The sequence below is a fragment of the Myotis daubentonii genome, chromosome 13, assembly GCF_963259705.1.
Source record: "Myotis daubentonii chromosome 13, mMyoDau2.1, whole genome shotgun sequence".
In the NCBI taxonomy this organism is placed as follows: Eukaryota; Metazoa; Chordata; class Mammalia; order Chiroptera; family Vespertilionidae; genus Myotis; species Myotis daubentonii.
In genome coordinates this window covers 54,343,965-54,416,053 of record NC_081852.1, presented here as the reverse complement: position 1 = coordinate 54,416,053, position 72,089 = coordinate 54,343,965, and the positions used below count along the sequence as shown (strand labels likewise).

General features: G+C 46.5%; 2 long non-coding RNA genes across 2 annotated transcripts; both read left to right on the top strand.

Annotated features, from left to right (window-relative positions):
- Positions 1-27,274: 27,274 nt before the first annotated feature.
- LOC132214571 (uncharacterized) lies at positions 27,275-40,186 on the top strand. Its single transcript, XR_009448317.1, has 3 exons — positions 27,275-27,427; positions 36,856-37,012; positions 39,005-40,186. It is a non-coding gene; the product is annotated as an uncharacterized LOC132214571 (long non-coding RNA).
- Positions 40,187-41,714: 1,528 nt separating this feature from the next.
- Positions 41,715-46,591, top strand: LOC132214570 (uncharacterized). The gene is made up of 3 exons (XR_009448316.1): positions 41,715-41,805; positions 42,612-42,729; positions 45,424-46,591. It is a non-coding gene; the product is annotated as an uncharacterized LOC132214570 (long non-coding RNA).
- Positions 46,592-72,089: the final 25,498 nt, after the last annotated feature.

The window sequence follows — 72,089 nt, the reverse complement described above, 5'->3', positions numbered from 1 at the left end:
AGGGCAGCCCCGTGACTAGGCCCCTGTGAGCATCCTTATTCACAGAGTAGAAAGTGGAGTCCAGAGGTCACACAGCAACCTGCTCTGCAGCTGGGCTTAAACCCAGCTCAGCCTGTCTCCAGATCCTGAAGGCTGTCTTGAGAAGTTTGGTGGAGTTGACTAGAATGGTACTGCTTAGCTTGACCCCAGGCTGACATGAGGTACTTACACCTTGTAGGGCTGGGCCAATGGGCCATCTATCGGCTTTACATGTGGACAAACATAGGATGCCAGGAAATCATTGGAGGGTTGTTCCTCCAGCTTACACGATGCTGTTAGCTTCTGTCCAGCCCACCCTCTACTGCCCCGAGGTGAGCAAACTGGGGCCACGGATTGCCTATCTGTGGGACAGGGCTTCCCGCGAACGTGGGCCGCGCTCTGTCATTGTGGTCATCTCAGCTGACCTCTAGGAGGAAGATCCCGTTGTCCCCAGACAATCAGGGCTGAAGTTCAGACCCCCAAGGAGAAAGCCCTTTCGCGGTTCCTGTGGGAGAAGGGAAGTAGCAATGAAGCTGAGGCCCTCCGTCCACCTGACCAGGACAGCAGTGGCCTCCAGCGACCCGCAGGGCTCGGGACAGAGAACACAGCCCACAGCATGGACCCCAGCTCAGCCCACAGCCGCGGGGCTGCTACTGGGCTCTTCCTGCGCCTGGGGGCTTTAGGATGTCCTCGCAGAGCACGGTTTAAAGGGTTTCTCAGGTGAAGAAAAAAGTGCTATGCCCAGATGTTTGAGGATTGAGGATTTGGGTCCAATGAGATATCAAGTGTGATGCAAACAACTATCATTTTTTTTCTCAGCACGTGCTCGGCAAGTTGTAATGGACAGCTGGTGTTTCTGTCGGCCCAGCGTCCATACCCCTTCTCCTCAGAAGAGCATCCTGGTTTTCCTGTGGGGGCTTCCCCCCACCCCCCCACTCCCAGCCTTCTGGTTGGAGTGAGGCTGACTCCATTCACGGGCTCTGAGCATGGGCACATGACAGGAGCTGACCAATCCCTGCGCTTCGTTTCCTGGAGGGGTGGTTGTGGGTATGTATCCTCAGCCAGACCAACAGAGTCCATCCTGAGGTTTTGCTGGAATTTGGAGACAACACACCCTCTTTCTCCAGGAGTTGCTAAGCTGGGAGCCCGTTGACCTGGACCCCCTGGTGGTGACATCGCCCCACATGGGCCGAGCAGCCTGGGACTGAGGCCAGCCTGAAGGAAAGCAGAGAGAGGAGATGGTGAGACCGACATTCTTGGTGACATCTTCTCCGTGGCTGGATTCAACTGTGAACCTTTCCAGTTGGTGCTTTTGTAAGTTCGGGTTGAGTTACTGTCTCTTAGACCTGAAAGCATCTTGTCTAATGTGGAGATGATCCCAAAATACATCCGGAAGTTGGGTGCCGAGCACACAATGGAAATTTAATTTGAAATGTTTTTAATATCTGTCATGATTGTTTTGTGTTATAGATTATTAAAGACATAAGAGAAAAAATTTTAAAAATATATTTTTGTTGATTTCAGAGAGGGAAAGAGAGAAACATCAATGATGAGAAAGAATCATTGATTGGCTGCCTCCTGCACGCCCCCTACTGGGGATCAAACCCGCAACCTGGGCATGTGCCCTTGACCAGAATCAAACCCAGACCCTTTGGTCTGCAGGCTGATGCTCTAACCACTGAGCAACCAGCTAGGGTGACATAAGGGAAATTGTGCTATGCCTACATTGTATCATGGGGAAAAATAAACAAAATAAACAAATATACTCACAATATTATTAAAAAAAACTAGTGGCCTGGTGCATGGATTTGTGCACATTGAAAGGGAAATAATTAGAAGAAATATTTTAATATTGCTATTTACCCTTTCTCAGCACCTGGGAGCCAGGCGGTGGCCCCGCCCTCTGCCAGTGCTGAGTTGCCAATGCCTGCCATGGTCCGAGCTGCCCCCTAGTGGTCAGCACACATCATAGCAAGCGGTCGAACTCCCGGTCTAACTCCAGGTCAAACCACCGCCGGAGGGAACAATTTGCATATTCGGTTTTTATTATATAGGATCCCAGGTACTTGCTTCCCTGGAGTCAGAAAGATCTGAGTTTCCATTCTAGCTCTGCCAATTACCTTGGACAACTATCATAACTGTCATGGGCCTCAGTTTTCTCATTGGCAATATGGCAATAATAAGAGTAGCTGTATCACTGGGTTCATTATAGAGGAGTATCTGAAAAAATAAGAATATCTGGCCTTCTTACAGTCTTATGAGGTAGAAACTGAGGGGCAGAAAGAGTAAGTTACCTGTTCAAGATCAGTCAACTTGTTAGTGGTAGAGATGGGATTTGAACTTGGGCAGTATGGCTCAGAGCTTCCACTCCTGATCCCCATGTTTACTATCTCTTGAGGCTCAGAGAGGTTGAGTAACTTGTCCAGTGTCACACAGCTCATAATGTTTTACACAAAGTGCTTCTAGTGGAGTCTGATACACAGTAAATCTCAGCGAATGCTAAGAAGAACACAGAGAAAGAAGGGTGTTAACCAGCTGATGGCATCTCAGGGCAGGGCCATGTCTGCAGTCATGGGGGGATGCAGGAGTGGGATTTAGGAGCCCCGATTTCAGACTCTGCTCTGTCATTAACCTGACATGTGACCTTAGGTAAGTCACTTGCATCTCTGGGTTTTGCTTTCTCCTAGGCAAGTTGAGAGGAGCAGAATGATTGTTCACCAAGGGCTCTTCCACTGTAACCATCTACTGGCCCAGGGCGGCATTTGTCGTAACCAAGGTGATGAGGCTGCGTGGCCTGGATGTGGAGAGGATTTTTTTGCAAGGGGGCTGGACTGGAAGCTCAGTCTCCCTGCCTGTCAGTCTGAGGGGCCAGGGCTCCGTCCCCCATGCTCTGCCCTGCTTCCAGCTTGGGTCTCCTTCTCCAAGTTCTCCATCTTTCTCTAACCCAGTGCATTCCCAATATCAAGGAAGAAATGTGAGCAAAATTGGCCCTCTCTGAACCAGAGCAAAGAAAGTCCAGGTTGGTCCCTCAGCCTCCTCACATGTCTAACCCATGACCAACTCCCAGCCTCTTGACTGAGCATTTTAAAGGCCTTAATCACATCTGAAAATGCTTCCCAAATAGCAAGAAACTCTCCCAGGAAAAAGTCAGTGTTCTAATGAGTTAAGTGTAAATGAATCGAAACCATATGGATTAAATTTCCCCTGAAATACGCTCAGGATCGACCATTAAGGACAAATGCTTTGAGACAATATGGGTTGTGGGTGGAGGGGTAGAAAGCCTGGGTTCGACTTGGAACTTCCTCTCTACTCCTTGGCAACGGAGCCCTTTGTCCCAAGTGTGCCCATGCCTAAAGTCCCAGGCCCCTGAACTCACACTCAGTTTTCCACAAATGAACAGATTGTCTTAGGCTGGAATTTAATGAGAACTTGCAGGAAGAATTCGAAAACCAGGGGCATCTGTTTGGGCTGTTCTTGCTGCGAGAGTCTCTCTTTGGAAGGTGGTCAACTTGCCCAAGGTGGCACACAGCCTTGAACACACAAGTCAGTCTGTTCATCCACTCGGAGAATAGTCACTGAGCACTGAACTTGCATCAGAACCTGCCAAGTCCTGGGAAGGAAAGAGGAATAAAACAGTCCCTGCATCTCTGTCCCCGCTACGTCTGCCGCGAGGTCCCCGGCCCTGTTGCTACTTCTCAGTGGGTCTCCCTTGTTTTTGATGACATGAGCTCTCTGATGAGTGGCTGTTAGACCAGTTTGGGAGTATTGTCTCAAGGCTTCAGCTGAGGTTGGAAACATATGGATGGCAGCTTATCAACTCTTACAGCCCACCCATGTCCTGCTTATTTATCAGACACCATCTTCTCCTACCAGACACCAAGGCAGCCTCCTCCTAATCCAGTGATGGCGAACCTATGACACGCGTGTCAGAGGTGACACACGAACTCATTTTTTGGTTGATTTTTCTTTGTTAAATGGCATTTAAATATATAAAATAAATATCAAAAATATACGTCTTTGTTTTACTATGGTTGCAAATATAAAAAAATTTCTATATGTGACACAGCACCAGAGTTAAGTTAGGGTTTTTCAAAATGCTGACACGCCGAGCTCAAGAGGTTCGCCATCACTGTCCTAGTCAGTCATCTGATTTATCCCCTTCCAATCCGCCCTCCACCCAACCACCAGAACAATCGGCCTAGACCTCAGATCTGACCACATGATTCTACTGCGCAGAGAGCCAGGGCTCCCAAGTGTCTACAGTTAAATCAAGCTCCGTCGGACGGTAGACAAGGCCTTCTACAGGACTTGGCCTTATTACTCTCACGCCTCTTTGTTCTTGCCTCTCCACTCTGACAGCACCAATGTGGCTGGAGCTTCCGCTACCTTTCATCCCATGATTTCTCATCTCTCTGCCCTGTTCATGCAGAATCCTCTTCCGTTCTTTGCTGAACTAATGTAGACTCCTAGGTCGCCTTCCTGAACTCTGTTCTAAGGAACACTGGCTCTGTGAGATGTTGGAAGATTTTGCACCACGAAATAAAGAGTCTCATGGCCAATAGACAGCTTAAAAAGTGCCGAGTTTGAAAAAAGTTAAATGGGCTTTTTCTTGCAGGACTTCTCCGAGCCTTTCCGTATGCTAATGTGCATGCACTATGGCTCTCCAAGACCGAACCTCATTTGATCCCAAAATTCTGTTTGTCTCAAATATTTATTATCATCCGTTGTTGAGGGAAACTTTCCTAGGCAGGAACTCATTCTACAATCTTGGACAAACCAGTGCATTTGTTCATTCAAAGAAGATTCATGGAGTATTTGTGTCCAAGTGAAAGTAATGCAGAGGCAAAGAGGAAACCCAGTCCCTTCTGTGAAGGAGATCAGTTCTCTTTCATGATGACACCTTCATGGCTTCTTGTTCTCCAGGAGCTAGCGGGGCCAACAAAATATATTTTAAGTCCTTCCAGGAAATACATTAGACAAAAACACAGCACTTCCCCCAAAAGCTGCAAAGGAGACTGCAAGCCCCCTGCAGGGGAGTGCCTTTCCGGGCGACCTGGTTTGTATGGTGCGAATGGCATTACCAGCAGCCTCAGTCATTGGGAGAATCTGGTGAAACCTGCCATCTCAAGTAGGTGGGGATGTAGGGGGTGACCTCTCAGAACATCTGTAACAGCTTGTTGGTCTTTTCCTAACTCTCTTTTCTTACAAGTTGCATCTCTTGGAAGATGGGCTCACTCCCCGTGGACTCTCCCTTGGCAGGAGCAGGGTGGGTTGAGCTAGTGGCACTTCTACCGCCTTGGCCAAAGAGAGGCCAGTCCAGGGCGGAATCAAGCCCCGTGCTCTTCCATGGGATCCATCATTTCAAGTGGTACCAGTTAGACATCACCAACTCTTGAGTGCCACACCCTTTGCTACAATTCCCACTCACAAACTTGACTCCCCTGGGGGCATTTGTTTTGAAATTAAATGAATCCAGAGTTCACATATGTTGCCTGAATGTGACATTGTGTAATGTTTTGTTGGGTATTTTCCCCCCTCCCCTGACGATCCGTACCACTGCCCCCTTTAGAAGCCCAGTCTCATTGAGTGGCATAAAAAACAAAACCAAAAAAAAATCCCCACGTCCCCTTAGAGGGGAAGTCCTGGGGAGCCGGAGCAGAGGAGAGGTTGTCGCCTGTCAAGTTCAGCAATAAAAATGACTTTCTCCTTTCAGCTGCTGTTCCCTGATGTGACTCTGTGATCAGTATCAAATGCTCGGTGGCAAGGGTTTCTGTAGAGCCTTCCCAGCTAAAATAGATTTAACCTGCCCGCTGCTCTTTGTGAGGGAACAATGGGCGTAACAATAAGGGGCCGCTATATTGTTCATGCCTGAATAGCCCCGATGGAGGTATTTGCTGCGGGGCCCTGTAGATTACCTGCAAAGCACGCAGGCTCCCTCTGTGGGGAAAGGCTGTGCTACAGGCGAGCGGGCGGTGCAGGCTGGTTCGTGGTAATGAATCAATAGGAGCTTGCAATTAATGGCCTTCTTTCAGAAGGGTAGGGAGGCACCTTTTGAAACAGGGTCTGTTTTTGCCTCCGGCCTCCTTGCACAGCCTGCGGTGTCTCCTGTTTGAATGGGTCAGCTTTGGGTGTGAGCTGGGGGGTTGGGGGGCTGGAGGGAAGGGGCAGAGGGTGACAAGCAAGGTGGCTTGGGGGGCTTACATAGGCCAGCTCTGGGGGAAATGAAACCCATGTGTGTGGTGCTTGGCACACGGCTTGGAACCAGGCAAACAGCGGGGCCAGGCTGGAGGGCCAAGAGCTTCTCCAGAGTCCCCAACTCCCATGTCCAACTGGGGAGAGTCTCTTTTTCTGTATTTTTTCTCTCACGGTTGACATTCAATATTATATTCGTTTCAGGCGTGCAGCATAGTGGTTAGATAATGATATTGTTTACAAAGTGATTCCCTCCCCAATAATTCAAGTAGCCTCCTGGCACAGTATGCAGTTATTACAGTGTTATTGACTATATTCCCTATGCTGTACTGTGGTCATCAGAGAGTCCTGCTATGTGGCTGTGGATTGGGTCTCCCAGAATCCCTAGCTGGTACACAGTGATGCTGGTGGGGGGAAAACCCCACAGGCTTCGGGTCCAGCCCACCTGAGTCCTACCCACTGCACTGTCACTTACCAACAGTGTGACCTCGGGCAAAGTACTTAGCTCCACTGAGCACCCTGGCTCATCGGTCAAACAGAGGTGTCATTACCTCCCCGCAAGGTTCCTGCAAAGAAAATATGTCCCCAGGGTGAGGGCAGACACTGCTGGTTCACCAACACCTTCCCTCCCCGTCCTCCTCAGGAACACAATCCTGATTTTGTTCAGGGCGGCCATATATTCAACCAAGAAAATCCTGATCTCCCAGGATTCCTTGTGGTTGGGGTGGCTTTACGATGTAGTTCTAGTCCATCAAAAGTGGACATCTGCTGGGTGAGTCTTGCTAAAAAGCTATCGTTTTCTCCGTTAAAAAAATAAAAGGAGAGAGATTTCACAAAGGTTTGGCCTTTCCCCTGCCCTCTTCTTCCTCCCTGGAATGCAGCCCCAAGGCCTGGCGGTGTGGGAGGAGCCACCTTGCAACCACGAGGAGCAAGTCCACGTGCAAAGGGGCGTGGAACAGATGGAGGTCAGGTGGAGGGACTGATGAAATTGTGGAGCCCGTGACTGCCTCCCCCGGGGACCTCCTGTCAGGTGAGAACGATAAATCTTCATGCTTTTACGTCACTGTTACCTGAGCTTCCCCTTACAGCCGATCACAGCCTCTCTAAACCATGCCTGGCGGTGATTACTTCTCGGGGCTGGCAAAACCAGCCTTTGGAGACTTCCTAAGGTAAGGGGGAGGGATACATTGGGAGACGTGCCACTCGGCCTCTGATGTTTCAGGGCCTGGCCACCCCGCTTCACCTGCCAACCCACGTACCTGGGCTATTTATGCACATGGGCTTCCTTGCTTAGTATGACATCAAGGCTTCCGGGGCCCTGGACTAAGTGAAGGGAGATCAGAGGCAAAGATAGCCACGCTACCCTACCAGTGCCCGCCGGCATCAAGTAAGATACCGGAGTGATCAACCCAAGAACAAAGGCGGTGCCTGCATGAAGCGAGCGCCTGCCCGACTGGAGCTGGCGCTGGAGCTGGCGCTGGAGCTGGCGCTGGAGCTGGCGCTGGCTGGAGCCGCCCGGCTGAGCTCAGGGAGTAAATGTGGGGACCCACAGGCCAAACATCATAATGGCTTGGACAGCTTCGCCCCCAATACGGAAGCCTGTGCTGAACCCTCGTGCCCTGGAGAAATAGCCGAGGGTATCGGGCTTGTCGGAAGGGACTTGTGGGAACTGGGGAGAAGCGTAGGCTGAGATGTAGAAGATGTCTTAGCCGAGGTGGAGATGGGGCCCCTCGAGCCCGTGAGAGAGGGAGGAGGGAGCCCTGTATTGACCTCTGAAGGTCAAGCTCCTGGTCCGCAGCGCTGGGCAGTGTGGCGCAGAGGCCATTTCTCCAGGGGGGTCGTGGAGTGAAATGAGTCACAAATGAGCGAGTCCCCGTGAATGTTTTGGCTGAAACTGCCAGCCTGACATCCCTCCTAATGGCTGACAAATGTCAGGGTGACTTGTGTGCTTTTTTTTGTTAATTGAATTGGTTAATTAGGTCCCAGAGGCCTAGCTGCTAATTATGAGCTGCGGCCGAATATGAGCTTAAAAAAAAGAAAAGATGCAAGAAAGTTCAAACAAAAGAGAAAACACACACACACACACACACCAACTCCTTTGTGTTCTATACAATCTGTACTGTTGCCGTCTCTTCATTTCTGACCTGCCACATGCTACCACCTTCTTGATGTGTTCAAAAAAAAAAAAAATGGGGCAAGAAAAACTCCAATTCCGTCTTTTCCCATAAAGAGCAGCTGCTCAGTCAGTACCACGTTCATTAATTTTCTGCCAATTAGCAAGAAACAAAAGGGAGTTGGGGGAGGGGGGAGGAAAGTCCAGATTTGCAGCCTGATGCGGTCCTTGTGAAGATGGAGTTTTCAGAAGTGACCCGCACGTCGCCTCCTGTTTGGGTAAAGAGGGGCTAACCGTCCACCAGGCCCAGCAGTGACTTGTGGATGTTTGAGAAAACTTTTCTGGAACCTCCCAGAACAGGCCCGGGACACAGCGGTCTGCGCTGTCCCACTAAGAACGAACCTTCCTCAAAGGGGAATAAAGTGCCTTGCAGCTCACGGAGGCCTCCAGAAATGGAGGTGAGTGCCTGCAGGTGAGTGTCTTCAAGAATACCTCCCAACCCCCAACCACACGTGCTTGGCATTGTCTCAGGTGGTCGCTTCCAATTCGGGGAGAACATTGAAGAAAGTTGGAAGTTCCAGCTTCATCCCTCCGGTTCGCTCTGCTTCTGGGAGCTGGTGAGTCCCAAATACCTGATAAGCTGGTTGGCATTCTTTGGTTGGTGGGGGGACGGACAGCACAGGGAGGGTAACTGAGGCAGAGGGGCGGGAAAAGAGAGGACCTTTGGGGCAGAGCTATCTAGACAGGGGTAAGCTGCCCAGGATGGCGCCGCTTACTCTCAGAGTCTCGGGCTAGCGGAGTCTGGGATTTTGCAGGCACGTGGCCAGAAGCCTGGGGACTTGAAGAATGTGTGTGACCAAGACCACATGGAGCCATCATCCCCTGACAGACTTAGGTGAACTTGGCTTCGGGTCCCAGTTCCATAGTCTGCCCTCCCAGCTCAGCCCCCAAGTCCAGAGCCCTCCTCTCAGTTTCTTCCACTCCCCAGCCTTCTCCTGGGGGGTGAGGCCTCAGGTTGTCCCCAAGCCGGCTTTTGATCCCTTGCTGTTCCCAAGGCTCCCAATGGTAAAGATTCTAAACTTTTCCGGAGACTTGAGAAGTAGGGGCTATGACCCACACAGAGCCTCTGCCTTCTTGGCTTTCCCTCCGACACTCCAGCACCTTTCATCACCCCTCGCCCCACCCCCTCCTACGACCCCTCAACATGTAGACTCTGCCTGACAGTCACTGAGACGCATGCATGGAAAGCTCCAAGGAAAACGAAAATGTGCATGTTTTACAGCGATTCCACTTGAATCCCTGCATTTTTACTAGCAGGTGCGTGTGTGTGCATGTGTGAGTGCGTGTGTGAGTGTGCGCACGCACCAGCCGGAGTTGAAACAGTATTGACTGCTTGGGTTCACCCTGAGCAAAGCATCTCTGACGGCTTTGCAGGAAATCATGTAAAAACCTATGGGCCAGTCGGTGAGGGTGAATATGCTGGGAAGCATGTGGCACGCTGGCCAAAGCCACGGCTACTGCCCTGATGACCAAGGTACACATCCTGGCCTTGACCCCTGCTGGTGTGCCACCTTAGACCAGTCCTTCAACGCCTTCGAAAGTCATGTTTTCAACTCCAAAAGGCAACTAATAATACGAGGACCTGTCTCCCAGGGTTGTTGGGAGTAAATGAGATCAGGTGTGGAAGCGGTGAGCACAGTGCCTGACGTGCACCAAGCACTCAGAAGACATTAGCTCATACTGGCTTCCCTCTCTTGCTCCACTCTTTTAGAGTCTGAAGTCCACAGAAACATCAGCGACGTCAGGAACTTACCATCAGTATCTTTAACCTGGTTTGCTTTGCTTATGTGTAAATAATTCTAGAATTTCTTTTACATATCTGGCAGAGTGGTTTCTGCTATTCTTTCTCTGAGACTAAAGGCGTTTGTATGAGTCTTAAGCTAGAGAGAGATCGAAATTCTCTCAGGGTTACTTTGGGCGCCGCTCTACCCGCTCATGTAAGACTCAAAGGAAAAGAGGTTTGCTTCATAAGAAGTTGAAGGTCTGCATGCCATCTAGCGCTTTCTACAGAATCCATTCTAGGAAGGACCAGCCTCCTGTGTGCTCTGAGGAGAGTGTAGCTATTTGAGTGTCTGTGTTCAGAGCAGGGAGCCCAGGGCCTCTGTGGGTGTCCCCATTCCTCTCTGCTAGAGAAACCCCCCAATTTGTCCCAAGTTTCTTTGCTTCATCATCAACTGACGGGAAAGAGAATTTGACTACCCTGGAAAGTAGGGTGAAATGTGTGGTCGTGTGCCCAGGACCGAGGGGGTCCTGGGGACAGGTCTTTCTGTGGTCAAAGGAGGAATGTCCCAGGCACATTGGGATGAGCTGGTCCCCCTCCTGGAAGGTAGATTTTCAGTTGTTTGTTTAGCAGAGTCGGGGCAGTTGCAGGAGGTGGTATCCGGGACCACCCAGAGGTTCATATGCTGGGGGAACCCTGGGCCTCTGTGTGCACTGACTGCGTGCGTGTGGCTGGGGTCTCTGAAGACAGAAGTCGTAGAAACACAAGTCTGCAGTCCCTCAGAGCATGAGCTGTGGGACTCGACCCTTTGGAAGTTGGACTCCCATGTGGGAACTTTTAAAAAAAACAATATTTTAATGAAACTGGTATTTACAGGACTTAATACAAGGAAAAAGGTATTGTATAGTGGTACCAGTTCTTAATACCAATTATTAAGCATAGTTTATATCCATGTGAGAACTTTTAAAAATGAAGTTCTGAATTAACCAAGCTGCTCCCCACAGATTACAGTATGGAATACAGAGGGAGGGGTGTGTATAAGTGACAATAAAATAGAACTAAGCCTAGCCAGCATGGCTCAGTGGTTGAAAATCAACCTATGAACCAGGGGGTTGCAGTTTAATTGCCGATCAGGGCACATGCCCAGGTTGTGGACTCTATTCCCAGTGGGGGGCTTGCAGGAGGCAGCTGATCAATGATTCTCTCTCATCATTGATGTTTCTCTCTCCCTCTTTTTCTCCCTTCCTCTTTGAAATCAATAAAAATATATTTTAAAACAACAACCCTCATAGGGTTCTGTGACCATTGCCCTCCAGAAGCACAGCCTGGGGGAGGTCAGCCACGTTCTCCCATCCTGGCATCTGCTCCTGGGACGCTGCCCTTCCCAACTGGGGTAACTTTCGAACCCAGGCCTGAAAGTAAACCGCTAAACATGCTTCCTGCAGATTTGCAAAGAATACTGCAGAAAGGAAGGAGGTTTACATCTCTCCACAGAAGAGAGAAAGCAACATGAGCACAAGAGAGCTAGCATGCACTGAGCATCTAAAATATACTGGTCCATGGGTTGCACATTTTCACTTATTTCTCAGAGAAGCTTGAGAGGTTGGTGTTAGGAATCAGATTTTAAAGCTGAGAAACCAGAGCTCAGGAAGGAAATTAAGTTCCAAATTCACTCCGCTGAGAAGTGGCAGACCTGGGAATTGTAATGGTGATAAAATGCTAATTTAATTAAAATAGCCAACAGAATGGAGCCACAGTTAATACGTATGTACAAAGCGTTTCTTAGGTCCAGGTACGAGGCTACAACAGCCTTTAGTGCTTAATCCCATTGAGTCCTCAAACAGCTTTCCAGGTTGGTACCACTATTAAGTCCATTCATCAGATGGACAAATTGAGGATTAGAGAGATGGTATGGACCCAATGGAGGACGCCCAGCCAGGAAGTGGCAGAACTGGAGTTTGAACCCATGTCTGTCTGCCTCCGTAAACCATTGCACAACACGTTGACCCTTCACAGCTTACAAACACGCTTTTGGACATGTGATCGCCTTTCACCATCGAGACTGATCTTTTCTAGACCAAAAAAGGGAGGCCAAGAGAGTTTTTGACTTGTTCCAAATCACACAGCTGTTAACACATTGCGGGTGGATCCCGAGCATTCTCGTGGTTTCATATTACACAGTGTTTTACATAAACGTTAAAGGCACGCCTGAAAATTAAATACCCTTTGCATTTTGAAGTTATTTATCACATGTTCCTACAAGCTAATCTCTTTTTAAAGTATGATACTTTGTAAAACATTTTTTGTACTCGTTCAATAGAACCTAATCTGGCCACTGCGTACAGCTAGCAATAAAACTACTGGCACGCAATGTGTTAAGTGTGGGAGCCAGGCCGAAAGCTGACTCCAAGTCCAGGACCCCCGAAGGACCATGGCCCTGGGCATCTGCTGGGAAAAGTCATTCGTCCACTGTGCTGACTTTCTCCTCGGCTATCAAGGGAAGCTTCTTCCGTCACCAGAGGGGACCGATCCCCCAGGGGATCACTGAGTGACTCAGAATGGGAAAGACGATGGTCGTCCCAGAGGACAAAGACCAGCGGGCCAGAGCCCCTGCCCGCTGAGGCCTCCTCCCCCGGACCACGCAGGCAGGCCTGGGTCTCGCCTGTGTACAGAATATTGACCTGCTCCTATTGATGCGACACCTGCCGGGTTGCCTTTCCTTATTGATAACCAATGGCGGTGCCTAAAGTTCAAACACGGCTGGGTGGCTTTCATGTTGGTAAACAGCATCGATGTGCACACATGAGGACCCATCCGGCCCTCGGGATTAAACAAGGACGGCGGCTGAACATTTGGGAGATGAAATCCGGAAGCGGCTCATTAAAATCAGGGCTGGGCACGAAGCTGTAAATGGTGGCCAATTAATCTAAATGCCTTCCAATCCTAGACACCCCCGTAGCCCAAGTCTGGCTTTCCCAAGCTGGTGGCCAATAACGCTGCCTCGTCCTCCCTAGGATGGAAGTGGTGGGGGGCTGCCCTTGCTTTACCCCCACAGCGTCTGGTCGGCCAGCAACCCCGCAGTGAGCTCTGGAAAGGCAACAGTGTCTGAGAAGACTGGATGGTCTGTGGGAGAAGACGGACATCTGACGGCACCACGTCGACCCAGCATATTCTGATGCAGCCTAGAAAACACATGCTTAAACGCCCAATTAACAACCAAACCAAAACATTAACAACAAGAAATGGAAAAAATAGCAACACTTCCTCCTCGACTCCATGAGGGTCAGTTTCAAGGACAAGACTAGACTGAGGAAGGAAGGTTCAAGGTCACTGGTCCTCATTACCTATTAATTTTGTTAAAACAGGGGATTTGCATTATGATGGCTCACCCTCAGTAGGACCATGTTGAAATGCCCCCTGATCCAAAACAGCCCTGCACCAAGGTCCCACTTCACCGCAGCGGCAACCTAGGTGCGTGAGGGCAGCCGCCAGTGGCAGTTGGGATAAAGGACCTCTCACCCAGCTGATTACTCAGGGGAGGCACTTTAGGAGCCCTACCAATAGGGAGGTAATTCAGGCTTTTGTTGGTGCCGCTGTCTCTCCTTTTTTACCAGCCTTCGCCTGGCTTCCTTCGGAGCCAATGAAAATAATGACCAACGTTGCTTCAGGACTTACTGCGTGCCAAACACAGTCTTAAGCACTTCGTATGCATTAGCTCATTTGATTTTCATTAAAACCCCAAGAGAGGGAGCTGAGAACTAAGTAGGCAATGTTTTTGCCACAGTGACTGTGCTTTCCTAAGCCATCTCGGAGGCAGGCGAGCGGTGTTGGTTCCGTTTCTGAGACAAAGAACAGAAGCCTCAGGGGTGAAATGATTTGCCCACAGTCAGAGGGGCACACCTGCAGGGAGCCCTCTTCAGGGCACCCGGATGCCCTACTTCTGAAGAGATGGGATGGTCCCCAGACACCGTGTACTATCCCATCTTCAACCATGGTCAGCCAGGGTCCAAATTGCTCCCTGTTGGACGGGGAGAAGTGAGGGGCTCTCCAACTTTCGCCTGTGCCATGAAGAATGAAACCAAGTATTTGAAAGAGCAAAATGCTGTAAAAATGTCTTGGGCTGTTATTCTGATTAGAAGAGCTTTTCCCCAGGACAGACCCCAAGGCCACGTCTTCTCTTGGCTGGTCCCAATAAAGGTACCCTCTTGGCTTGAGTGGCAGGCATCTGTGTTTTTGTAACGGCACGTAGGATTTCTGGGGGCGAGAGAGGGAGCGGGGAGAGAGCAGGCATGTGAGTGAGCAGTATCATGTTCCCGGTTTTAGGTTAGTTCCAGGACTGGGATGCTTAACTCAGGTGGTTTTTCAAGATTAATCGTAAGTTACAACAAGCTACTCCCCCTTGGGGTATTCCATTTGCATCATTTTCTCTCCCAGAGGATGGAAGGGAGAAAAAATATCCGCTGCACAGCTTTGGAAATTAGCTGCTTGTCACTCACTCGCTTGGAGTGAGATTTGGATCTAATGGCCTTCGCTCCAGAGCTCTGGACCGGGTCTCCATCAAGCAAGAGACGTGCAGCTGGACCAGCCCCTCCTGCCCAGGCGCTGGGGTGAGGAAAGCCAGTGGTGGGCAGCTCAGCGGTAACCTGAGCCCGGGCTTCTGAGAGCCATCATTTATCTGCAGGTCTCCAGGCACCTTCAGAACTAGGCACGCAGCCCTCCATATGCACTTGAGGATCAGGAATCAGCCGGCATGCCCTGTTCTCCGTGGAAAGGAAAGCCTGTGGCTATACCTTGGGGGAGGGAGCTTTATGTGAGGTATTCGGGGTCCTCAGTAGTCCAGGTGGGGCAGCCCACTGGGAACAGACCTGGCTTGGGAGGCTGTTGACTATCTTTCCGAAGAGGAGCCTGTTATCCAATTGAGTGTTATACGAAAAGTCACAGACTGAATGGAGTCAGTGTCCGTGGGAGATGGATCTGGGGGGTTGAACCTGTTGCCATGGTTCTCCAGGCACAAGCTCCATCCTGTCTAGAGGAGGACCTCAGCCAGAACTCGGGGGTGGTGGGTCATCAAGCCACAGGGCACTCGGCTGAGGCTCAGTGCTCCAAATGCAGAGTGGCGGAAGACGGCCATGGGAACCAGGCAGGCGGTCAGAAGCTGTGTCACATGGGTGTGGACGGGGTGAATGCAGCCAGGTCAGGTCAAGGTTGGGCTCCTCTCCCCACACACCCCCACCCCTCAGGTCTAGAGCAGCACGGCGCATTGCTGTCCCACCTTCTGGCTGCCATTTCTTCTTGACTTGGGCAGACTGACTCAGGAGCAGGGCCGATGCCAGGATCTGGAGAGAGGGATCCTCTTGGGGGTACCCAGGCCTGCCAAGATTGTGTGCCAGTTTTGGGGGTGCTGACTGAGGTGTCACTGCCAAGTGATGAGCCATATCAGAAGTTTGACCAACAGAGTAGCTTCTTTAGGAAGCAATATGCTCAGCTGTGTAGCCAGGGGAAGATCGATTTACTTCATAAAAGCCAACCTCAGGAAACGGCTCATTACTCTATTACTTATTGTCCCAAATCGACCGTTTTCTTTGCTCCACTAGACACGGTCCTGATTAAAGTTTGACCATTCACAAACCCCAAATCCAACAGAGAATTCTTCCTCAGAACGCTATTGCATTTCCTCCTTGTCAGAAATGGAAGCATTCGGTGTTGGCCTATTATTCAAGAGCAAGGGTTCCTCTCATGACCTGGCCCCCACCTACCTTCTCCCACCATCTCCCATCCTGTCCATGAATAGAATCGGTGTACCTGCCAGGCCTCGAACACACAAGGTGGGGTCCTCCTCTGGACTTCTCTGATGCCACACACTTGCCTGAAGTATCCCTCCCTCCCTATCCCTACTTTTTATCCCCCCCAATTTCTTCTCATTCTGACCTAATTTGATACCACCTCCGCGATCTTAATAGATTGAGAGTTGCCTTAGGTGTATTTGGTAGGGCTGCCATAACAAAGTGTCACAAAAAGGTTGGTTTAAGCAATGAAAGCATATTAGCTCACACTTTTGGAAGCTGGGGGTCTGAAATCAAGTGTTGGCAGAGTTGGTTCCTTCTCTCCTTGGCTTGTAGATGGCCATCTTCATGCTCCCATGGCATTCTCCTTGAATGCAGGTCTCTGTGTCCAAATTTTCTCCTTCTACAAGAACAACAGTTGTATGGCCGTAGGGCCCACCCTAATATTCTCATTTTAACTTTCTTAATTCTGCAAAGACCTGATCTCCAAATAGGGTCACATTTGAGGCACTGGGGATTAGGATGTCAACATATAAATTCAACCCATAATAACAATAGGCATTCCTGGTTAAAACTGTACATCTTCAGTCCATGATCAAAATTATTTGATTTTGTGCTAATCAGGGCTAAATGAATAAGAGAGGAGTGGGCTAAAATAGGCATCAGGGCACTTGAGCTACCTTCTTCAAAGAAAGCAAATGTTCCATGGAGGGCAAAAGGTCTAGGTCTTGTCCATGGAAGATATGTTTTGGAAAACATCGTATCTATTAGAATAAGCTAGGCTTTGCAGTAGTAACATACAGCCCCACAATTCCAATGGCTTATAATCACAAAGATTGTTTTTTTTAAAAAAAATTCCTTATTGTTTAAAGTATTACATAAGTCTCATTTTCCCCTCATTGACCTCTTCCTGGCCGCTCTCAGCCCCCAGCACATGCCCTCACCTCCCTGCTGTCTGTGTCCATTGGTTATGCTCATATGCATATATACAAGTCCTCTGGTTCATCTCTTACCTCCCCTGCCTTCCTTCTTAGGTTGGACGGTCTGTTTGATGCTTCTATGTCTCTGGCTCTATTTTTGTTCATCAGTTTATGTTGTTCATTCTATTCCACAATGAGTGAGATCATGTGATATTTATCTTTCTCCGACTGGCTTATTACGCTTAGCATAATGCTCTCCAGGTCCATCCATGCTGTTGTGAATAGTAAGAGTTCCTTCTTTTTTACAGCAGCGCACTATTCCATTGTGTAGATGTCCCACAGTTTTTTAATCCACTCATCTGTTGATGGGCTCTTGGGCTGTTTCCAAATCTTAGCTATTGTAAATTGTGCTGCTATGAACATAGGGGTGCATATATCCTTTTTGATTGGTGTTTCTGATTTCTTGGGATCTAGTCCTAGAAGTGGGATTACTGGGTCAAATGGGAGTTCCATTTTTAATTTTTTGAGGACACTCTATACTGTTTTCCACAGTGGCTGTACCAGTCTGCCTTCCCACCAGCAGTGCATGAGGGGTCCTTTTTGTCCACATCCTCGCCAGCACTTGTCATTTGTCGATTTGTTGATGATAGCCATTCTGACAGATGTGAAATCATACCTCATTGTCGTTTTGATTTGCATCTCTCGGATGATTAGTGACTCTGTGCATGTTTTCATATGTCTCTTGGCCTTCTGTATGTCCTCTTTTAAAAAGTGTCTATTTAGGTTCTTTGCCCATGTTTTGATTGGATTGTTTATCTTCCTTTTGTTAAGTTGTATGAGTTCCCTGTAAATTTTGGAGATTAAACCTAGGTTGGCTTCTTGCTCATGCTGTATGTCCACTGTGGGCCAGCTGCAGCTCCCTGTTGTCCTCACCTGGGGACCAATTGATGAAGCAGCCTCTATCTGGAATTTTGCCAACTTTATGGCAGGAACATAGCTCTTAGAGCTTCTTCTTGGACAGACCTCACATTTCATTGGCCAAATGAAGTCACCTGGCTAAGTCTGGTGTCAACAGTTAGGAATGTATAATCCTCCTGGGAGGAGGGTCATTGCAGGGAGAAGCACTGAATGTGGGCAATCAGAAGTCCAGTCTACCACTCAAACACAAGCACCAAGGACCTGTCTTTAGGAGAACCAGCTTTCTGTGACTTTGGGCTGTCATTTACTTCTCTAGCCCTCAGTTTCCTCCTTCATTAAATGGGAACCATAATACTTATCCTGCCTTCCTTACAAGGCCATTGACAATATTAACTATGAGACTAAATACACAACTGCTTGGCATACGAGTCTTAAAGCATCCCAGGGACAAAAGGCAAAAACCTACCATTTTGGGGATAGCAGGTAAATTATAGTTCATGTAAATTATAGTTCATGCAAAGGTAGGTGGCCAGTAACAACCCAGGTCTTTCTCCTAAACTCCTAGAAAGGAGTGCAGCCTGCTATGGTCGCCCGGTCCAGCAAGGCAGTGCCCACAGATGTAGCCTGGACAACAGGGAGGACTGGGGAGGGATGGGCTATCTTGCTGGCATGTGTGTCCAGTCACCACAGTGGATGCTCCTTTAAACAGCCACCCTATTCATCCACCTTCCTGGTTAATGCAGGTCCAAACATTGGACTATATCAAAGGAAAATAAACTGAATGGCATGGCTCCCTGCATTTTTGTAGCTGAGGAAACAGTCTCCAAGATATTAAGCAACACATTCAAGGTCAAAAAGTAGTAAACGCATAGCATCACCTTTAAGCACTTTACCTCCATTAATATGTAAATCCTTACAAAAACTGTATGAGGTGGGTGCTTTCACTATTCCCATTTCACAGATGAGGACAATGAGGCACAGAGAAGTTAAATAATGTGCCCACCACCACACAGCTCCTGAGTGGCCAGTCTAAGGAGAGCCCTGGGGTTGGACATCCTAAGATGCATGTTCTCCCTATACGTTAACATCTCTGAAATTGGGATGTATCTTTACTCAATGGTATATCATAGTTGAAAAGTCAACATTTTTTCTTTCTTAGTGGGATATAAAATAACGATACATCTTAAAATCGATGACATCTTACTTGGAATCGATGAAATATGAGACATGATTGCTTCTCGACTTGCCCCTCTCCACTTCCCTTCATCAATTTCAAGATTTAAAAATGATTTTTCCTTCTGGATGGAGGGGAAATGAGACATAGATCCCATCATCATTCCTCCCCCTTCCTCCCCACCTCCCCCTCCAGCCCTCTGGGTGAACATGCAGGTGATGCTGACAAAACGCGGCTAGTTGGAGCGCCAGGCAGCAAACGTGGCTGTGTAAGATGGGGTGTTTGGGAGAGAATGGAGCCGTTCCAGCCTGCATTTCCTGAGGTCAGAGCCACAGTCAGAGATCCCGGCACATGGAGCCCATTTTTGCTCCCCGGTGCTGAGCACAAACCCATTCTCTGATGTGCAGAGATGAAGCCAGGAAACACGAGTAGGAACTCAGGGGCAAATGCAGAAGGCACGTCTGAGGCGCTGCCGTTACTGAACAAGATGCGAATCTGTGTCCATTTCTTGGGGGGTAAATACTACCACATGTTCCTAAAACTCTCACATCATTTAGTCTGTGCTGACATGAGTCCCCTTGGAAGAGTTAGCATTTGGTTAGGTAAACGTTTCCCCTCTCCCTCCCCGGTTCTCCATCAATATCTTGCAGATGTTGGAACAAGCCGATGACTGCCTCCTTTCCCACACTGGAATGCCGGTCCGCGGAAGAATGCGGCCGAGCTTTCTGGCCGCTGTGACCCTCAGCTAGACAGGCCTCCACATTCTCCTGCTTGTGCATCAAGACTGGCTGCTCGCTGCCAAGTATTAAGTGCTTGTTCCACAAACCTGGTGTAGATTATCACTTCGCTGTATAGATGTATCTAATAGAATTAAATAGTTGGCTCCTGACCAGTAACAGATGTGCTACATATAATGCAATAATAATGAGATAGAAACCACCATGTAATATCGAGGGAAGAATGGAGGGCGACTTGCATTTCTCAGGTTGGGAAGCCAGCTTGGAGGAAAAAGAAAGTTACTAGAGACGATGGCTATTGGTGTGCACCGAATGAGCTGTCTCTGTGTGGGTCAGATTCCCCAAGGGTGCCTTTTGCAGCCCACGCGCGCCCATGACAGGAGAGGCAAACAGGGTGGGAGTGGGGATGGTGCTGAAGGTGGACTTATCCAGCTGGTTGACCACCTGCCCACTCCCCCAACCTGATGCTGCCCGGCTTTGGGGGGCTGTAATGAGATCATAACGGGGCACACTCTTACAGGTGGCTCCAGGTGAGGGATGGCTAATAAAACCCGAGTTCAGGTGGTCAGCCACATGGGCAGGAAGAGATAAAAGTGTAGACAAGGACAAAAGGAAATCAGACCACTGCTGGGCAGGCCCCAGGGCCTTCAGGTGTGGGGACTCCAGGGCTCTCTCCTGATGGTTGTGCAGTTCCAGAACCTTCCTTGGGATTAAGATGAGCTGGTCTCTGGGACATCTGGTCTCCAAGAGTTGACAACTCTAGTTCCTGGGATTGCTAATCAAGAGACTCAGAGGGGAGTATGTCTATAGTGGAGGGTAGCCAAGCTCCACCATGGAGGTCAAAGAGCAGCCCCAGGGGTGGAATTCGTGCTATAGAGTAGTGCTTACTGTGAATTCAGACTTGGGGTTTTTCTGAGTGCTTTGATCTGTTGCCGTTTCCTCTGTCTTCTTCCCCCATTGCCCTCCTTTTCTCTACTCTTCAACGTTTATGTCTCTGTCCGTTAGTTATTTCTGAGTTTTTTCCATAAGTCAGTTTGGCAGATCTGAAGGGCCTCAGCTGATGTGTCAGGACTGTAGTCAGCTGGCAGATGGGCAGGGGACTGGCTGGTCTAGGATGGCCTTAGGACCTAAGGCTTAGGTTCTCCTCACTCTTCAGCTCTCTAATGGGCTGACCCTGCTATGTTCTGATGGCAGTCTCAGAGTTGCAATGAAGAGCAAGTCCAAGTGGACAAGAGGGTTGGTGGTAATAGACATGCACTTTGAAACTTCCACTTGAACCACATTTGCTAGCATCCCATTTGGCCAAGCTGGTCTCAAGGCTAAGCTAGAATCTGGGTGAGAAGGGACTACAAAGTTAGAGGGCCACAGTCCTCAGCCCCTAAAAGAATGAGGAAGACACAGAAAGTCTGGGTGTAAGAGCACAGCAGACAGACCCAGAGAGACTGGGTAGCAAGAGATGAAAGATGAAGATGAAAAACAGACTTGGTACAGAGAGGAGTCCAAATAAGACAGGGGCTCCCATGCCCTGGTCCAGAGGTACAACTGAGGCCAAGACAAGATGGGGCAAACAAGCCCACTTTGTCATAGGAACAAAATCAAGGGTAGCATAGGCAAGCAGTCCTAACAGCACCTAAAGGATCAGGCTCAAAAAGCAAAAGGAAATCTGCTAGCACATAATTGCTCAATGAATATTTGTGGCCCAACTGGCCAGGAAACTATTCTAAGAAACCAACAGACTCTCAAACAAAGATTTAGAAACAAGGAGAGTCATTGAAGCATGAAGCATATTTGTAAGAGTGGAAACAAACCAAATATTCAACGATGAGGAGATGATTAAATAATTTATGGCACATCTATATCATGGCATATCATGCAGTTATTTAAAGTGATGTTTCAAATTAAATTTTTATGACTGGAGGAGAGGCTCACCATGTAATTTGAAGTGAAAAAGCAGGTTACAAAAAACTTGCAATATGATGCCAAGTAGGCATAAAATAAGTGTGAGTTCAACAGTGGTTTATAGGAGATTTTTGTATCTTTATATTTTCTAGGTTTCCCATAATGGGCCAATATTTTCTTTTTTAAAATACTTTTTATTGATTTTTAGAGAGAGAGAGAGAGGACGGAGAGGGAGAGAGAGAAAAACACTGATGTGACACTGACATGTCTATTAGCTAACTCCTACACTCACCCACCTGGGATCGAGCCTGCAACTCTAGCCATGTGCCCTCACTGGCAATCAAATTGGCAACCTTTTGGTGTATGGAACCATGCCCAACCAACTGAGCCACACTGGCCAGGGCTATATTTTCTTTATGATTATAAAAATAATTGAAGTTCTGCAAAGAATGTGGATCTTAATTTTAAAACAGGAGGCAAGTTTAATAACTTTTTGTTAAGTTTCAGGCACTCTTTACAGACTCTCATTTACTCGTTTGTGTTTTCCCTGGTAGCACTTTTCACGTGTTATGAGTAGTTGGTGGTCTCTCATCTCTCCCTCCCAACAGGAGGGCAAGCATTTTGCCAATCTTGTTCAGTGAAGTGTCCCTGGCACTCACCACAGCCTTATAGACAGCAGACCCTCAGGAAATGTTTGTTGCATGACTGAATGAATGAATGAAATCATGCACAGGAAAACTCCCTTTTTCCTTCTCCTGAGTCAGTTAGGATGTCCCACTGTATCAGTATTAGGAGCACCTCGATTGATCTGCAGAAAGAATTGTTAGGAGCAACTTTGATTTGTGAACTCTCACTGCCTCCAATGGTATGGATCACCTATTGGGGACTTAGCACGATGGTGAATAAGACAGTGTATGTTGCAGACAGGACATTCATGGGAGCAAAGCAGGGAACGCGAGTATACAACACAAAGAAAGGCTCAGTTAAATGTAGCTGCTGCCTCCCCCTTGAGATGTACCATCCTTGAGAACCTCAAGAACCAATAAAACTATTCTCGGCCTTCTATACCATTTGGGCGCAGAACCAAAAACCCCACACATGCCCTTCCGACCCGTCTCCTTACAAATGACACATGTCCCAGATCCCTGCTGTGCCTTCCACCTCATGAAACTCCATTTCATCTCAGCCTGTTCTTTGTCTCACATACAGGTCAAAACAGTAACTGTTCTACTAGTGACTGTTAACTATTCTAATAGTTATTCTATTCTTTCTTCATCCCTGTCTGTATCACTCTTTTTCCGGCCCATCAAGGAAACCTTTATTTCCATCTTCTTGTCTTTTTCTTCCCCTTGGTCCTATTTTTGAACCCCTCCCCTTTCCCTTAACAAGTCTCAAACACCACTGAAAAGCAAGGAGTCAGTGACAGGAAAGGAACTAGAAAGTGACTAGCAAAATTAGCCACAAAGAGCACAGTTACTGTTTGAGGTCCTTAAGAGTACCCCCAAGATTCACATCACCATCTTCTCACTATTCTTTAACTCATCCCACCTTTTCACACCCACCAATGCTTGAGACAAAGAAAATAAGTATATTTGCATCAGAGGTCAATTGGCCCCTTGTTTCTTTATAAGGGACCTGTCTCACTATTTTTTTGAAGCACATACAAGGGGTATATCACTTTGTAATAATAATGGCTCCTGTTCATTGAGTTCTTACTGCTGCCCAGGCAGTGTGCTACCAACAGAGTCTAACTGAATTCTTTACCTCAACAACCCATGAGTGGGTGCCATTATTATTCTCCATTTTTCACAGAGAAACTGTAGGCTCCAGGCGACCTCTTCTTAGACAGGTCTGGAAGAATAAACACCATTCCTAGCATTATTTCTGTCAGGAAATATATATTCCCGTTCCAGGGCACTAACACACACACACACACACACACAGGAACACAATCTGCTTCTTAGAGGAGGGAAGAGTCATCATGTGTGAATCTTTGTCACCGTGAAAGATTCCCATGCTGGTGGCTTCTGGTGATAGCTCAATAGATTTGCCTCTGGATTAGTGCATGCTTTTGTCTCCCCCCGCCCCCTCCTTTTTCACCCCCGACCCCAAGCCACAGTGATCAGTCACAAGGCAAACCTGTAACCCAAGCTGGACCAATCAGGCCCTCCCGGAGGATTTACAAAATTGAAACCAGGAGGAAGTCCTACTTGGCCCACCTCCTATGCTATCACTGAAAGGCTGTGAATAGGAGGATGCTGACGCTGTGGAAGGAAGTGGGGACAAGGCTGGAGGACAGCGTGAGGCCAAGGAGAGAGCAGCGGAAACTAGCAATGACAGTGCGGGAAGGAGGAGAGAACGAGATGGAGTCCAGTTGTGCCCAAGATCTTCGTTCGGTTTTGTGAGCTGCCCCCTTAACTGCTTCCTTCATTTTACAATTGAGACTGAGCTGGGGCAGGGAAGATACTTGCTCCAGGTTATGCATTAAGCTGGTGGCAGGACCCAGCCTGGAGCACATGTCCTGGACTCCCAGCCCAGCACACCCACGTTCCCCGGGGGACATTGGGCAGGAACACACCGAGGGCCGAGAAGAGGGTCGTGCTCTGTGCTTTTAGTTATGCCCAAGGCTTAGTCATCCATGCTCAGCTCACGCCCCAGCTCCATGCCTGCTGCCTGCCTGGCACAGTGGCAACCCAGGCAATGCCTCATTAACTGGATCCACCTGTGGGCGCTTTACTTAATTATCTCAATTGGAATGGACTCAAGATGCTGGAGTTAATACCTTCCACTTTCTGAGAGCTAATTATCACCTGTGGCTTGGCCCCAGGCGCAGACGGAAGGAGTCACCAACCACACTAGGAATGTGTTGACTGGGGAGAGCATTCCCTCTCATTTGGGTGGGAGAGGTGGGTTAAACATGACAGAGGTCAGAAAGCATCTGGGCCGGTGCCTGCCCCCAGAGATTAGAGCCTGGTGCCCCGGGTCACCATTTCCACCAGCAGGCTGGGCTAAGGAAGTGCCCGGAATCCCGGGACCTGGAATCAGTCTGTGCCAAGCCCTCCTCGGCTATGGTCGCAGCTCTCCCAGCTCTGAGGGTGTTTTCACTTGCACTTCTGCATGGGAAGGGTCTGATGGCTCAAAGGTGAAATGACCTGCCTGCGTTTCACAGGTAGGTGGTGGAGCTAGGATTCAAACCTCAGTGTAGTCCGTGTTGCAGCCAGGTCTTTCCCTTGCCCCCTCTGCTCAAGGTGGGGAAGCGATTACCTACTGTGTGCCAGGCACCGCGATCCGTTTTGGAAATATAGAGATATTGGCTCAATAGTTAGAGTGTCGGCCCATGCACCGAAGGGTCAAGGGTTCAATTCCTGGTCAAGGGCACGCAGCTGGGTTGCAGGTTTGATCCCTGGCCTGATCAGGGCACATGCAGGAGGCAACCCATCAATGTGTCTCTCTCACATACTCTCTCTCTACCCTTCCCTCCCTCCTTCCACTCTAAAAAAAATAAGGTGCTGGGAAGAGCATGTAGAATGTGGCTTCAAAAGGTGTGGATCTGATTTCCAACTCAGCCCCTCCCTAAAGGTATGATCTTCCATAAATTGCTTACTTTTTCCAAACTTGCCCCGCCCCCCGCCCCAATCATGGACCATGGAGCATGAAACTCGTCCCATCTGCCCTGTCTGTTTCATGGGATCTCCAGGAGCTGAAGTCAGATAACATATGTGAAAACTCTGTTTGGAAATGCGGGGCTCTGTTTGTTGTAGGAACTATTGGTATTGGATGGATTCCAAGATTGACTTGACTCCTTAAGGAGACAGAGGCTTAATTTTAGCATCATTCACATGTGAGAGGTCCCCGCTGATAGAGTGAGGCCCAGAAATGAGAAGGGGGCCCCCTGCTTAGGAATTCTGTCTTCTGCCTCCACCATTCCAATGGTGAGCAGAAAGAGTCCCTCTGTACCTTTAAAATGACCTGGTGGTTCATAAATAAGGAAAATCATAATTTACTTACAGACTTTGTGGAGCTAGAATTTAAGACGGTGTCCTCCTGTCTTTGCTGGGAGACGGTTCCAAGGGGAACTGTTGGTCTTTTCAGCAACAGTAGCATGTGTCATTGTTATTCCTTCCTTCGCTTGTCATGTGTCGGGAGAGTATTTTGGGGGGTGCCCTATAGGCAAGAAATAGGATGCTGGTACTTCGTCTTATAGAGACAGAGCTACAGGCACCAATGTCTGTTTTTCTGCAGAAGCTCTTGACATAAACACCTAAGGAGGTCACTTGGTCAGACCACCCATACACAGGGTGACCAACTGGTCCCAGTTTGGCTGGGACGTTCCTGGTGTTCCCACTGGAAGACCTGCCTGTCAGAGTCCCTTCAATCCTGGCACACAGGGGTGGTTGGTCACTCTAGCCACACTTCCCACCTCTCCTCTGGGGCGGACAGCACCATGGGGCTGTGTCGGCTCTGATACCCACCAAGTGCCCCAGCCCTTCTCTGTCCTGTGGGGCAAGTTGTTTAACTTCTCTGAGCCTCCGTTTCTCCATCTGTAAGTGGGGATAACAGCAGAACCTGCCTCCTAGGGCCTTGTGAGGAGGAAATGAATGCATGTGGAAGGTACTCCGTACTGTGCAGGCACATGGAACCAAATAATTTGTTACTGTCAGTGCCTGGTGTTGGCCTTCAGGAGCTCGAGTCAGGGAGACAGGGCAACTATCTTCCAAGGCACTTTCGTTCCTTCTGCCTCTCCTCTTTGCATCTCCCTTTCTGGTTTTATTCCTTGCCTTGCCTCGCCTCACAACTCCCTGCTCCCCAGCTCTGCCCCACTGTTTCTTGTTCCTCATCCAAGGATGCATGATGCTGTTTCCTTCACAGTGCATTATTCACTTCTTGGCAGGGAACGCCGTGCTCAGAAGAATTAACATTTGGGTTTTATTTACTGGCTTACAAAGTGCCAGAAATGCATGGGGGATTCAGTTTCACAAACTCTTCTTGATGGGAAATCAGTGACAAATTGGGAAGAAGGGGTTTCGGGGATCAAACAGCGAGCCCTTCCCAATCCTCGTTTGAAAACTCGGTCCCGGCTGATTTATTGCTGCTCCCACAGTGGTGCGTGGGAGGGACAAGGCCTCCCCCCGGAGTCCCCTCGCTGACCACCAGCGTGAACAGTTAGCCCCATTCCCAGTCTTACATGAGATTAGTCACAGGATATTTCATTTTAAATCCAGTGGAATGTTTTCCTAAATCAGACGAGACTCTTTCAATGTTTATGGCTGTTTTGCTGGAATTCTCTTTGGCTCCGGGAGGGATTTGAAAATTAAATACATTTCCTTTTGGTGACCTGGGGCCCGAGCTGGAGGGAGATGAGGCCCTCGGCTTGGGCCAGCGGTTACTTGTCAGGCTTGTTCCAAGAAGTCTCTCCCATTGGCCAGCCTCGCCAACCACCTGCAGCCCACCCCACGGCCAAGCCAGATTCCCCTCCCATGATCCGGCTTGTCCGTGTTCCATTGAAGACACACACAAATGCTTTGCAAAATTAAAAAAGGTGGGGCGAGCCTGAGCCATTTGGCAGAGGAGTGGAAGGATCACATGGGGCTTCCTTTTCACATAAGAACTTTTTTTTTTTTTTTTTTTGCCTCTGTGGTAGGTAAAAATATAAAATTTTTACCAAAGTAACCGTGGTCAGAAGTTGTAGAATTTGTTTGATAGTAGATTATTAATTCACTCGTTCTTAACACAGATGAGGAGATGAAAAGAGAGATGGTCATAGAGAAATGATGGAAAGATGAGGTTATGAAGACGTGAGAGGCTGGCAAGAGGAACATGAATAACTGCCTGAAACTGACACTGTTCTCCAAAGCCGGCTGTGGCTCCCCTGGAGGTGGATGAAATCTTAAAGGTGTGTTTTTCCCATTTTATGATTTCAAATGCGTTCTGTTTTAGTTGCTCATTTCTGCGTCTTCCCTTATATACTTTTTATCTGTGGATCGTAGAACCACCTCAAATGAGAAACAATTCAGACTCTGAAGCCAAACTACTTGATTTTGAATCTAGCATCAGCCACTCATTAGCAGTGCATCTCTGGACAACTTAATGTCTCTGATCTCAGTTTCCCCCCAAAATGTAGATAATGGCAAGAGCCACTTCATGGGCTGATTAGAAGAATAAATAAAGTATGTAAACCGCTGAGATATGTCCCTGATGCACAGCAAGCTCTGGGAAAGAGCCTGCTATTATTAAACCTGACAATCCAAAAGGTTGATATCACCACAATTTGCGTTTCCTGTAAGGTTCTATCTACACAAGACTGGGTGCTCCTGAGAGCGTCCTAGAGGCTGTCTGATGAGCAGGAATTGGGCTTAGCTGAGTGTGTTCCCTCTGAGGAGGACCAAAGCCCTGATAAACTCAACTAGAGATAGAATCATTTGAATAAATTCCTGGTTCTATTTTATCAAGTGTGCCCATTAGGATGTGGTAGAGTGCAAATAATAGGGAACTCCATTCAAACAGGCCCGAATACTAAAGAATGTTATATACCACGTGCAGAAAGTCTAGAGTTAGTTGGGCTTTTAAGTTGGTTCTGGCCCATTAACTAGATCATGAAGGACCCATGTACTTCCTGTCTTTCCTTTGACCACTCATGGAGTTGGCATCATCCCAGGGCAGGCTTCCCTCATGATTGCAATACGGCTGGCAATGGCAATCGGGGTGAAGTGCTTTGCTTCTCATGTCTACCAGGAGACACTCTCTAGATATTCTCCATTAAGATCTTAGAAGCCTCCAGTCCATCTCTTCCTATATTGCACTATCTTCAGTTGAGTCACATGCTTGTTCCTGAACCTATCACTTGCTAGAAGGGTGGGATTACCCTTAGAACTGTGGTCAAATCACAAAACAGCACTGCTCTTACTCAGTTAGGGGAGGAGCAGATGGATACTGGGGTATCAGCCTCATTATCCACCATTCTGCAGGTTAGGTGGCCCCCCATTAGATGGTAATTAATGTTCAAAGTTGTAGGACTTTCTGGGAGTTCCAGCAAGTTCCATGTTGTCAGTTAATTGCATAGAATGCTCTGCATGGCAGAGTGGCTAGGAATAAAGTTTTGAAGGCGAGATTTTCAAAGATATTTCATGGTGAACATAAGGTGCATTGTGTGTCCTCTCCATCCCAAAGCGCACAGCTTTGACGTAAATATCATCTTGGATTAGGCAAAATGTTTTGATCCCTTCCCAAATTCTTCCTCCACAATGGGCAGTTAAGAGCAGGGGTTACTTTTGCCTAGTTCACCATTGTATTCCATGCTGCGTGGCCAATGATAACTTAATATTAATTGTACATATGAACAACCCCCCCAAAATTCTGGGCAAGCCACTTTTTAAATTTGTTTTTATGCTCTTTGCTCTTCTTGCTCTGATTGTTCTAGCTCTTTCTCTCTTCCTTTAGACACCTTGAAATGACCACTTACTCTAGGACTAATAATAGTTTTTATTCATTTATTGAGCACTTACTATATGTCCTGCCTAGTGCAAAGCACTTCACACATATCACTTCATTTAAAGATCACAAAATCCTACAAGGTAGGGTTATAGGTGAAGAAAACGACTTATGAAAGGTCACGTAACCTATAAACAGAAACAGAAGAGAAATTTAAGCCCAGAGGGGCACCAAAGCCTGGCATCCTAACCATTCTCTGTATGCCTTCTCAGACTTCCAAAGCTCACAGAACCCACTTCCAATGATGTTCCCTTGGCCTGTGCTCCCCTATTGTTTCTACTGTCCATGTATATGTCTCACTCCCCACATACCATATATTCTGAAGATTAGAGGACTGTTTTTATACACCATTGTGCCCCCTACTGTCATCTTAGCAGAAATCCTTGTCTTGAGTCATTTGCATTAAATTGCATCCTGGGCCTTGCCCTCTGGCTAGCCCAACTGAAGCCAATGTGTGGAGGCTGTGAAGGCTCCCCTTGCCCCAGCCTGTGTATAGTCTATGATTTGGCCAACCCAGCTTGGAGCCAGCCACTGCCTCAGTCCATCACTCTAGAGTAGTGGTTCTCAACCTTCCTAATGCCGCGACCCTTTAATGCAGTTCCTCATGTTGTAGTGACCCCAATTCAATTGTTCCAAATTGAACATAGTTAAAGCATAGTTATTAATCAAAAAAACAATATGTAATTATATATGTGTTTTCCGATGGTCTTAGGCGACCCCTGTGAAAGGGTCGTTCAACCCCCAAGGGGTCGCGACCCACAGGTTGAGAACCATTGCTCTAGAGCAAAGCTCAGTGTCCATCTGAATAAGCCTGAAGTCAGCCATAGGGTCTCAGGATGACTAACTTAGCTTGGTTCTCCTCAACATAAGCAAGCTCAGTGACCCTGGTCTCCTGGTCCTGCTACAGACTTTGCTGCCTCATGCTGTCCATTGTATTTATCTATGTGTGCATAGGTCTTCCAGATTAGGGAGGAGCACCCAGGCTATTAAAGGGCATCAGGACACTTTCTCCTCCATTAGCCAAAGAATATACATGCATAACCCATAGACACAGACAACAGTATGGTGATGGCCAGAGGAAAGGGGGGACAGAGGCTGGATGGAGGTCAGCAAAGCAGGGGAGGCAAATAGGGATATCTGCAATAGAGTCAACAATAAAAATAAAGTTAAAAAGAACTGTAGAAACACTTGCCCTCTGGCTAGAGGAACAAGAATGGAACAATTTACAACTGTTTATTATGGGCTGTGCCTTTTAGGCCCTGCTTTAAGAGCTTCAGGCTGGGACACACACACACACAATCTGTTCAGCATAGGCCTGACCACTTGCTCCCAAAGCCCAGCCAAATTCAGGGAAAGTGTGTGTCCACTGATCTATTGAGCCAACCATTGGAGATTCGGGCAGAGCTGTGGGCTGGCTGAGTCTTCTGGAAACCAAAGCAATTGCTGACATCAGAAGGCTATGGGATTGTATTCCAAGTACCGGGGCATTAGCCATAGTCTTGGGAGAGAAAAGCTGATGGTGAGGGCAAGGGCAGAGTTACCAGTCATATGGATGGAGAAGGCTAAAGCCCCTCTGTCACCAAAGCAGGGTCCCCAGCTGGTGAGCCAAATCCTACCACTGAGCTTGTGAAGCTTTATCTGGCTCCATCTGGTAGACCTCAAAGCAAGTTGCTGCCACCTTCTCTGCTTCTTGTTCTTTCTGATCTCATCCCTTACCCATTCCCCCTATTTCTATATGGGCAGAAAGACCAAGGGTGCAACACACCATCCTCTTCTTGGCTTAGTACCCAGGTTTTCCTTTCTTATATCTGCAGGCCTTGGAGAAATAAAGAGCTTGAGATGCTCAGGATAGAAAGGACAGGCTTTCCTAAGGAGTCCAAGGAAGCACTCAGGGGTAGTCTTTGTATGAAACAAAAGGCAACCGAATGTTTTCTCTCATTCCTTATGTTCAATGCAAAGCAAGTTGAGGAGATAGAAATATATGATTTAAAAAAACAACACAAAAGAAAATGGTTTCAGTAAATCCAAGCAGCTGAGTGATCACAATAAATATGAATGAGTCAAAGCCACACATTAAAGGCTAAAGACTTTCAGATTATATTTTTTAAATACTCTATAAACTGGCTTTTTGGTACTTAGGAGCAATACCTAAAATAAAATGACACAAGAAGGTTGAAATGAAGGAGAGAGAAAACAGTCAGGCTCACAGACAATGGGGAAGTGGAAAACAGAGAGAGGGTGGCTACCAGGCCTGTCCCAGCTCTTCAAGAAACAATATACTTTAAAAAATATCTTCAAAATGACCTTGAAGAAAAGCATTTTGGAAAAATGTGTCCTACTGGGATCTCCAGGACAGACTCCACATTAAAGCTTCTCCATACATCAGACCATCACTCTAGAGCAAAGCTCAGTGTTCATCTAAATAAAGCATGAAGTCAGCCATGGGGTCCCAGGATGACTGGCTTGGCTTGATTTCCTTCAACACAAGCAAGCTCGGTGACCCATCCCATCCAAATTTAGAAGTTGAAAAAAGCATAGACATCTCTTGGATGGACTGTTCCATCTGTCTCCTCTCTGCTTCCAAACAAAGGTGAAGATGTTAAATTAAAAACAAGTTTAGAAGTCTCTCCATGCTTCTTCTCAATACCACCCCAGAAAATAGCTTCCAGCTGGCCAGTCTGTATAATTCCCCAGGCAAAAAGGTCATACATGGGCCACGAGGCCAATTTTGTGAGTGGGCCAATTGGGCTGTCTATCTAAGCATCCAAATGAAAGCAGCACTAGAATTTTGGTGCTGACCCAACAGAAGAACTAGTGGGCCAAAGTGTGTGCATGAAGGTATTCCATTAGATAGGTCTCAAAAGGTTTGGAAAATCCCTTAATATTGTTTGCGTATTATGATCCTATGACTCCCCCACTCTCCCCGCCCTGGCTTGGGAACAGAGTTCATAGCGTCCAGCACATTTCCAAATGGATTCATGACCTCAAAGTGTTTTAGAACCATTGACTGGTATAGTAATTTCAAAATTGGAATGAGAGTCAGTGCCCTGGTTCCTGTAAAGGCCCACATGTCAAGGATTGGAGTCTTACTGCAGTTTACCAAGCAGAAGTATTCCCAAAGTTGGTAAAACTAAGCACAGAACTCATCCCTCATCAGTAGGGGTTAAGGGAGCTATGGTAAGGGTTTGAGGAGGGTAGGGGCTGATGCAGGCCTCACAGCAAACCAAGACTGGATTGCTTTTTCAGTGGTTCCCTTCCCAAATCACTCATGGGAAAGCAATTTCAGACTGCTCAGTTAAACTAATCCCATAAACTTCACCTTGAAAAAAATGGGTTCATTGATAGAATAAATTTGGGAAATGCTCATGCATTATCCTCCCCCAATGAAGATTCACAGTATACATTTTTATTATAAAGGCTCTGATAAATCCTGCAGTACAGAAAAGCATTTCATTGAATTTAACCCAGTGTTTCCAAGACTTATTTGATCAGACTTTTCTCCTCCCAGAACCCCTCTTAGCATGGCACTTACCCGGAGTTCCACTGCACAGGCTTTGGGAAACGCAAAGAAAGTAAAAAATCTAAAGCACTTCTTGGCATTCTAGGCCTACCTTCTGGCTCATCTCCTCTTCCCTTCCAGCCAAAGTTGGTGTCCATTCTAACCCCATCACACCTTGCCCTTCCCCAGCACCACTCTCCTCTTTTAGCACTCTTTCCCCGTCCTCCTGATGCTCTAAATTTTATCCATTGTCATTCCCAGTCCACATCCCTCTTTCTACCACAGACTTTCCAGTAAAGAGCAGATGCCAAGTAAAAATATGCTTGGTGGTGGGAGAGGCCTCGGTGGCAGGCTGGACTCCAGTGAACCCCAGATAGTTAACAAAAGGGGCACCAGGCATTGAATAAGGTACTGGCACTCTGAAAAGTTCCCTAGGCCCCCAGGAAAACTTGGGGTAAATCCTGTGTACAGCAGAGAGATCTGTGGTTGGCCAGGGCTTCAAGTTCAGAAGAGTCCTTTGCTACAGAAACCATAGCCACCTCTCCCTCCAGAGCCCAATGGCACAAGACTTTGTTCTCTAATCTTGGGATTAAGAGGTGGGCACTAACCCACCCTTGGGACTGTAGGTGTTTCTCGTCTTGAGAGGACTCAAAGCAGCAGAGCCTGGTCCTCAAGGCGGTAGCACAGCAGCAAAAGATAGTAAAAGGAGTGATGCAAACCCAGGCTCATGCCCTGCCTTGACCACTTCCAGTCTGTGCAACCTTAGGGAGGTTACTTAATCTCTCTGTGCCTTAGCTGTTTAGTTTCTAAAATGAGGACTAACAGCATCGGCAACATAGGCCTATTGCAAAAATTAGACAAAATATAAATATAATCCCTACAAAAGTGCCTGGCTAATATAGACACTTGCGAGTAACAATTGCCATTATTGTTATCATCATTATATATATATATATATATATATATATATATATATATATATATATAGCCGTCTGACCATCGGACCGACCGGCTGGTACATATGACATGCACTGGCAATTTAAAACTATACGATGACTTTTGCATGCGTGATACATATAAAGCTCTCATTGGCACCAATAGCATGTGTGTATTTCGATCTGTCATCGTCGATTGTGAATTTAGTTGTTTTTGTTGACATTTCTATTATAGAGAAAGGGTGAATAAAAATATTAAAATATTTCTTCTAATTCATTTCCTTTCAATGTGCATGAATCTGTGCACTGGGCCACTAGTCACTATATAATGCCCTGGTTGAGAGTCAGTATACCTGAGTTCTAGGCTCAGGTCTACAACTAATGTTCATCCTGGGCTTGGAACACTCTAGATCTCAGTTTTCCCATCTGTAAAATGGGAGTTCTACACCTCCTCAGGAGAGTGTCATAGACTCAAATGAGATAGCAGGGATTGAAGTACTTTGGACAATTAAAACCTCTAAGACAGCATTAGGAATGAGCAGGCAGCCCCCACATGCCGTCCGGTCACGAGCTAGTCTTGCCTCATCCTCCGCTTCGCTAGCCTTGTCTCTCTCCAACTTGTCCTTCTGGCTGAGATTCTGGACTGAGATCACTTGCACTGAAATGTCTGATATGACTGCCAGGGCTTCCTTTCCTGTGGCCCAGCCTTGGAGGATCCTCAGGAGACTTAAGAGATAAGAGAAACCTTGGAAAATTTCATTTTTATTGATTTTGTGTTATTGAGCTGGACACTAGGGTCTTTAGAATAATTCCAAAAAAACAGACCTTCTGAACAAGGCATACACAAGAACGAGAAAAATGCTCCCTATGATTTATTATTATCATTATTACTAATGTTCGTTGTTCTCATTCTTATGATTATGATCATAAGAGCAAGCATTTACTGTGAGTCAGGCACTATGCGGAGAGCCAAGCAGGCATTTATACATTCGTTCTTTACAACAGCCTTATCAGGGGTACTGGCATCACGCCATTTACAGATGGTGAAAATGACAGTCAGCCTGCTGCTGGCCCCATAACAAGGTGGGAGAGAACGGGCCACAGTCAGAGAGGAGAAAGCAGCCCCCTCGGATGCTTTCTCCTCTGGAAGGTGTGTGCCTGGGGAGCATGGCTCCTGTCTTCTCATGGAGGGTCCCTTGCATCTGGATGTGAAGCCATGGCATGGAAGGACCCAGGTTGAGCTGGTCATCTTGGTGCCACAGCACCACTTGGGTCCTGAGCCTCAGGTCTAGCATTAGAAGATTACCAAGGTTACATTGCTTTTTGTTATATCCTTTACTCTAAGGATAGTGTGTAAAGATAATCACACTCTTCAGCTCAGGGCACATCATCATTGTTGATAGATTGATTCATTCATTCTTTTTAGTTCTTTCATTTGATCCTTATTTTCCATTTCCATTGCTCTCCTCCCATAGGCAGCTCTTCTCATTGTTTAATGTGACCTTTTTGTTTTCCATGTGCATCTATGTTTTTTTAAAATATTTTTTTATTAATTTCAGAGAGGAAGGGAGAGGGAGAGAGAGAGACATCAATGACGAGAGAGAATCATTGATTGGCTGTCTGCTGCACGCTCTCCACTGGGGATTGAGTCCACAATCTGGGCATGTGCCCTTGACCGGAATCGAACCTGGGATCCTTTAGTCCGCAGGTCGACGCTCTATCCACTGAGCCAAACCGGGCATACATCTATGTTTAATTTCTGTACATCACAGCGTCTTATCTAACTCCCTGAAAATTGCTTTTCTTTTCTTTTTTTTTAAAACTTGGGATCATATTTTTAAGATCCATCCATATTGATGGATGTATGCATACACTGAGTCCATTTAATCAAAAAACTGGTCAGTTACCATGGGGAGGGTGAAAAGAAATTAGAGGCCATGAGGATTATTTCATCGACGAGTCAATGCAGGAGTTCGAGAGAACAAAGAAGAAAGTTCTACCAAGTGGAGCAGTTCTGTGCCTTCTCTCCAGCTACACACCAACCTAGAAACCCACAGACACCATATTCAACAACATCAACCAGAAAAAGGAGAGGAAGGAAGCAAGGGGTGAAGGTCAAGCACAGTGGACACTCACCCAGTCACTTCTGCTCTGACAAACCTGCATCTTCAAGGACGCCTATGGTGACGGGCCTCACACAGCCCCATGTAGGTTGCATGCAACATTGTCGGGAAGGCACGTGTGGCTCTGTGGCTGCCAGCCACCTCCCCAGTGAGTCAGAGGAGAGTTCTCCGCACACCCTGGGGATAGAGACGTGGCCTGAGGGGCTGCCAAGGCCGGGAGACAGGGTTCATCAGATGTCACCCAGCCTTTTGGCAGCTCTTCTTGCCTTCTCTACATCCACACAGAACCAGAGGAATGGCTCGCTTTTTAATAAATCAAAACCAGTTTCATTCTTTAAATTGAAATTTCACAGGTCATCAGCCTACCTCATGGCCTGCTGCCCTCAGAGACGATGGAAAAATAATTGGAATCATATGAGCCAGTTCGATTAGAAAAGTGAATGTGGTTTGGAGTGAAGGCCTGGATTCCCTGCCCTTGGTGACTAACTTGACCCCCCCTCCCCTACCCCCACCCCCTGCGCCTTCCCAAAGCCTAAACTCTTCAGAGATAAAGCTGCCTTCATGCCCAGGAACATTATTCCAATCTAAGAGGCAAGAGGTCGCCTGCCTCCCCAGGAACCAGGACAGATGAAATGTGAAAAAAATTCAGCCACATAAAGGAGTTGTTTCCATACCTTTGACAGGTGGCTGCCTCCTGCTCTCTACCCCCACCTCACCCCCAGAAGTGACCAGTTGTTTGGGTGGGCTGTAGACACAACTGTAGACAATACAATTCCATTAATGACCCCAAGGATCAGAGTTGGTCATGATAAACGATTTCGTGTATCATGACCAACAAAGTAGCTCCTGGAATGATGATAAAGGAAAAGTGGGAGAGATTATAAAGGGTTTCTTAAGTTTCTCTGGACATTTTCTGGGAGATCTGATGCATGGACCCTAATTCAGCAGCGACTGTGTCCAATCAGAGCAGGGTATGGGGAGCTGTTAGTTTGCTACGTCCCACTTAAGCAGGCAGAATCCCAGAAATCCTCTCTTTGACTAGATCCTACACGCTCTTCTTGGATATCCTAAGCTAATACACAAAGAAATGCATGCCAATAGCGGATAATGAAATGAACATGTCTCCTTTTGTGATGTTTCATCCAAAAGTTTTGGAAGTTCTGCTTTGGAAGTTGAATGACCCTTTAACTTGAGTGGCCTTTTCTAAGTTCTAAGATATTCTTCTCCCTCACGAGACTCAGCTACTCACAAATCCTCCCACTTTCTCAAAATCTAGGAACCCATCCATGTGGTCCTGAGTGGCAACCTTCCTTCACTGACAAGAAGAGGTTCTCCGAAGACTGGGCATTTGACCACACAAAAAACTTGCCTTCAAAACAAACACATCAAGTCAAGCATCTTCTCTGAGCACCTTGTGAACCTGAAATCAATTGGTGAGTAGCCACAAAAATTGCCTCCTGAACTTTCCTGATAATCTCTTATAACCCCACAAGCAATTCCCAGGACTGTACTGAATGCAGGCCAGCAATGACCTCTAACAACATGGGCCTAACAGCCATGTGTCTCAGAGCCTTACGCCAGATGTGCATGCAAAACAGAGGTGGTAAAATGCTGAAGGGTCTTTTTTTTTTTTTATTTAAATAGCTCTTGTTAAACATGTTTTCCCCAAGACCTGGAGCTATCTATTGCTTTTTTTTCTTTTTCTTTTTTCTTAGGCTTAGTGAGGTGAACTGTATTTCCCCCATAGACCTTCCCTGCAAATTGCTTTTCAATAATCCCAACACTACCTGATGGCAGCCGTATTCTACATGACAATGCAGCGCACAAATGCATCACCTGCAATTACAACTCTAGCTTTGATGTAAGACCAATTTAAAGATAGAGAATCTGGGTCTAATTAAGGCAGCTCCAGCGCAGACTGATAAGGGCCACCTTCATTGCAGCTCGCATGAGCTGAAAGCCTCCCAAACACTCAGGACTCGGTTGGGAATATATCCCCAGCATTTCAAAGCACATTTCATTGTAAAACAGGATTCTGGCCTCTACATTGACTTGCATGACTCATTAGCAATTTTCGCTTTCTACATTTGGTCCATGCAAAGTGCATTTCCTAAATGGGCAGAGGGCCTGATTTTAGAGGGTTCTTGTAGGATCCTGATCTGTCAGCAGCTACCAGTTCAACATCCCCCTCTCCCTCCCCAGCAGAACAATCAGCCAGGAGCTCTCCCTGCAGAAACATTCTCTGTATTGGAAAGAGACAAAGACATAGGGAGGTCCCATATTGGAAGATGCTTGCTCTGGCTCAATCCAGTGAGGTCACCCCTGCTTAAACTCTCCAGTAGCTTCCCACTGCTTCAGAGTAAAAGCCCATATCCTTGCCATGGCCATCAAGACACTGAAGGGCTTGGACCTCATCAGGGTGTTCTGCCTTATGTCAGCCCAAAGGCCTTATTTCTGTTCCTTCACCCCATGGGATTGTTTGTATTTGCTGTTCTTTCTGCCTGGAATCTTGTTCTCTCTGTTCTTTGCTAGCTGGCGTCTCCTCATTATCTCAGACCCCGTATCACCTTCTAGGACAGGTCTCCCCCTCCCACTGTATTTACAGTAACCCCATCCCTCCCCAATTTCTTCCAGTTTCATTCCCTGGGGCCATCTTGTCATTCACATTTCCAATTTGGGAGAGTTGCTCTAAGTAGAGCTCCATGGGAAGTTCCCCGGTACCTAGTGCAGCATTTGTAGGCACTCAATAAAAAAATGAATGAATGGAAAAAAGAGCAATGGCCCCAAGTTAATGGGCTGATGCTTTCATGCAGAGCTACCATTCCCAGAGTCGCACGGAGTGTAGGGGGTTGGAAGGAGGGAGCTCAGGTGCCCTTGGCCATGCTAAATCCTCCGATCCCAGGTCATAAGTGATCTCCTGCTAGGACGCCTCCAGTGACGTATAGTCTCATTGGCTATGAGAGCCCATTTTCTGCAAAGCTGTTTTGGATCCCCATGAAAAGAACTCTAGGAGAGACATTTCTCCAAAGTGCTCATGGCAGTGGTTACTTACCTTAACCAACCCTCCCTGACAATAAGCAGGATACAGGGAAGGCTCCTTCTACTCAAAGGGTCTTGAGGTCAAATTTAGAGGCATAATGAAGAAGCTGATGCTGGTGACCATATCTGAAATTTATTGAGTACATACCACGTGACATGCGCTGTGTCAAATGCTGGACATGCCTTATGTCATTTAGTCCTCACAACAACCCTAAGAGGTACTAGTAGGTACCTAGGAGGTTGTATTCCCATTTTACAGACCGGGAAATGACGCTCAGAGAGGTTAAGTAAATAGTTCTGAGTCACACAGCTAGCTCTTTGGTAGTCCAGGTCTAGTTCTACTTCTACCTTCTGATTCACTCATCCCTATTTTGTCTCATTTTTAGTCTGAAGATCGCAGAAGCCAGGCCTGGATGTCCATGGTTGTCAGAAGAAAGATTCCAGAGCCGAAGTGGATGTTTCTGCTAATCTGTGAGCACACAATTAATTCGCATGCATGAGGCAGTTTGGTGTCCTTCCCTACCAGCGCTGTGCACACTAATGAACTAAGTCTGAGAGTAGAGGCAATGATTATGAAGAGGCAGCTGGGTGGCTGGGCCTGATCTGGGCCTGGGGAGCCCGTGGCTGACCCCCGCAGGCCCGCTGTGCAAATGATTTCACACTTAGGCGGCCCAATCAATTGGGTGTTTTCTCTGCTTAAAAAAATCACTGGGATAAAATGCTTCCTTCTCTATAGTCACGGCATGTTCTAGGGGCCCTTCAGGGGGCCTTTGAAAGGGCTGGTTTTGTATTTAAGAGTAAAGCGTTGTTATCAAGAATTTTTAATATATTCTCCAGCCATTGAGAGATGACACTCTTCTCAGAAGCTCCTGAAAGAGATGCCTCTGAAGGGATTTAGAGGCGCCCCAGGGAGGAGGGAGCAGGGTTCAGGCTCTTGGCTGAGGAGAGGCAATTCTGGGACAGGGGAGGGGGGTGATGTCAGAGGTTGGAGGGATGCCTGGTTTCAGGGAAGTAGGAGGGGGCAGAGCACAGCGCAATGGGCTCCCAGGGGAGCCCGGGGGGGTCCCCAAACAGGAAGCCCAGCTGGTGAAGACTGTGTTGTCAACTGGGGAGACATGTGATGGGTGCTTCTTCCATTCTGCTCTAGTACCTCAATGCCCTCAGGGCTTCCTACCTGCCTTTGCAAAGACTTGTGTAGGTCCTGACTCAAGGGCACCGTGTGGACTCCAAGGCAGGGTGCTACAGAGTAGGACTCAGGTAGGTGACCGTGGTATTTTGGGGGTGTGGGGGGTGGGCATTGTTTTTCCCCAGCACATATGTGGGAGGTGGGGGAACACAGGCTGGCTTGTCCTCGGGTCTGCAGGGCCACCAAGGCCCAGTTCCTCCCTGAAGCACCTTCTTCATGGACTCGAAGGAAAGGAGCCAAAGTGACTGGTCCTGCCACATTGTCGCCCCTCGGCGAGGGCAGTGGTGCGCACAGGGTGGGGAGATCTGGAGAACCCAGGGCCTTCGTAGGAAATGTCCTCATGTTTTCCCCCAGGGCCGTGGTTGGCAAACTGCGGCTCTTGAGCCACATGCGGCTTTTTGGCCCTTGCGTGTGGCTCTTCCTAAGCCTTAGGAGTTCCCTAACTAAGTTAATAACAATGTACCTACCTATAGAGTTTAAGTTTAAAAAATTTGGCTCTCAAAAGAAATTTCAATCGTTGTACTGTTGATATTTGGCTCTGTTGACTAATGAGTTTGCCGACCACTGCCCCAGGGGACTCAGAGGCTGACCCACCTGTGCATGGCCAGAAAAACCAAGTTGGGCAAATAGCCAGTCAATTAATGGTGAAGACCCAGTTAAAATACTTGTTTTCCTGGAGATTCTAATCAGTTCAGTCAAGGTGATTGATTCTCCTTCCCTAACGGGCTATGGAAAGCAGCATCCTATCTGTGTGGTGTCTGTGTTTCTGCAAGTTCCCCCCAGCCATTGTCTGCAGGGGAAGCACTGCATTTCCCCATATTGAAAGCAAGGACAGCTGACGTTTCTTTCTTTTTTAGCAGAAAAACTTAGAAAAGAGAGGGGTAGAGCCCATCCGAGTGTCACTGCCCACCTCCTCTCTTCAAACTCTCTCCACGCCAGGAAGGAAGCGTGGGGAACCACCCCGTTGCTCCGCACGCTCAGAGCAGGTAATCTGATTGCACATCTCACGCAGGGATCTGAACCCAGAATTATAGTTTCTGATTTTAAGGCCCATCCCTGAATTGACTGTAATCTTTATTTAGAGGAAAATAGTGGTAATTTTATATTTCAATTGAGTTTTTTGAAGAAAAATATGACTCACAATAGTTTGAAGAGATGATAAAAATGTTAAAAAGGCAACAATTCAACTACTTAGTGAATTTTCCAAATGAACAGCTTATGCACCTGTACGAAAAATATTTAATAACACACAGGTGAATAATTATAAGTAAATCAATAAGACAGGAAGTAGATACAATCATCTCAAAGACGGTGGGTACTGTGTTGGCACAGGCCCGGTGTTGTGCCTTCCCCTACAAAGCTAAACAAGCGAGACAACTATCGGCATGTGCAAACCCCTCCAGGATAATCAGATAATTGGAGCTGCAAGTGCATTTTCGTAAATGGGCAGAGGGCCTGGTTTTAGAGGGTTGTTGTAGGATCGTGGTCTGCCAGCAGCTGCCTGGCTCCCAGTTAGACCCCCTGGCGGAACAGTCAGCCGGGAGCCCTTCCTGGCAGGGCGGGGGCGGCGGGAGCTGGCCTCAGAAGGTTATTGATGTCATCCGTCTTCTGTGCATTGGAAATCTCTTCAAAATGTCTAATGCTTCCTTCCAGGATCGTTAGCTGAGTCTTCAGGAATATTCAATATTTTCAAGGTAGGAGAGAAAAGAGCCAAGTCAATGCCATTGTCCCAGCCTCTTTTCATACAGAAACCTTTCCAATACCTAACCACGGTGTAAATTACCCGACCCCAGCCAGGGCCCTCCCTCAGCATGAAGAATGGAGCCTGCACGGCCTGCCTGATGTTTGCAATCTGCTCTACACAGGCTTCCCTCTGCCCGGGGAGGGTGTGCTGTGCTGAGGGCAACAGGACACAGCACGCTTGCCTGATGTGCAGTGTCATGCAACTCCTAAGCCCCACGCTGGGCGAAGGTTCATTGTATGGGTGACACTCAACACCAGGTATGTCCCTTGAGAACTTGAAAACACCCAGGTGCCACCTGTCCTCACCCTGAAGTGGCCCTCCGTGGTGTGATAGCTGCTCTACCCCAAGCTCACTGGCAGTGCATGAGTCTGGGCCTCAGTTTCCTCATCTCCCAAGCACATTTAGATAAAAGAGTTTCCAAGGTGACCCCACAATTTCCCTTCTAGCAGACTGTATTAGTTTCTGGTGGCTGCTATAACAAATGACCACAAAGTGGGTGGCTTAAAACAACAGGCATTTGTTTGCTCACAATCTTGGAAGCGAAAATCAAGGTGCTGGCAGGGCCGTGCTCCCTCTGATGGCATCAGGTGAGAGTCTCTACCTGCCCTTTCTAGCTGCTGGCATTTGCCGAATCCTTGGCCTCCCTGGGCTCCTAACTGCATCACGCCAACCTCTGCCTCTGTCCTAACACGCTCTTCCCTGTGTGTCAGTGACTTGGTCCAAATTTCCTCTTCTTTTAAGGCCAATTATTGGATTAGGGTCACCCTGACCCAGTGGGACCTCATCTTAACTTGATTATATCTGAAAAGACCCTGTTTCCAAATAATGTCACCCTGAGGGCATTGAGGTACCAGAGCAGAATGGAAGAAGCACCCATCACATGTCTCCTTAGAGGTTAGGGCGTCAAGATACCTTTTTTGAGGGGATACTATTCAACCCAGTACAGAGACTGTACATTTTCCTTCCATTGCATTGAATTGTGGATTTTGGAGCAGAATTTGGCGCTTGTGTTGATTTCAAGGTGACCACAAGCACTGTTAAACTCGTGCATTTTGTCTTTCAGGCCAAGGGGAACATTAAGCCACCCCTGCAGGGATTTGGGACTTCTACCAAAATCAGAGGGTGACCTTGGACAAAATTTCCACCATTCTAGAATCTTCTTCAGCCCTCTACTTGACAAGGTGAGGAGTGAGTCACTTGGGGCTCGGGCACTCTGCTGGCCAATCCTGGCTGTGGCACCTTGAGCACATGGCTTCCTCCCATAGCACTGGGGATGATGAAGATAAAATAGTGCTTGTCTCATAGCGTTACAGTAAGGACTGAATGAGGTCTTAAGCAACAAATACTGTTGCGTTGTGCCTGGAACTCAGTAAGGGTTGATAAAGTTTAATAATAAACCTCTGCTTATATCAGAGGTTATGTTGGGTCTGGGAGCGTGGCCCAATAGTTTTCTGCAAAGTTGGATTAATGTTATGACCCCAAGACACATCTAAGAAATTGAATAGGCTCTGCTGCCCATAAGAATTCTGAACACTCAATGACACTTAATAAGCACCTAGCATGGGTCATAGCTGGTGTTGAGTGCTTTGCATTCCTCATCTCTGTACACAAGGAACCTAAAAGGTAGGTCCTAGTTTTATCCCCATTCTACAGATGTGGAGACTGAGGCCCAGAGCATTTTGGAAACTTGCTCATGCCATGCAGCTGACCCTGTCGCCCTAGGCTTCCACTTACAAAATTAACACTTTACTGCTGTGAGAGTCCCACCCCAGGATGGTCTCACAACCTGAGAGAGAGATATTCTTCCCTAGGCCTCCGGAGACAAGCGGACCATGTCAAGAGCAAAAACTCCAGGCAGAACCCCACCTGACACACACACCTGAAGGGGAAAGGCCCCCGCCCAGGTGCCTCGAGCTCTGCTCACTCCTCACTGGGAGCTTGCTCTCCAGCCTCGGGGTCAATGGGCCTCACTCCCCATTTCCTTTCCCAGTCTTCTCAGCCAGGGAGGAGCCGCAATCATTTCCAGACCCTCCTCACATTACAGGCTCGGGGGCACCTGGCAGCAAACAGAAAACATACACACAAATAAGAGTGACAGCTCCCAGCCTGGAGAGCAGACTTCTCCCCGTTCCCAGGCAGAAACACGCAGCGGTGTAAGCTGAGCCTTCCGGGGTCACAGTTAGCCGTTGGGTAACCCCGGGCCTCTGTCTCCCTTCTCCCAGCTGCCCAGCTCCATGCACAACCTTTGGCACTGCTGGAACTAATGGCCTGAACGCCAGTCAGAGCCTGGCAGCCATCTGGGGTGTATACTGTCAATGCCACTGGTGGTTTGTCACCCTTCTCTCTGGCAGCCTCAGAACCAAGGAGGTGGAGGAAGAGGAGGCCACCAGGCTACAATTTCACCCCAAGCCCAGAGACACCACCCACCTGGCTGCCCACCCTCCCGACCCCAGCATGCTCATGCATACTTGTCCTTTTTGCCTGGTTGATGGCTTTGACGTAAACCCACCAGGATGCTCAGGGTCCCCTGAGGCAGGGCGTATGCTACCAGACAGTAGGGAGGTACCTGTTCAATCAAGAGGTTGGGCTTCTGCCGAACGTGTTGACTGTTATTCTGCTGATTGGGCAAGTTCTCAAATCTTCTTTAAGCATCAGTTTCCTCATCTATTAAATGGGTATAATACCATTCTCACCATGTGAGAAGCAAAAGAATGCCCCTGAAGTACTCAGCACAGACCCTGCCACATTCAATAGACATTATTTTCATCATGATCATTAGAAGAGTAATCAATGCTCATGAACTTGGAAAGGCCAGTTAGCTGCAATTTGGGGGTGGGAGATGGAAAACAGGGCCCAAAGACTCATCTTTGGTTTCCCATGACTTTCACTTTCCTGCTCTTGTCTGTGTGGGAATGGGGAGGGAGCGGTTACAGCACCTGGTCTGGGAATGGGGGTTGGAGAGAGAAGATGGGTATTGGAGAGGAAAAAAGAGAAACTTAACTTCTTCAAGGCCTGGCTGGTGCCAAGTGCTGAGCTAGAAACTTAAGATGCTCTTTCATTTAGGCCTTAACCCCCAGAGTGTCGGGGAGCGCGGTCCACACTCCTGTCTTTTGCCAAAAGTGCCGGGAGCACTATCAAAGCTTCGAAATGGCGTCCAGTTCTAAGTCTGTTTTTATTAGTGATGATGATGATATTGCTAAAGTTGTCAGTGTAGTAAAGGTTTCCTTAAGTTTTTGAATATGTAACTTCATTTACTTGCGATTCATAATTTTTTTCCTAAACTGCTGTAAAATCAGCAAAAATGCCTTGGCAATTTTAGCATAGTTCCTAGGATATTGGTTGGCACTCAAAGGTTAAAAGCCCAGCAAAGCAGTAAGGTTATTTTCATTTTGCAGGAGAGGCCATTATAATTTGGTGACAGTAAGAGCCATGTTCCTCAGCTGGCTCAGTGGTTGTGTTGAGAGATGCACCCATCTCTAGCCAACCTGGGAATTTCACACTATGAGGTAGACACAAATGTGGCCGGGAGAAAAGCTACCTCCCAGATATAAGCATCAACGAAGGCCAGAGTTGCAATGTGTTTCTAGCAATTAACCTAATGCTCCTTTTATAGATGAGAAAAACAGGCTCAGAGAGGTTAAGTAACTTACCCAAAGACACACAGCGAGCTGGTGAGAGGATGAGGACCAGAGCCCAGATCTATAGCACGCCGAGTCACTTCAGAATGGCGTCCAGACTCTTATCGTTCAGAACTACAGATCTGGTTTGGAAGGAAACGAGATCTTTAAAATGTGCAGGAAGAAAGTTCCAAGGGTGTCTTGGTGAGAAGTTGAGGTGAGCTGTCCTTAACAGGCTCCTTTTTCATCCTGCGTCAGGAAGCACGCCCTCCCGTAGAGCACCTTCCTCCCTCTGCCCTCCATGACCTTCTTCACAGCCTTCGCAGCCCACTCTGACAATGACGACTATTTCCTGATCTCAGTTCTTCCAAGAGAAAGGATCAAACACCTCGCTTTCAGGATTCGTGAACTATTGTTGAAAGGGTAGTAGACCCCTGAAAATGTAATTTTTCAAGAAACATTTGTGTCTTAGAAATGTACCCTGTGTCAAGAGGCCGCATCATTTGAAATAACATTCTTGCTGATCCGGAAAGGGTTTTGGTAGCTGTTGCTGAGAGCTGTGCCCAGAGAAAGGGGTTGGGTTAAATGCTCCTTATTCAGCTAAGATCCCAGTGTGGGTCTGCTTAGCTCCCTTCAACTTGAATTGTTACTGTAATAATGACAATTCATCACAATAATAACTATTTTTGTTTTTATATGGAGAGGGACCATGGCTTTTCTTTGATTTTAAAATCATCTGTGTCACAAAAAACAAACAAAAAAAAACTGAGAAGCACTGCTTAGATCTTGCCATCTACAGGTGACTACAGCTGAGCAGTGGATCCCTCCCCCTTCCTCAAGCACCCAACCTAGGACTTATGCGTGGTGTCCCGCCCTATCACAGAAAAGGCGCTGGACTCCCTGTACACCTCCTCTGGGCCAGAACAGCATGACTCCTCATGAGTTACACATCGTCACCTTGCAGTAGCCACTGGAGGCAAGAAAATCATCTTCTGGTAAAGTCACTATGGAAAAGAGCATGGGGAACAGGGTTCTCAAAAAGTAGGAGTAGAGTTACCATATGACCCAGCAACCCCTCTCTGGGTATCCCTTAAAATTTTAAGAACATTTATTCACAAAGATATAGGAACTCCTATGTTCATTGCAGCATTATTCATGGTGGCCAAGACGTGGAAACAACCAAAGGGCCCTTCAATAGAGGACTGGATAAAGATGTACATACGCACAATGGAATACTACTCAGCCCTAGAAAAGATGAAATGCTGCCATTTGCAACAATGTGAATGGATCTTGAGGCTATCGTGCTAAGCGAAATAAGACAGAAAAAGGTAAGAACTGCATAGTTTCACTCATATATGGGATATAACACTGAAAGTAACAAGTGAACAAACAAGACAAACAAAAACTCATAGGCACAGATGACAGTATGGTGGTTACCAGAGGGAAGGGGGTAGCGGAGGATAAATGGGGTCAAATATCCTAGTATGGTGATGAAGAAGATTTGATTTAGGTGGTGGGCACACAATGCAATATACTGATCATGTATCATAGAATTGTGCACTTGAGACTTATTAGTCACCTCAATAAATTTAATTTTTTAAAAAAGATACAAAGAATCCTTCCCTCTGTTGGAGATGCCACGAGTCACCTGCCTGGCCAGGAGACCACAAACCTTCACTGATTTGACCAAGTAGGTGGATAGAGTTGTGGATCCCAGAACCACAACATCTTGAGGACAAGTCCTCAGCCAAGGTCACAGCTTGCCCCCAGAGACAGGGGTTAACATGGTTTTAAATGCAGAACCAAAAGGGTTTAGGAGACAGAAGTGGACAGGAATCATCCCCTGGCTTTTGGTGCTAATGGAAAACATGTTACAATCCACCAAGGTACAGACTGGTCCTACAGATTCTTGCTGAGCCTGTGGACTTCTCCATTTTCATCCCAGCCACTCAGCAGATGATGCTAATGAATGGGTAGCTTCTGAGCTATAAGGAGGCAGACACCGTGTCGCCCGGAGCACTTCCTTTTTGGCTTCTGCTGCTAAAAATGTCCAGCCTAGGTCACTGCCTAAGTTTGGAAAAACTACTAGGCCATGTTCCTCAAAGGAATGACTACCCCTCCCCCCCCCCAACACACACACTTCTATCAGATAATCTTAACTTCCTCCTTTTATTGGGCCGATAAAAGGCAAACTTCCTCAAGCCATTCGGGGAAAAGCTGGGAGCAAACTTTAAGTGCACAAAATTACAAATAGACCATCAGTTTAAAGTCTCCAAGAGATTGACATGAAAATGGGGTTTCCTAGATGGCAGAGCCACCCCTGGGGACACAGATGGAGCACAGAAAGCACAATATAAAAGGAGGCATCTTGGCCAAATGGTGGTTCCTTCACCCCTGAGCCATGGACAGGTGTGTGTGCCAACATGTGCCACCTGGTTATGCTTAGAGCTTGGTGAGAGTGGTTGCTTCTTTCTCTAAACTGGTTCAGTACCCCAAAAGTTAAAACTTATTTCAACTTTTCATGAAAAACAACTTCCTCTCTCATGCCCTAGTTATCTGAATAAAGGACGAAACCCATTGGGTATGTTTATACACATACCAAGTGTAGATCACAATGAATCAGACTAAATTCTTTAAAATACTGGCAAGAAATAGCCTTGTTACTGGACGAAAGAAGCGATTTAAATATGAATCATGTTTCTAACTGGGTTGAGGTCACAACATGTGTACCTTTGTCCCTGTACCTGCCCCATCAGCATTAATTTGGGCCCAATCTTGGCTAGCTTAGGGTTTCCATTCTGATCGTTTGGGGTACCTTTTCTAGAAAAAAGAATCTGGAGAAGGGATGTTCCAGAAGATGGCATTTCTGCTCTATTCCAGATGTCTCTTTCCTGGGTTATTTCACCATTTCCTTCCTGGATGTGAGACAAGACACCAGATGTGAGCACAGACCCCATTCCTGTCTGAAAAACAGGCTGAAGACCGTCACCTCTTCAGTGGTGGTAGGAAGAGGGGTCAAGAGACCTCGGTCAGCTTCCCAGGATGGCCTAGGATCCCAGGGCAGCCACGCCCAATGCAGCCAAGGTTGGAGCGAAGAGAAAGCAAACAATGCCACTTCTGATTACCAGGTGCAGCCTGGCAGGGAGGCACAGAGCCACACTCTCACTTGGATGTTTTAAAAAGAAAATTCCCTTTCCTTAGTGTGGCTCAGCAAGCACCTCCCAACTCAAGTTTTAGGTTATGGGTCTTTATAGCTTTGGTCTCAAGGTTTGTGTCCCCCTAAAATAGAAATGTTGAAACCTTAAACCCCAAAGTGAGGGTATTAGGACGAAGGGCCTTTGGAAGGTGCTCAAATCATGAGGGTGAAACCTCATGAATGGGACTGGTGGTTTATAAGAGAGATTCCAGAGCGATCCCTCAGCCCCTTTTGCCATGTGAAGATGCAATGAAAAGTCTGCAACCCAAAAAGGTCCTCACTGGTCTATGCTGGCGCCCTAGTCTCAAACTTTCAGCCTCAAGAATTGTGAGAAATAAATTTCTGTTGTTTATCAGCTACTCACTCTGTACTATTTTGTTACAGCAGCCTAACTGGACTAAGACATTTGCTATCATAGCCTACCGAGTTATCACCTCACATTGTAAGCTGGTCCCCAACCTGGGGGTGGGCTCCTCTAACATCCTTCTCATATACTTGAAACTTAAAAAACAAACAAACCGCCAAAGCCGGTTTGGCTCAGCGGATAGAGCGTCAGCCTGCGGACTGAAAGGTCCCAGGTTCGATTCCGGTCAAGGGCATGTACCTGGGTTGCAGGCACTTCCCCAGTGGGGGATGTGCAGGAGGCAGCTGATCGATGTTTCTAACTCTCTCTCTCCCTTCCTCTCTGTAAAAAATCAATATATTTTAAAAAGAAACAACAACAACAAAAAACAAACCTATAGCAGTTTATAATAAACACTGAGAAGTAAACATTGAGAAGTCTAAAGGACACAGTTCCATTCCCCAGATCTCCAGTTTCTGACGGACGCTAAAGAGAACAGACTCCCCACTAATCTGCTACCTGCACAGAAGAGCCTGCGTCCGAGAGCCAAAGTAAAAAAGAGCACGAGCATCCCTCATCCCCCAAATGGGATGTTCCATTCTCCCCCAGCTTCATTCTGGGTGTTCGGAGCGATGTTGATTATTTCTTTTTTAGGACAAAGTGGTCACAGCCACTTCCCCACAGCTCTATACCCAGGCCCCCAAAGGCACCGTCTAAATATTTATCATGGCGTAACATGGGGTCGGCTTGAGTTCATTCGTTTTTCTGTTGCTCCCCGGCATTTGATACGAGGAGGGAGTGCCGTGAATACTGTAAATATTTACAGGCTGATTGGATCAGAGAGTCTGGCTGTGGTTCCAAAGGGCTCATCTCTCCCACAGGCATGACAGACACCCGCGCGCAGGCATCGAGTGAAAACGTCGCAGGACGCACTGGAGCGGTGGCCGCCAACGAAGACGGCCACTCCTAGAAGCTCAGCTGCATTTCCATCGTGAAAGCTCCTTTAATTATTCATACACAGGAGGGTTTACCCCTATTTCGAGTATTAAAGTTAATCATTTATTTAGTACAGTTGCTCCCATAGAGTTCAAGATAACCTTTATAATGCTCATTAAGCAGCAACTTGTAATAATTAGTACTTGTCCCCATTCTGTCTTCCTGACTGGACCACAGACGTCCCAAGGGCAGGGCCAGTATCTGACTGGTTTGCTACTCTATCCGGTGCCTAGAACACAGTCTTTTACATAGTAAGTATTTAATACAGATGTATAGATTGAACACATCCATTTAGACCTTTGCTTTTTATTTGACTTTCAAAGATACACAGGCCAGATATTATTTTGAGGTTTAAGCTTAACTAGGTTAAGGTCCTTCATTTTAATTATTACCTTTAGTTTCCTCTCAATGGTAAACTTTGGGATTTTCTAAAGAGCCTCAAGCAAAAAGTTAGGAGGCCTGGTATCCTTTCTGTCACTAACCCTCAGTGTGACCTTGAACAAGCACTTGCTTTGAGCATTTATCCAGAATTCTTTGTTTGGAGTCTTTGGATCCCCTAGAGATCCCTGGGTGGGCTTCAGGGTCTACGAAACCCTGACATTATCTGTACAAATGTGCCATGACCCAAATGTGCACTTCGGTCTGATGAGAGAGAGTCCATAGCTTCACCTAGAGTCTCTAGGGACTCCATAAAAAAAGAAAGTTAAGAACTACTCTCTTTGTTTCTTTAATAATTGAGGGTGGTGGTGGAACAGGTTAAATCAGTCCTGCTTGACATGTACTAGTAAATTGACGTTGCGTGTACATGTGCCTCCACTCCTATCCCTGGACACCCCCTCCAGCCCAAGCCTCTTCCTGAGGTTTGCTCCCATGCTGATATAGAAGACCATCCTCCTCGCCTCATCCCCACTCAGTTTGATGACTGACTTTGCTGGCTAGGACTAAGAACCTGTGCATTGGTCATCACCATCGGCCTTTCCAGCTCAAGTTCAAGTCTATTCCCAGCCTTTCCTTTCTCACCTTTAACCAAATGCATGCTATTGTACAAACCTTTTTGCTACATCCTAAAGCCATATTTTCTTTTATCTGGACCTGCCTTCAATGCTGGTTTTGTGGAATTCTTTTCAGAAAAGAAATACAAGTGTCTCTGGGATTAGAAGACTAGTGAGTACAGGTTTACTGCCTCATTCTGTGGAGAGCCTCACTGAGTAGAGTCAAGCCTTGGGCCCTCTCAGCCCAGAATTCCAGCCAGGAATTCGGTGATGAAGACAATGGGGGATACATTAGCCCCATTACTAGTAGCTTCTAGTGCCTGTATACAAGCATCCATTTGGTGAAAGTAGTGTTTGTCTTGACCCTTCTGCCTGCCAGTCAATCATTAGGGCATCTTCCCTTTAAGTCCAGACTTTTCCATTTTTTAAGACCCTTTTAATGGGACCACGTCAAAATTAAAAGCTTCTGCACAGCAAAAGAAACCATCAACAAAATAACAAGAGAGCCCACTACATGGGAGAACATATTGGTCTATGATCCATCTGATAAGGGGTTAATCTCCAAAATTTATAGGGAACTCATACAACTTAACAACAGGAAGACAAACATTCCAATCAAAAAATGGGCAAAGGACCTAAGTAGACACTTCTCCAAAGTGGACATACAGAAGGCCAAGAGACATATGAAAACATGCTCAAAGTCACTGGTCATCTGAGAGATGCAAATCAAAATGACAATGAGGTACCATCTCACACCTGTCAGAATGGCTATCATCAACAAATCAACAAGTGTTGGCAAGGATGTAGAGAAAAGGGAACCCTCCTACACTGCTGATGGAAATACAGACTGGTGCAGCCTCTGTAGAAAACAGTATAGTTTCCTCAAAAAATTAAAAATGGGACTCCCACTTGACCCAGCGATCCCACTTCTAGGAATATATCCTAAGAAAACAGAAACGCCCATCAGAAAGAACATATGTATCCCTATGTTCACAGCAGCACAGTTTACAATAGCTAAGATTTGGAAACAGCCTAAGTGCCCATCAGCAGATGAGAAAATTAAAAAACTGATACATCTACACAATGGAATACTATGCAGCTGTAAAAATAATTCTTACCATTTGCAACAGCATGGATGGACCTGGAGAGCATTATGCTAAGTGAAATAAGCCACTCAGAGAAAGATAAGTATCACATGATCTCACTCATATGTGGAATCTAATGAACATCATAAAATGATGAACAAAAATAGAGCCAGAGACATAGAAGCATCAAACAGACTATCAAACCTCAGAGGGAAGGCAGAGTTGGTGGGTGGGTGGGAAGAGATCAACCAATGAACTTAAATGCATATATGCATAACCCATGAACGTAGATAATGGGGTGGTGAAGGCCTGGGGTTGGGGTTGGGAGTGGGCTGGGAGAAGTCAATAGGGGAAAAAGGGGACATATGTAATACTTTTAACAATAAAGATTTTTTAAAAATAATACATGGTTAACAAAAGGAAAAAATGCAATGACAATACTAGAGGTGGTGGGGTTTGGGACTGGTGTGACATTTTTAAGATTATCAGCTAACACCTTAAGTAAGTTAATGCTTTAACAAGCACAGGAAAATCTGCTACTTAGATTTCTTGATTTCGGTGGGCTTTTGTTTTCTCATTTCTAAGATGAAAGGAGTGGACTATATTAAACAGATAGGTTCCAACTCCAGTGTAACTCTGGTTGCCGAGACCCATGCTTCCCAAACTTTATTGGGCATAGAGATGATTCAGGGATCTTGTTAAATGCAGATTCTGGGGTTGGGCTTGAGATTGCACATTTCTGTCAAACTCCCAGGTGACGCCAATGCTGCTGTGCATGGAGCACTTTGAGGAACAAGTCCTACTAAACTGCGGTATTGCAAGGATCCGAGGCGGGTCAGAACCCATGAGGAAAGGGGAGGGATTTAGTGGTGATGTCTGTCCAGGAAAAGAGGGAAGTGGAGAACTGGCTGTGAAATGTAACACTCCGACTAGATGCTTCTTAAGAAACCTTCAAAATCTAACACAGTCGTTCACAGAGTTAGTCCCCTGACCAGCAGCAACAGCATCACCTGAGAACTTGTTGGAGGTGCAAATTCCTGGACCTACTGAATCAGAATTGAGGTCCCACAATATGGAAGTTAACATGCCCATAGGTGATTCTGGTGAGCATGCAAATGTGAGAACCATTGATCCAACATACAAATCTTTTCTAGAAATGCCGGCTATTGCCAAAGTCAGGAATGAGTACAGGTTCCACGTACTTAATATATGTAAATATGCATTAAACACCTCCTATGTAAAAGACTATGTTCTAAGCACAGGAGTGTCTCACAGAAGGAAAGGGGTCCAGATAATAGAATTGGGCTGAGGCCCAAAATACTCCTTCCTATGTATCCTGTTATTTAATTGTAGAGCTCTGATAAAATCATTAAATGTCTATGAAGAGAGTACTTCAAGCTTTTTTTGTCTCCCCTAGTTAAGTTTATCTTCCAACTCACAAAAAGTATATCTGGTTCATGTTTTTAAAACTGATCAGAGTTTAACACAGTAGTATGATCTCCTGGTCATTCCCACAGCCTTGGGAAATGGGCCAGATGAGCCTTGAACAAAATTCTGTGAGCTGAGTCTCAAGCTTGACCAACTGTTCTTTCCTGATCAGACTGTTTCCTTGTTGCCTGGACATTTTAAACAGCTGGCGCCAGAGAGAGTTGGATGCTAAAACCTTGGGATCAAAGTAGAGTCTTAGCCCACAGGAGGTTAACCATAGTAGTCCGACTGCCAGTGACTCCTTCAAGTCAAGGAAACACTGTCTACACCTCAAGAAATGGGTAAGAGCTCTCTCTCCTTCTACCCCATCTCCACAACTCTGGGAAAAGTACTAAACATCATGTCAAACAACATTCGGGTGTGTAACAGATTATGATTCACAGCTGGAGGCAAAGAAGTTGCAATTCTATCCAATTACACCAATTTAATTGGGTGTTAAAATAATCTAAGGTCCCCCAGTAGTTTCCTGGCCAGACGGCATCTGCAATGTGGAGAAGCAGCAGCTCTGTTTGTTAGGAATTGTGATTTGGGGCTGAGGAGAGAAGGCTCAACACATTGCTTAGTGTCTCCAAGATCTGCAGCTTTTGACTTTGAGGATGAATTGACATCTGGTTTGGGGGTTGAAGACTTCAAGGTCCTTCTCCAGGGCTTTCATGAGCACAGTTTGAAGAAGGGGTCTGCAAGTTCTTTCACTCCAGTGACTATTAGGAAAAGGCCAGTATTCAGACTCTCTCCCTCACTTCTTACAAATCTAAAATCAACCCCCAAGTTTGTGAAGAATTGGACATAGCCTGAAGGCCCAACTTTAGGAGAAAGGTTGAGCGACTTTTACATCAATATCAACAGTTGCAGCCAGTACAAATGCTCATGAAGAATTACTAATAACTTGAGGGAAATGCCGTGATATAATGTTAAATTTAAAACATAGGATACAAAACTGTGGAATACTATGCTCTAAAAACAATGTCCAAAAGGCATAGAAAAGTAGCCCACACTGAAAAGTGATTTTCACTTAATGATTGATGGACAGGCAATGGTTTTTTTCTTCATCTTGTTTTTCCAAAATTCCCACAACTTCATGTATTATTTTTATATACTGAAATGAAAACAATTAAATTTAAAAAATTTTTAAATAAAAAAAGATGTGCCACTTTTATCCTCTGCACTTGCCTAGCTCCTTTTTTTGTACCTCATTGCTCCAAGCCATTTCCTTCCCCTGGCACACTCTCCCTGCTTCTCTCTGCTTATTCACACCTTCCCCATCCTTCAACCTGTTGGGTTCCCTGTTCCTCCATGGAAGCTGCTGGTACCATCCTAGTCTTAGAGTAGCCCCTTTCTGAGCACCTGCACCGCCATGCCATCCACACCATGCTTGAAGCCTTGTTGTTTTATTGTCAATATGTCATCTCCATGCCCAGGCCATGCCCCAGACCAAATATCCCCAGAATCTCAGCTCATTAATGATTCCAATGTGTAACCAGGACTGAGGACCACCAGTCAAAAGTCACCTCTTATACATAAAGCAATTATTTGTCCCAGGTTTTCTGGGCTAATTCTAATTCAAGTATTTGTCAAGTTGATCCCACATAAACCATGGAAGCTTCCCAGAAATCCTGGTATTCCAGCACTTAACTATAATAAGAGGTAAGTATTATTATTCATGTTAATGAGTATTATTATTTCATTGGTAATAATAGTTATTATTATTGGTACTGCCATATTAGCTATGTCTTTGAGATATACATGGACATCAGACCCACATCACATTTTTTTTTTCAGTTGGTTCAGATACATTTGTTTTAAGTTCCAGTAGGGTTATTTGGTTTAAAAAAAAATGTAGTATCCCAAATTAAATTTTCACTGCAGATAAACAGTGGATAATTTTTAAATTATATCCCAAATATATCATGAGATTTACTTATCCTAAAAATTTATTTACTGCTTACCTGAAATGCAAATTTAAGTGAGCATCTGTTATTTTATCTGATAACCCTTGGTTTAAGAAATAGGATTTGTGCCCTAACCGGTTTGGCTCAGTGGACAGATCATCGGCCTGTGGACTCAAGGGTCCCAGGTTCGATTCCGGTCAAGAGCATGTACCTTGGTTGCAGGCACATCCCCAGTGAGGGGTGTGCAGAAGGCAGCTGATCGGTGTTTCTCTCTCATTGATGCTTCTAACTCTCTATCCTTCTCCCTTCCTCTCTGTAAAAAATCAATAAAATATATTTTAAAAAAAAAGAAATAGGATTTGCATACTTGAGGGTATATTTCCTGTAGTGCTAGCATGGAGCCCTCACATGGTCACGGCTGAACCCTCAATGTGGGTGGGTCACTGACTACAGAATACCCCAACTCCAGAGTCAGCTGGGAGAAAGGTCCTGCTCTCCAGGCTCTGCCACTGAGGGGGCTGATTAATATCTGACTGGCAGGAGTATAGATGAGGCCCAACTAGAAATACTGCTTCCAGCCTGAGTTTGAGAATCGCTAGCCTATATTGGGCAATGGCTCAAAGCACTAGGGTCTGGAATGAGAGACTTCTGGGTGTGAATCTCATCTCTCCCTGCTAATGTATGATTTTAGGTAAGTTCATGAACTTCCTTGAGCCTCAATTGCCTCATCTGTAAAATGGGGAGAGTAACACATTTCTACTTAATAATTAGTCTTAGTATTAAATGAGATCATGTTTTAAAGCTCTTAGTTTGGGTCACTATTACTGTTAATATGAAAGAAATACATATATTTTTTTCATATTCAGCCAACCAGGAAACAAATGCACTAGGGGGCTTGCTGCTGCCCCGACCCCATCTAGCCTTCTGGTCCTTATCCTGCCACTTCTGATAGAAACAGACATTAAAGAATGGGGAGGGGGTGGGGAAGAGCATGCTGTGGGAAAAAAGGGTGAGATTCTTCTAGAATTTGAGATTGAAGACTTTCAATGAGGCAGATCTCAGTTGGTAGAATTTTATACAAATTATAGCCAAGTGGCCAGCTTTTGTAGGAAGGGTTTGTGCCCTTGAGTGTGGTCCCCCATCCAAGTAGAAATGAGTGGCCAGGGTCATGGCAAACACCTGGGTCTTTGATCAGCCCTGAGTGCTGGAACCAAGGGCCAACACAACTCTTGTGTGTCGCTTCTTCAAATTCCTGCAGGTCAAAAACCATGTTTTGCTCAGTGACTGTTTCTACCCTGGGGCCATTCAGGATCACCTCGTCTGATGCTGCCCATCGCCAGCCCTTCTGGAACTGCGAGACACTAACCAGATTTGATTTTTCGGTTTTTCAAAAACTAGTTTGAAAAATATCACCTGGGACAGCCTGAGAAAGAATGCCAGGCTGCCTGCTCCCTGCAGTCCTCAAAGAGACAGGTCAGCCTCCAGTCACTGTCACCTCCCTGCTCAGTCTGTGACAAGCCATAGCGTAGGGCGGAGAAGGAGGGCCACCCCAGGCACTGGGCACTCGGTTTCCCCAAAGGTCCCAGTAGGGAACTGAAAATGGGGCCAGAAGAGAAGAGGGGACATGAGGATTGCAGGGACCAGCAGCTTTAGGTCATTCCTCTAAATTCAATTTCTGCTTCAAGATCCTCAGATTGTAGGGCGGGAGTGGGGTGAAGAAAGCCCAGCCTGTCATGGCACATGCAAAGCACTCAACCTCTCTGAGTCCCACACCCTCCTCTGTGAGATAGGGACAGAATCTTCCTTGCAGTGGTTGAGAGGGTCAAAGGAGGTCACAAATGTAAAAGTGCCAACTGGGAAGCATGGGAGATAACCCACGGATGACTAGCATTACATCTCTCTCCGCCGGGACATGGCTCAACCCAGATGTTGAATGAGCCAAAGCTACAAAGAGCTCCGTGATCTCTCCGCACCTCCCTCAACTTAAACCAGGAAGACAGCTCGTGAGCCCCTGATAAACAATTGCCGACGGGGCCTGATGCGTTTCCCCACCACGTGCTGGAGTTCTTTCCCAGTGTCTGCTCTGTATCAGGGACGATATTGCTGGTGAGCAGGGGTGGAGGGAGAGATCCGTGGCCTGATCGCTTTTAAGTGTCAGGCTGAGGAGAGGCTTGGGCTGGTGACAAAGGACGAGTTAGGTGCGGAAAGCCGCCCTGTGTGCGAAGCCCAGTCCAGAAATGGGGTTGAGCTCCTTGGTCTCCTCACTTGATGCCCAGCCAGATGAGGTGACAACACGCTGCCGAGGGCAGGGGGCTGGTCTGTGGTTCCCCATCTGGTCTCGTTTGGTTCTGGGGGGTTGGGGCCTCCCACAGACACATGGAGAACAGCCCTGTCGTCTTGAGTCAGACAGCCGGCCACACTGCGCACGGGCACGTGTGAGATTTCACACGCGGTCACTGGAGGAGAGAGCCCTCGGCGTAGGGGGAAGGCATATTTACACTCTCTGCGAGGGTTTGGATTTTTAAGGGGAAACACAGACACTGTACAGGGCGCGTTATAAAGCAAGGTCGGCTTTCCGCCGGCGTGGTATTGAGGAAGCACCGACAGCCGAAGCCGGAGAAAAATCTGATTCAGTCCGCGGGGGTTGGGAATGCCCTCCTGGTTCGTTCAAGAGGTTCCCTTCCTTATTCACTCTGCCCACTATTATATCTCATAAGACTTTCCTCAACAAGACTCAGGGCAGCATGGCATCCGTATGCTGTTCTGGGTAATACAGAGTCTGTAACCCACGTGCCAAGAATAAAACAAATGAAGTGCCTTGAAACAGGAAGGTGAACATTCAAAAAAGATGACTATTTGTACTTTCTGTTACTTGACTTTTCACAATAAACACAAATTACTTGACAAAGACAATGAAGTCATTTTTAAAAAATGGACACCGATCTATATCAATAACGATAATGCAGCTGGAGATGACAGGTGTGGATGAGAGCCAGAGTGGGTAGCTTTGTAGGGAGGACCGCTATCATCCCCCACTCCCTCCCAACTGTGACCTGGGTGCTTCCTCTCCTTCCGTATTATTCTTCTCAGGGGTCTCAGACGACCTTAGCCATCTTGAAAAGTGCCGCAGTGAAATTAGCTAGGGGGCACTCATGAAAATGCTAGAATGTGCTAGAGTTGACCAAATACTTCCACGGATGATTCCATTTAGTAGCTCCAGCAACCCCATGGGATGACAATTATTATTCCCCTTTATATGGGTTGAAACTGAGACTCATTCAGTATTTCCAGTTCTTAAAGTAGAGAGGAGCTACAACTAGGACTTCTGATTCCTAGACGTAGCCAGGGGCCAAAATAGCCCAGGAGTGAAGCTTGCAAGCTCTCTCTCCAGGCTGTCTAGGTTCAAGTCCCAGCTCTGATACTTGCTTTTCTGACCTTGAGGCAAGAAACTCAGCTTCCTCATCAGTAAATTGGGGGTGCTAATAGTAGGACCCATTTGGCAAGGTCATCATAAAGAGTGAATAAGAGATACATGCAAAACATTAGTCTAATGCCAGACGCTCAACATATGTCAGCTCCCTGAACTTGAGGATTATTAAATAGAAATGCAATTCAAGCTGTTCATATTTTCCATTCCATTTGGATTCCCTGATCTAGCTTGTTTTTTAAACCTCATTGTGATAGAACCAAATAGTCACGGTATCTATTAAGAGTTCTCTTCAGATCAAAACCTGTGTTTCTCAGGGGTGAGAAATTGGGGCCAGACTTGCTTTATTACAACAATGTAAAAATGTCTTCTAGTGTATCTTGCACAGCTCTTGGGAAATAAACAAAGGCCTACAAACTCCTCCAGACTTGCGCAAGATCCCAGTTAAATGAAAGGAGGGAGGCTCTTCCCTGGGACAATGTGGGTGTACTTTGTGGTAGAAGAAAACATTATTTTTAATAATTTCATCACTGGGGGAAAAGTGTAAAAAAAAAGCCTGAACAGGAAGAAGGGCACACCCACTGTGACTAGTGGTTGTGCCTTGAGGGTGTGGGTGGGAAGTAAGGATGGTGATTTTTAATATTTGTACATTTCAATAATGTGTCAATGTCTTACCACAGATACATATTATTATGTAATAAGAAATTAAAAGGAGGCCCCATTCCTAAGCTGGCTTACAGGGTGTACCCTGTAGAAACAGCCCTTAGGCCCTTCTCAACATAGAAACGCTAAATTTATCCTTAAAAGTCAGCTCAAGTTGTTGAGAGAGTTGATCCTGAGTTCTCATCACAAGGAAAACAACAACAAGAACACATGGTTTTCCTCTCGCTCTTTTTTTGGTATCTATGTGAGATGGTGGATATTAACTAAACTTACTGTGGTCATCATTTTACAAAATATGTACGTCAGGTCATTATGCTGTACACTTTAAACTTACACAGAGCTGTATGTCAATGATACCTTGGTAAAACTGCAGGGGGAAAAGCCCCAGCTCAACCATAAATTCCTCTGGGAAGCCCCTCCAGGTGGAATTCATTATCTCTTCTGTGATCCAACAGCCCCTTCCAGTGTCACCACACTTCATTCATTCAGCCTTTCATTTGTTCATCCACTCGACAGTGGCACTGTGCAGACAGCCCCGTGGGGAGCTCTAGGAAGCAGAGATCAGCAAGACAGATGAGGTGCCCACTTGTGTGGAGCATGTTCTGGGAGATCAACAGTGATCCCTGTCCTGGAGTCATGAGCTGTCCTTCTGTCCTGGGCCCTGATAAAGGCGGGCCAACGGCCAAGGGAGCGCATACACTCAAGAGACTGACTTAGGCCAAGAGGCCTGGGAAGGTTTCTCTGTGTGAGGGACCCTTTGGCTGGGAACTGGGAGGTGAGAAGCAGCATTAACTAGGTCAGCGGTTCTCAACCTGTGGGTAGCGACTCCTTTGGTGGTCGAATGACCCTTTCACAGGGGTTACCTAAGACCATCCTGCATATCAGATATTTACATTACGAATCCTAACAGTAGCAACATTACAGTTATGAAGTAGCAACGAAAATAATTTTATGGTTGGGTCACAGCATGAGGAACTGTATGTAAAGGGCCAGAAGGTTGAGAACCACTGAACTAGGTGAAAGGGTGGGAGGAAGACCAGTTAGTTGTGTTTGGGTCTGAGCACCCAGGCAGGCACTGAAATGAGAGGGAACAGAGCTCACCAAAGAAATGGGAACAGCTAGACCCAGCCGGTGCGTTAGACGCCGGAGAAAGGGCTAGGATGAGATCAGAAGAGAGACAGGGGCCTCATCACAGGATGCTTTGCAGAATATGAGCTTTCAAACCTTACCCTAAGAACAGGCAAAAGCCACGGAGCGATTTCCCCCGGGGACTCATTGGTCTCCTTGTCTGTCTTTGTTCACCTCCACTTTGACCAGCTCTTAGCTCAGGGCCTAGCAATTAATGGGAGCCTAATAATTATCAGTGGGATGGCTGAGCCAAGTCCTCCTAAAGAGGAAGATCTTGCAAGCAAAGAGCATGACTGCATCTCACCTCCCTCTCCTCCCTTTTGCCACCATCCCACACCCCCAGCTCAGGCCTGCAAGCTGAGAAGTATAAAAGCCCCACAAAGAAGGAGCAGTTGGACATGAGATGCAGAGCTACAGCACTCCTCCTGCTTCACAGGCCTTCCAAAATGTTCACGACTGGCATCAGATATCATTATCCTGACTTCTGAGACAGACAAACTAACTAAAATTGGCGACTCAGATGGGTAATAATGGCCCAAGGCCATCCGGCAAAGCCATGGCTACTCTGCATGTCACATCTTGGCCAGTTGTCAAGCACTGACTCCCCCCATCCGCTCCCTAAAATACGTATTTATAGGCTTAATCGTGCGAATTTGCTTGCTTTGGTCTCAAAGAGAGCAGGTCCGGGGGCCTTTTTAGTGCCGCACAAAAATGAAAGGAGACCGAAACCATCCTGCCCTCAAACCAAATGTCAAAGCAGTTGGATTCCTCAGCGGCAACCCAATACTTTTTATAGAACGGGGAGCCAATTGAGAAATCATAAAAAAAATTAGAGTTGGGAAGGACCCCTGAGCTCACGAGGGTCAGGTCCCGGGAGCTGCTGCAGAATTGTTCCCTGTGGTGAAGGGTCTAATGTTTTGTCCACTCAAGTTTTAAATATATCTCCCAACAGCTCCCCCCCCTGGGGACGCCTCTCCACAGGGCCATAGATCTTGCTGTCAGGGCTCTTTTCCTGCTATTCAATCTCACTTTTCCTTGCCTCCCCTCATCCCATTTGTCTTCGGCAATGATTTAGACAAGAGCGTGCTGACGTTTGAAAACAAAAAGGCCTGTCTTTGCCTTCAACTTCGTTTTCCAGACCCCTCTACCTATGGAAACTTCCAGATCTGGGAGGGAGAGAAAGGAGGGAGGCAAGCAAACAAGCTGATGTTGGTTCTGGAGGAAGCCATTGCCAAGGGCCAAACCCCAAAGCCTTGAGCCCCCCGGGTGGGCACGAGGACAGGACATTCATGTGCCCGGAGTGTGCGGAGTGTGCGGGTGACTCAGGCCCGGCTCTCAAAGGCGGAGGGGACCGTCACCGGGTTTTCTGGGCAGCTCGGCGTTTAACAGCCTCTTGGCACCACAGCTGGGACAGAAGGTGGCAGCAGAGCACCAGGCTCTGTGGGCCGAGCGGTCCTCCTGGATCAGGCAGCAAGTCCCAACAATTTGGCGTTTAATGGGCGGCCAGGGAAAGCTGCGCTTGGGCCAAGGCTGAGCTGCGGATCTGGCCGGTCTTTTAAGACAAACCCCAAACAGTCAGAGTTCTGTGAGCACAGTCCATTCTCTCCCGGAGAACATCCTGCAGCCGGAACTTAAGTCCAAAGCATAACTTCAGGCCTAAACAGGGCTGTTGGGCCAAGCTGACCTAGACGCATAAACTTGGCGGCTGGTCTGGTGTGTGCGGTGAGCAAACTGTTGCGGTTAAAGAAATGTGGGGGTGGTGCATTTCTTTCCTTTATTCTCCTTAGCACTGAGCTCTTTATTTCTGCACTTGTGTCCGGAGTTCCGGTTTCCCTTCACCCGATTTCTTACTTATTGGGTCCTGTTTGCACGAGGGCTTTCCCAAGCAGAGACCGAGAGAGTGAGTAAGCATTTCTGACTTGAGCTGGACTCCTGCTGGGGAACCAATTAAACGTCTTACCCACCAGGGAGAGTGTGATATTTTTTATTACTTTCTAATTTCAGGCCCTGAAATGGCTTCGATGATCAGAACATTCTTCTGCTCGAGAACCTAAAGGCTCCCATGGAACGATGCTTTTGATTCGTATTTCATTTATAATGGCCCCTACTTGTCAAACACACTCCAGGGATTTCCAGGGGCCTCAGACTCTTGGGGGGGGGGGGGAATGGGGGGGCGGGGAAAGCAGGACAGAGAAGCCAGCAGAGAAACTCTCTCCCCACTTCCCCTCATCATTCTGGAACTCGCCAGCTACTTTGGTAAAAAGTTCTGCCTTGAGAAGTCAGTGAACTGACAACGACAACAACAAAGGGATAGAAGAATTACAACAAAACAATTTCACTGGATTCTCAGTCTGTTTAAAGCACAACAGCAAATCCCAACCATGCCTCTTCCTCATTATGATGTGGGGATAGTAGGGCCTCCTAAAGGCTCATGAAGGCAACATGGGAGAGTTGGGTTTTACCTGTAAATGTAGTCGTGGGAACCTGACCCAAAGTTCTCACTGCTGCTTGTTTCCTGCCTCCTTCTCTTTTTAAAAAGAGCACGAGGCGGAAAGTCTTGGAAAGGAGGTGAGGGGTGAGAGTCCAAATAGGTTCTTATGGGGAAGAAGGAAATAAAGTTCAAGTCTCCCTAAATTTCAATTTATTTATCTTCGCAACAAGGACAGACACCCAAAACCCCAGAATTGCTCTCGGTTGAAACCAAATACCAGCAGGCCAGCAAAAGAGCTAAAAGCTCAAATTAGGAGCCGTTCCAATTCCTTCCCACTTGCCACGGGGTCTTCGCTGAGGTTTATTTTTTATCCTCCTTTCTTATTCTTTTTTCTTTTTTTCCCCCTGGCTTGCTTGCTTAGCCAGGAGGTAATTCTGAATGTTTATCTGAAGCATTTCCCTGATATTCTGAGGGGACTTTTCTCTCTAGCAAAAGCTCCCCTGAAAACAGGGGTTATTTCAATTCCTATTAAATAATGTCCAGCATTGAGTCTTTTACTAATGAGTGGGTGTTTTTTTTTTTTAGTGGGACAGATAAAAACTGACATATGAACCATACTCAGCAACAACTTTTGTAAAGCATGATTCAAAATCAACATTCATAATTTTTTAATAAGCCAGCTACCATATTTGCTATTATATGAATGTCTGTGAAAATAATCTTTCCTACTTTAAAATAGTCCCAGGAGAGCAAAAATGTTTATCTTTATTGTTTATAGGCTGGTTAAATACCACTTTATCATATGATTCAAAATTCAACAACATAATTTAGCAGTCGGCATCTATTTATTTAATGAAACGGGAAGCATTTCTTCAGAGTTTGTCTAAATTTAAATTCACTAAGCAACCTCTCTCCTTTCTTTCCTTCCTTCCTTCCTTCCTTCCTTCCTTCCTTCCTTCCTTCCTTCCTTCCTTCCCTCTTTTCTCCCTTCCTTCCTTCTATACATTCATTTTAAAACTCATGAACTGAATGATGTTGGCTTTAAAAGGACTATAAAAATTCAATTTCCCTTCAGGAATAGAGTCATACATTATTTGAAATGACCAACTTCGTTGGCAGGTCTTCAGGGAGAATATCTATGTAATTTTGACTGAAAACGCAGTGTTCCAGATCAAAACATAGTCCGTGTCGGCACTGGCAAAGAGAATCGAACCAATTACACCATGAGTAGAAGCACAGATGCAGGAAAGAAGGAACACACAGGCAGACACGAAGCAGATTCAAAATACTCAGAGCCCCCCGTTCACCGAGGCTCTGAGTTACCTGGACAACTAACTGTCTCACTTCTCCCCGAGACTCTTGGCTACAACCGAGGAAACACTCATTGTGCAACCTCTCCCCTCCTGCAAGAGGACAGGTTGCTAGCCTCTGGGAAGCAGCACTATTTCAATCAACCAATTTGGCACGTTGTGTTTCACAGTTTCTAAAATGAGCACAGAATCCAAACAAAAAACACGGGCAGGAGTGGAACTAAATGCAAAGGACACTGTCACCTCATTCTTCCGAAGCTATTCGTGATCAAAATTAGCCACTTCGTTTGCCCGACTCTCGTTTTTGAATGTACACTACGAATTCACCAACCAGTCATTCATTATGGGCCTGCAATGACCAACTTTTCCAGGACTCTGGAGTTGATGGAGTCCCAAGGCTGGGAGGTGAGAGGGAAGTGGAGGGGGCAGAGAAGATTTACAGGTAGGACTCAGTATCACTCCTCGCTACCCTCAGATTGCTAGAGCGGAGCAAGGACTGTGCGTGGAAACAGTGCCAGTTTGTCCCTGGCATTGAGCAAAGCTAAATTTTTCCAGGCTTTGCCGAGGCATTTTCTCCCCAATATCTGCACGAATTCTGAGGCTGACTTCTAACCAGATGTCGGGCGCTCTGCCCTTCCTGTTCGCTCTCAGTGCATCGATGTTTAACTCATCATGCCCCGCGTGTCTGTCTCATTTTTTTAACCCATTCTCATTTGGGGGTTCAAAGGGAATTGGGGTTTCTTTTTAAGTCACTTTGATTTTGCACAGTTTCGGTGAACAGATCCATGAAACTCCGGAAAGAATGCTGGTAGAATTGAAGCGGGGAGGGAAGGGAAGAGCGGGGAGAAAGCAAGGCAGATGATTTAACAAGAAGCCAAAGAACAGTTAATGACACGTTTTCCCAAACAGACTAAGGGCTGCTCACCGAAGCTGAATCCATTACTGGGGCATTCTTGGGGCGACGCCTCCTGGGGTGCACGCTCTTAAGGAGACACATCCATGCAGGGCTTTGCAGGAAGCCAACTCAATGTTAAAGGGAGTCACACCCCAACTTTTCACTTGAACATTCTTATTAAAAATTTCCTCCATCATCTTTAACATATACAATTTCCCAAGACAAAGAAGGACTTTTTAGGGTCTCTGTGTGCCCATAACATTCTGTCTCAGAGATTTTATTAATAATCATAAAAACATCAGTATCCATCAGAATCACGCTGGAAAGGGAGAAGCAGTTTTTCCTAAGAGCTCATTCAAATTGTCGGAGATGGATGTTAAAATAAAAAGGCGGTTGACTTGAGACTGATGAGGGATTGGGCTCCTGGCTTCCCCCCCATTCAGGGCTCAGGATATGCCATCTGGAAGCGAGTAGGAGTCTGCTGGGCAGAAGCAGGTCCCCACCACCTGAAGCCAGAAGCAGCTCCTCATGACGGACGCATTCTGACCTTGACCGTGGCAGGCTGTGCATTAATCCATGACATGGAGGGCAGGGCTGGGATTAGGGGTTCGGCACTACTCCCATCCTCATTTGGGGGTTCAAGCACTTCATAAAAATGGCATGAAGGTATGTTTCTTGGGACCCTGAGAAGCTTCGAATGAAGTGCTTAAAATGACGCTTTGTCCCCCAGCCAACTCTAAGCACTGGCCCAAGAGCCCTCGCTTGTTGATTGTCAGTTAAGAGCAACCAAAAGAAGGAACAGTGAAATAACGACGGCTGCGCAGGGATTTGTGGGCGTCCTCCTTGGCTCACCTTTCCGAGCAGGTTGAGTGTCTGATCGTGACCTTTCTTCCCCCTAAGTGCCCCCACTTTTTCTTTTCACATCATACCTTACGCCTTGCAGTCAGGCAAAACTTTAATCAGAGAAATTCAAAACTCTGATGACCAAAATTTTGTGAGGGATTTTGAGCCATGGAATATAATGCACAAGGCAATGGCCTCACCAATAGGCGAGTTATGAAGAAGTAATCCATCGATCTAATAATCCACCCACCAATACCCAGGCAGCATGGGGTGGCTATGAGGGCATGGGTTCCGGAGTCAGAGAGATAGAACTCTGCAACTGTTCTGTTATTTCCACTTTCTCAACCTCCCTGCACCTCAGTTTCCTCGTGTGTAAACCGTAGGGTGATACTATCTTCTTTAATGGCTTACTGGGCTTTTAGGAATTCTAACATGGAAAGCACTTGACACAGAGCCTAGTATCTAGTCAGCCCTCAGAATATGCTATCATCTTCTCTTAATCACACTGTGAAGTGTTTTGTGATTAGTTCCTGTAACAAAAATGGTTCATGAAACTGGCTGAAAAGCAACATAAACTGGGGAAATGCATAGCCCCAGGTGCTTTGAGGGGTGAGACACAGAAATCTTCCCCAGGTCAGCCTAATGCAGCCCACCTGACCTAGGACCGCAGACCAATACCTGCCCCATCACTACAAAGGATGATGATGAAACATTAAACGCAGTCCCTGTCTCCAAGGGGTTTGTGGTCTGGTTGTGAAAACCAACACACATAAGCTATCAGCATAAACTATGCACGGACAATGTGAAATAGGATAGAAAGCAGAATCCTGTTCATTGGAGTACAGCAGGAAGACCCCAGAATATTGTGAATTCTATGGTGTCTCCTATGGTGGAGATTCACAAAAACCAATGCAGAATTTTGCATGTGTGTGCATGTCTATTTTGGGTGCGAGTAGTAGTTTTGGTGACCTTCTCATAGTGGTCCATGACTTTCCAAAGTTTAATACTGTAATACTTGTGGTCAACATGATTGCCTACTTATCAGAGCCAGCCTGCCCCAATTTACCTACATTATCTCAGGTAATCCTCACTGATGTAGGTACCATTGTTATCTGCACTTTACAAATGGAGGAGGAAAAGGAGGCCCAGAGACATTAAACATCTCACCCATGATTACCTAGTGTTTTAGACTGAATGCTTGGGATCCCCCTCTCCCCCCAAAACTCATATGTTGAAACTCTAACCCCAATGTGATGATAGTTTGGAGGTGGAGCCTTCAGGAGGTGATTATGCTTAGAGGAGTAAATGTCATGAGGGTGGTGCCCTCGTAACAGGATTAGTGCCTTTATAAGAGAAAGACAGACCCCTCTCCTCTGCCCCTCTCCAGGTGCACACACAGGAAAGGCTATGTGAGGACATGGTGAGAAGGCAGTCATTTTCAAGGCAGAAAGAGAGACTCACCAGAACCTGAATCTGCTGTGGCCTTGACCTCAGATTTCCAGCCTCCAGAAATGTGAGAAATAAATGTTTGTCTAAGCCACCCAGTCCATGGTATTTTGTTATAGCAGACCAAACTGATGCAGACTCCCAGCTAATGAGCGACAGAACGGATTCACACCCCAGCTCCAAGGCTCATGCTCTTATGGACTCTACTTTTATACAAGTATTTTGACACTTGCTCCATTTCTAGAACCTTCTGAATCTTTTGGCTCAGACTTGGAAGAGGAAGGGAGGAAGGACCAAGAGCCACTCTCACTCCTTAAGAACCAACACTCTCTGAGTTAACAAGGCCACACTGGGTGCACTCACATCTCCGATTTAGGATTCATTCATTCACTTGGGACTCATTCATGTACAGAGAAATTTATTCTTACAATGAGAAGGCATATAGTACTTCTCCCAGCAAAAGTTTCCCTGTTATCCAGTGTCCCTTGAGCCATGACCACAAGGTCAGGTAAGCAAATATATTCATTGGACAAGTAATTACTGTGAAAGTGGTTTGCCCAAAATTGTCCTAGAGAATATAAGTCCTGACAAAGTTTCTCATTCCTAACACTTTCTCAATTGCTTTATTTTAAACATCAAGGAAGTGTTTGGGGGAAGACATATTAGCCTGAAGTGACCTCAACAGATAATAGTTGGTGGGGGAATGGAGACCGGAGGCTTATAGATGTCATCCGATAATATCAAGTGAAAAAAAGAGAGGTAAAAATATTTAGCACAGATTTGGTTGTTATTTCTGAAGATATGACTTCATCATTAAAAATATTGAAGGTATTTTAAGCAAGTTTTTTAAAGCTCACTTTTTTAAAAAAGCATATTATAAGTGGTGACCTTGTAGAGATCATAAATATCCAATTATAGGACAATTGAAAAAGCCTCTGGGACTCAGAATAAAATTTTCAGTAACAGTATCTTACATGGATTTAAAGTGCTGTGTCATGAACAATTCAGAACTAAAGGTGATGCGCAATGAGGAACTGTGTTTGATGCTTCAAAAATGGCTTCTGTGACAAAGGCAAATGATAAAGGTGCACTGCAAGAATCTGAATACAATTATTTCATGACCTGAACTTAAGAAAAAACTGGGGAACACGGTATTTCTAAGTGTTGATACTATTTTATTCACTATGCAATATACGCCAATAAATTGATCAATTAAGTCTGGAAGTAAACACCTTCCTATTTCATTAAAGCTCATCTATTCAAGTTGGTTTTCTCTTTGGAAAGGGAGACATTGCCTAATCTTTGGGCTTGCCTTTTACTCAGACATATGCTCAATTGAAGGACCTACTGTTTTCAAGACTCTGTGAGACACTGTGGGTAATACACGGAGCACATGCTTCTGACCCTTGGAGAGTGCATGTTCTCTGGGGGAGATCAGACAGAAGCAAGAGGAGCAGTTTCCACAGAATTCAGCGTAATCTGCCCCAGGTAAGTGGTTCAGACGATGTGCTGAAAGGAGGCAGGATGAACTTGGAGGGATGCCTCCAGATGACCTTCGTGAAACTCAAATCAGATGTGTCACTTCCTACTGAAATCCCTACCGTGGTTTCCAGGGCCACCATGGTCGGGACATCTCCCTCCTGCCACCCCCTAGCTTCACCTCTTTTTCTGCTGATCTCCCTGACTTGACCATGTTTTGGATACCCTCACCCCCACCTCCAGCTTTAACTCCTTCAGCTACCCTCCCCAGCCTGGACTGTGTCTTGCCTTTGTGCCTGCTCTTCTCTTCGCCTGTCCTTCTGTCTTTGCAACTTGTCCTCGCCTCTCTACTTCCCTAGCAAGCTCCCTTCCATTCTTCAAACTTTAGCTCAATCCTCACATCTGGAAGCCTTGCTAGTCCCCAGTTTTGGTCAGGATCCTTTGCTTCAGCTCTTGCAAACTTTGGTCCCTTCCTTTAAAGTATTTCTCTTCATTTATGCTCATGGAATCATTAGTATCATGGTTGATTGATGTGTCTCTCTCCCTTAATGCTCTAACCCTGTTGAGAACAGAGCCTTCATCCTTTCTGACTCCTCATGGTACCCCCAAGGCCTGGCCCAAACTACATACTCAGTGAATAGTTGTTGAGTCAATCAACAATTAATTGAATGTGTATTTGCGACAACCTTCTAGCCTGAGGGTTATTACTATCCTTATTATATAACAATAGCTAAGATCCAACGGCATTACTATAAGTCAAGCACTTTGTGTGTATTATCTCATTTAATCCTATGCTCTAAGTTCTGTTGTTATTATTACCCTTGTTTTTCATTTGAAGGACCTGGGGCTCAGAAGAGAAGTTAAGTAATCTGGTTAAGGTCGAATGTACACATACTCTGTGGAGGAGCTGGGTCTAATCCCTGTTCTGCCCAACTCTAGAGTGCTACCACTATCCTGTATAATAAAAACCCAATATGCTAAGTGTCTGGTTGTCCATTCAACCAATCAAAGCATAATATGCTAATGATATGCTAAGGTTGCTCAACCGCTTGCTATGACGTGCACTGGCCACCAGGGGGAAGACACTCCAACCAGTAGGTTAGCTTGCTACTGGGGTCTGGCCAATCTGGACTGAGGGAGATGGGCTGGACACACCCTGGGGCCCTCCAGCAGTCTCTCCCTGGCTGGCCAACCTCCCGTGTCCCTCCCCGGCCCCGATCATGCACCAGTGGGGTCGCTTGGCCTGGCCTGCACCCTCTCACAATCTGGGACCCCTATGGGTATGTCGAAGAGCCAGTTTCAGCCTGATCCCACTCAATGCAAGACCTGCCCGCTGGTGGTCAGTGTGCTCCCACAGGGGGAGCACCACTAAGCCAGAAGCTGGGCTCATGGCTGGTGAGTGCAGCGGGGAACAGGCCTAAGCCTTCAGACAGACATCCCCCGAGGGCTCCTGGACTGCAAGAGGGCACAGGTTGGGCTTAGGGACCCTCCCCCCCACCCCCGAGTGCACAAATTTTGTGTACCGGGCCTCTAGTTAGAATATATTATATTTATTATATTATTATATTATATTATATTTATTATATATTATATTAATCTCATCTATGATACTCATTTGAAGTCTACACATATGATCTAGTATGAGATCTACTATCTCTAAAAAGCTCTTGTTCCTAGCCTCTCATCTTCACCCTCTGCCATTATTTTCACTGGCTTCCCACCATTTGGTAATTGATGTCCTGGCTGGTAAAGTCATTCTTATTATTTATAAACATATCTAATATATTCTTTATATTACTCCCTTATTGAGTCTGAATTAAAAGCCCTCTTCCCTCCATGCCAGGGGCAGGAAACACATCTTTAAATTCTTTTAAATTAATGTATAGTTAATGTGCAATATTATAGAAGTTTCAAGTGTACAACATAGTGATTTGACACTTACATACCTTATGATATGATCATCATGATAAGTCTAGTAACCACCTATCAACATACAAAGTCATTACAATATTATTAACTGTATTCCCTATGTTGTACACTACATCCTTGTGACTTATTTATTCTATAACTGGAAGTCTGTACCTTTTATTTCCCTTCACTTTTTTCACCCACCTCCTCAGAGAGGCAGAAATGACATCTGGCAAGTGATGGACACACAGTAGGGACTCACTTATTACTCCTCTATTGGTTGATGACATCCAAAGGATTTCCTTAGAAGTAACTATTCAGAACTGAAGCATAAACCAGGGCTACATCTTATACACTTTTGATTCTTTATTTTCTCCAGAATTTCATCCAACTCTTGTCTCTAATGGGTCATACATATTTTTTAAATGTCATGTGCTTCCTTTAAGCCACTAGCAAATATTTGTTGGGGGCTAGTTGCTGGCCAGATCCCACTCCCCTCCTTCATCTAACCCCACCTGTAAGCTGTAGAAAGAGACTCTGGTCCAGATGGTCCTCCATCTTGGGCATGCAAGTGGCTTCATTAACTCACTCAGGCCACCAGAGGACTCTGTAGGAAGCCTCTCCTTCATTAACACCACTAAAAGCACCGACTTACCACACACATTAGCCTTTCAGCCTCACTCTCAGATGCCTCCCCAAGACATAAGGGAAACCCAGGAACAAGGCATCTTTGCAACTACAGAGGTTTTATGTGAGATCAAAATAGCAGCAGCACTTCTTAATTGTAAAACAACAGATCAAGAGAAGAAGAATCAAATAAGAAATGGTAAATATTCCATAAAGAGCCCGATTAGAGGAGTTCTTGGGCAGAGAAAACCTACAGCTATCTTTATACCAACTGAAATTAGGCAGAAGCTCTAACCACAAGGATGAAATGAAATAATGGATGCATTATTTCTAGTGGGACTTGCATTGCTATTTGGCCTAATTATTCGTGATGTTTCGCCCATCGTCTAAGAAGCTTCTTCAGAGGGAAGAAATAACAGTTTGTCTCCTTGAGAACAGAGAACAAAGGGCCTCGGTGCTCTCCAGAGCTCGCCTATCATTAGGAGGAGAAAGGATCTGTCCATTAGCAGGAAATCCCCCTGGAAATCTTGACTATCCCCCCAAAAAATCTCTCAGCAAACTGCAAATGCTCACAAGAAGGAAGACACAGAAGCCACAGGAAATAGAAGAGAACAGGCAGTTTGCATGGGCCAGAGAAATGTCCCCTCCACTCTTGCTCTGTGTTGACCAGAGCGTATGTGAGTATGTGTGAGGGTGTGTGTGTGAGCGTGTGTGTGTGTGGGTGGGGTGGGGGGAGCACTATATCTACAAAATGAGAAAAGGAAGCATGTCCCTCTGT